This window comes from Pseudophryne corroboree, chromosome 7 (genome assembly GCF_028390025.1).
Source record: "Pseudophryne corroboree isolate aPseCor3 chromosome 7, aPseCor3.hap2, whole genome shotgun sequence".
NCBI lineage: Eukaryota > Metazoa > Chordata > Amphibia > Anura > Myobatrachidae > Pseudophryne > Pseudophryne corroboree.
This window is the reverse complement of record NC_086450.1, coordinates 486,016,215-486,088,303: the sequence shown is the minus strand read 5'-3', so window position 1 is coordinate 486,088,303 and position 72,089 is coordinate 486,016,215. Positions and strand designations below refer to the sequence as shown.

Below are 72,089 nucleotides of genomic sequence, written 5' to 3'. Positions count from 1 at the left end.
CTTCTGTGGGGGCCTCCTAGCCTCACACCAAGCAACATATTTCCGCCATATGCGGTGATAATGTTTTACTGTCACATCTTTCCTAGCCTTTATTAGCGTAGGAATGACCTCAACCGGAATGCCCTTTTCCATCAGGATCCGGCGTTCAACCGCCATGCCGTCAAACGCAGCCACGGTAAGTCTTGGAACAGACAGGGCGCCTGCTGTAGCAGGTCCGGCATAAGAGGTAGAGGCCAAGGGTCCTCTGAGATCATTTCTTGAAGTTCCGGGTACCAAGTCCTTCTTGGCCAATCCGGAACAATGAGTATAGTTCTTACTCCTCTTTTTCTTATTATCCTCAGCACCTTTGGAATGAGAGGAAGAGAGAGGAAGAGGAGGGAACACATACACCGACTGGTACACCCACAGTGTCACTAGAGCATCCACAGCTATCGCCTGAGGGTCCCTTGACCTGGCACAATATCTGTTTAGCTTTTTGTTTAGGCGGGACGCCATCATGTCCACCTGTGGCTTTTCCCAACGGTTTACAATCATTTGGAAGACTTCTGGATGAAGTCCCCACTCTCCCGGGTGGAGGTCGTGCCTGCTGAGGAAGTCTGCTTCCCAGTTGTCCACTCCTGGAATGAACACTGCTGACAGTGCTAACACGTGATTTTCCGCCCATCGGAGAATCCTTGTGGCTTCTGCCATCGCCATCCTGCTTCTTGTGCCGCCCTGACGGTTTACATGGGCGACCGCCGTGATGTTGTCTGACTGAATCATCACCGGCTGGTTTTGAAGCAGGGTCTTGCCTGACTTAGGGCATTGTAAATGGCCCTTAGTTCCAGGATATTTATGTGTAGGGAAGTTTCCTGACTCGACCATTGTCCTTGGAAGTTTCTTCCTTGTGTGACTGCCCCCCAACCTCGGAGGCTTGCATCCGTGGTCACCAGGACCCAGTCCTGTATGCCGAATCTGCGGCCCTCGAGAAGATGAGCACTCTGTAGCCACCACAACAGAGACACCCTGGCCCTCGGGGACAGGGTGATCAGCCGATGCATCTGAAGATGCGATCCGGACCACTTGTCTAGCAGATCCCACTGAAAGATCCTTGCATGGAACCTGCCAAATGGAATTGCTTCGTAAAAAGCTACCATCTTTCCCAGGACTCGCGTGCAGTGATGCACCGACACCTGTTTTGGTTTCAGGAGGTCTCTGACTAAAGATGACAACTCCTTGGCCTTCTCCTCCGGGAGAAACACCTTCTTCTGTTCTGTGTCCAGAATCATACCCAGGAACAGCAGACATGTCGTAGGAACTAGCTGCGACTTTGGAATATTCAGAATCCAGCCGTGCTGTTGTAGCACTTCCTGAGATAGTGCTACTCCTACCAACAACTGCTCCCTGGACCTCGCCTTTATAAGGAGATCGTCCAAGTACGGGATAACTATGACTCCCTTTCTTCGAAGGAGTATCATCATTTCGGCCGTTACCTTGGTAAATACCCTCGGTGCCGTGGACAGACGAAACGGCAACGTCTGGAATTGGTAATGACAGTCCTGTACCACAAATCTGAGGTACTCCTGGTGAGGTGGGTAAATGGGGACATGCAGGTAAGCATCCTTGATGTCCAGTAATACCATGTAATCCCCTTCTTCCAGGCTTGCAATAACCGCCCTGAGCGATTCCATTTTGAACTTGAACCTTCTTATATAAGTGTTCAAGGATTTTAAATTTAAAATGAGTCTCACCGAACCGTCCGGTTTCGGTACCACAAACATTGTGGAATAGTAACCCCGTCCTTGTTGAAGGAGGGGAACTTTTATTATCACCTGCTGGAGGTACAGCTTGTGAATTGCCGCCAGCACTACCTCCCTGTCCGGAGAAGTAGCTGGCAAGGCCGATTTGAGGAAACGGCGAGGGTGAGACGTCTCGAATTCCAGCTTGCATCCCTGAGATACCACTTGTAGAACCCAGGGATCCACCTGTGAGCGAACCCACCTGTCGATGAAGTTCCGGAGACGGGCCCCCACCATACCTGGCTCCACCAGCGGAGCCCCAGCGTCATGCGGTGGATTTAGTGGAAGCAGGGGAGGATTTCTGTTCTTGGGAACTGGCTGTATGGTGCAGCTTTTTCCCTCTACTCCTGCCTCTGGGCAGAAAGGACGCGCCTTTAACCCGCTTGCCTTTCTGGGGCCGAAAGGATTGTACCTGATAATACGGTGCTTTCGTTGGCTGTGAGGGAACCTGGGGTAAAAATGTCGACTTCCCAGCTGTCGCTGTGAAAACGAGGTCCGAGAGACCATCCCCAAACAATTCCTCACCCTTGTAAGGCAGAACCTGCATGTGCCTTTTAGAATCCGCATCCCCTGTCCACTGCCGAGTCCATAATACTCTCCTGGCAGAAATGGACATTGCATTTATTCTAGATGCCAGCCGGCAAATATCCCTCTGTGCATCTCTCATGTATAAGAGTGCGTCTTTAATGTGCTCTATAGTTAGCAATATAGTGTCCCTGTCAAGGGCATCAATGTTATCAGACAGGGAATCCGACCACGCAGCTGCAGCACTGCACATCCATGCTGAAGCAATAGCAGGTCTTAGTATAGTACCTGAGTGTGTATATACAGACTTCAGGATAGCCTCCTGCTTTCTATCCACAGGCTCCTTTAAGGCGGCCGTATCCTGAGACGGTAGTGCCACCTTTTTTGACAAGCGTGTGAGCGCTTTATCCACCCTAGGGGATGTCTCCCAACATAGCCTGTTCTCTGGCGGGAAAGGGTACGCCATCAGTAATTTTTTAGAAATCACTAATTTTTTATCAGGAGAACACCACGCTTCTTCACACACTTCATTTAACTCATCTGAGGGGGAAAAACCACTGGTTGCTTTTTCTCCCCAAACATAATACCCTTTTTTGTGGTACCAGGGTTAATGTCAGAAATGTGCAATACATTTTTCATTGCCGTAATCATGCAGCGGGTGGCTCTGTTGGAATGTACACTAGTCTTGTCGTCGTTGTCAACACTGGAGTCAGTATCCGTGTCGACATCTGTGTCTGCCATCTGAGGTAGCAGGCGTTTTTGAGCCCCTGATGGCTTTTGAGACGCCTGGGCAGGCACGGGCTGAGAAGCCGGCTGTCCCACATCTGCTACGTCATCAAACCTTTTATGTAAGGAGTTGACACTGTCGCGTAATTCCTTCCACATATCCATCCACTCAAGTGTCGACCCCGCAGGGGGTGACATCACATTTATCGGCACCTGCTCCGCCTCCACATAAACCTCCTCATCAAACATGTCGACACAGCCGTACCGACACACCGCACACACACAGGGAATGCTCTGACTGAGGACAGGACCCCACAAAGTCCTTTGGGGAGACAGAGAGAGAGTATGCCAGCACACACCACAGCGCTATATATCACAGGGATGTACACTATAATGAGTGATTTTACTCTATAGCAGCTTTTATACACAGTTTTGCGCCTAAATTTAGTGCCCCCCCCTCTCTTTTTTACCCTTGAAACCTGGAAACTGCAGGGGAGAGCCTGGGGAGCTGTCTTCCAGCGGAACTGTGAAGAAAAAATGGCGTCGGTGTGCTAAGGAAGATAGCCCCGCCCCTTTCTCGGCGGACTTCTCCCACTTTTTTATGGATATTTTGTCAGGGGATTTTACACATATATAGTCTTGCTGACTATATTATGTGTTTTTTAGCCAATTTAAGGTACTCTAATTGCAGCCCAGGGCGCCCCCCCCCCCCCCAGCGCCCTGCACCCATCAGTGATCGGAGTGTGTGGTGTGCATGGGGAGCAATGGCGCACAGCTGCAGTGCTGTGCGCTACCTAAGACCGGAGTCTTCAGCCGCCGATTTCCAGGACGTTCTTCTTGCTTCTGTCTCTGCAAGGGGGACGGCGGCGCGGCTCCGGGACCGGACGGCCGAGGCTGGGCCTGTGTTCGATCCCTCTGGAGCTAATGGTGTCCAGTAGCCTAGAAGCCCAAGCTAGCTGCAAGAAGGTAGGTTCGCTTCTCTCCCCTAAGTCCCTCGTAGCAGTGAGTCTGTTGCCAGCAGATCTCACTGAAAATAAAAAACCTAAAATATACTTTCTTTACTAGAAGCTCAGGAGAGCCCCTAGTGTGCAACCAGCTCGAGCCGGGCACAGATTCTAACTGAGGTCTGGAGGAGGGGCATAGAGGGAGGAGCCAGTGCACACCAGTAGTCCTAATTCTTTCTTAGAGTGCCCAGTCTCCTGCGGAGCCCGCTATTCCCCATGGTCCTTACGGAGTTCCCAGCATCCACTAGGACGTATAAGCCACCATATCTCAATCTCTCTGCACATGTTACATCTATCCCACCCCCAGTTGCTTGCTTATTTACTTTACTTATGTCACCCACCCTGTACCGCCCTAGGGTTGTAGGCTACTATTTTATCATAAGTGCCTCCACCCGAGTATATAAATTATTATGGGGCTACTTGGGAAACCCCTCCTCTATAGACAGTGACCCTATTTACCATACTGATGTATATAAAGACAACGCTTACACCAAGTAGACACCACTTACCCCACTGGACGTGGCTCAGCAACAAGTGACTTTATGTTTCTTCCATAAGGATATTCCACACTAACATCAGTGGTTACATTGTAACAATAACATTCATGTAATAATACATTAGTTTGGTAGTAAAATATGTAAAGGTCACAGTATGCATTATAAAGAAAATACTAGAACTACTTCATAATACACATTGCTCCTCTAGTCTAGGGCATCAGTGATAGCCAGCCTCTAATTACCCTTCTAGTCTAGGGCATCAGTGATAGCCAGCCTCTAATTGCCCCTCTAGTCTAGTGCATCAGTGATAGCCAGCCTCTAATTGTCCCTCTAGTCTAGGGCATCAGTGATAGCCAGCCTCTAATTGCCCCTCTAGTCTAGGGCATCAGTGATAGCCAGCCTCTAATTGCCCCTCTAGTCTAGGGCATCAGTGATAGCCAGCCTCTAATTGCCCCTCTAGTCTAGGGCATCAGTGATAGCCAGCCTCTAATTGCCCCCCGGGGTCTTCACAGTAACATAGGTAATATGATATCACTTTACAATAACTATGACACAGTTACTACCAATTCTCACTATGGACAAGTAATTATAGGTCCTATACAGTTACCTGTAATTATTATTACTACTCATATACAGGTTGAGTATCCCATATCCAAATATTCAGAAATACAGAATTTTTTGAGTGAGCGTGAAATAGTGAAACCATTGTTTGCTGATGGCTCAATCTACACAGACTTTGTTTAATACACAAAGTTATTAAAAATATTGTATTAAATGACCTTCAGGCTGTGTGTATAAGGTGTATATGAAGCATAAATGCATTTTGTCTGTAGATTTAGGTCCCATCGCCATAATATCTCATTATGGTATGCAATTGTTACAAAATACGGAATAATCGGATTTCCAAAATACTTCTGGTCCCAAGAGTTTTGGATAAGGGATACTCAACCTGTACTAAGAACTAGCCTTTACATATTACATGCCCCATTTATATATACTGTATGTATATGTATTTATAAAAAGGTGCATAACACCAATATAAAACATAACAGGGATTATCACCTGGGATTATTTTGAGGTTCCGTATAAGAAATTACTGGAGTTATATATATATATATATAATGTTCCTCAGCAAATCTTCTGTATCTCTTCCAGAAACATCACCTTTCTATGGGGGTCATTCCGAGTTGTTCGCTCATTTTTTTTCTCTTCGCTATGGAGCGATTAGTCGCAAACTGCGCATGCGCAATGTACGCAGCGTGCCTGCGCCAAGTAAATTAGCACAAAAGTTTGGTATTTTACTCACGGCGTAACAAAGTTTTTTCATCGTTCTGCTGATTGCAGTGTGATTGACAGGAAGTGTTTCTGGGCGGAAAGTGGCCTTTTTCTGGGAGTGTGCGGAAAAACGCAGGCGTTTCAGGGGAAAACGCGGGAGTGTCTGGAGAAACGGGGGAGTGGCTGGGCGAAGGCTGGGCGTGTGTGTGACGTCAATCCAGGAACGAAACTGACTGAACTGATCGCTATGTGTGAGTAGGTCTGGAGCTACTCAGAAACTGCTTAGAATTTTCTATTCGCAATTCTGCTAATCTTTCGTTCGCAATTCTGCTAATCTAAGATTCACTCCCAGAGGGCGGCAGCTTAGCGTGTGCAATGCTGCTAAAAGCAGCTAGCGAGCGAACAACTCGGAATCACCCCCTATGTTCTATCCGGGAAGTGTAAGAAAGGCGCAGATTTACTATACATGGATGAATGGGGGTCATTCTGAGTTGATCGCACGCTAGCTGTTTTTAGCAGCCATGCAAACGCTATGCCGCAGCTCTCTGGGAGTGTATTTTAGCTTAGCAGAAGTGCGATTGAAAGGATCGCAGAGCGGCTACAAAAATATTTTGTGCAGTTTTAGAGCAGCTCAAAACCTACTCAGCGCTTGCGATCACTTCAGACTGTTCAGTTCTGGATTTGACGTCACAAACATGCCCTGCGTTCGGCCAGCCATACCTGCGTTTTTCCTGGCACGCCTGCATTTTTCCGAACACTCCCTGAAAACGGTCAGTTTACACCCAGAAACGCCCATTTCATGTAAATCACTCTGCGGCAGCCAGTGCGACTGAAATACATCGCTAGACCCTGTGTGAAACGACATTGGTCGTTGTAATAGTACGTCGCACATGCGCATTGCGCTGTATAGGCATGCACAGAGGCGCCGTTTTTTAACCTCAGCGCTGCGCAGCGAACAAATGCAGCTAGCGATCAACTCGGAATGACCCCCAATATGTCTCTGGTATAACTCTGTGTAACCTGAAGGCAGACCTCCCAACTGTCCCTGCACAATAGTCACTGAATATAAATGAATATTAATATGTACCACCATGTGTGTGTATGTATATACTGTATATATATATATATATATATATATATATACTGCTGTTCAGGAGAGCCTGTCATTATTCAAAGCCGGATCATTATATGTGTGGTTGTAGCTGATAGGGAATACAACAGCACAACTTCCCAGTTTGCACTTATATGAGGGCTGGACCTATGGTGAACACTGGTGCACTCAGCGTGATTTTGTTTTGATTTTAATTCCTGGAATTTACTTATGGGAACAACATTACCGCTAAATTGGTTTCTTTCCCCCATAACTCTTCCAATATTGATTGACATGAACCCCTGATGAAGTCCTTTAGGACGAAACGCGTCGGGTATGGTTTTTCTGTGAGAACATCAGACATCCTGTATATAATATTATTGGATGGAATACACTGATTATATCATGTCTTCAACAAAATTGGAATCTGTATTTTAAATATGTTCACCATTTGATTTTTATGTGATAATCTATGTTCATCAAAGTATATTGTGCATAGATAATATGTGAATAAACCAAGTGTTTTTTTATCACTTTGTGGTCATAATCTGGAAGAGTATTTTACACAATCAACATATACAGCTCCCTTTGACATTCTGTATTTTTGTATTCTATTCTGTTCTCTAGCTAACAGAGAGTACGTCATAAGGTTTGCAGCTCATATATAGCGCATAATTGGGTCTACACCACATCCAATATATATATATATATATATATATATATATACAGTGGGGATCGAAAGTTTGGGCACCCCAGGCAAAAATAAAAATTTTTAATGCAATATTTTTATTAAAGAGAAGTCGAATAAGCTGATACAAATCAAACAGGAGATGATGACTCCAAATAAATTCAAAATCACATGCATGTTATCCCGTGGGAAATAACCAAACATAGCAAAAACAGGGGAGTACATCATCAATACAATATATATATCGACAACAGTTTTTCTGTGTTTGAACGAAAAGTAAAGAAAGGGATAGGAAGAAAAGATCAGAGATGAAGCGAGTAAGAAAGAGAGAAAGAAAGGGGAGGGGGGGATGGGAGAGTGGGGGACCACCAAAGGAGCATACAAGGTAAAGTCATGTCGTGGGAGTTAGCCCCCCCTATCTACAATCTTTAAAACCATGGGCAGTATAACACCTCTTTTGCTTATTGGGACCTGTTTGACGCAGTGTATCATACCCCGGCAGTAGAGGGCATAGTATAGGTGAACCAGGGTTCCCAGGTCCTCCTATATTTCTCTGACCTGTCACGTAAGGAAGCTGTGATTTTCTCCATCATGAAAATATGCCATATTTTAGATATTAACATGCTCCTAGGGGGGGTAGTGTTTTTTTTCCAACTTTTAGCTATCACACATCTGGCGGCATGAAGGATTTGGAGTACCAGGCTGCCCGCATGGTTGTCCAGATTAGGCAAAGGTAGGCCCAGTAGGGCCGACCAGGGGCCCAAAGTTATCTGCAAACAGAAAATAGATCCAATAAGAGTTTCCACCTGAGCCCAGAACGTGTGTATTTTGGGGCATGACCACCAGATGTGTTTGAAATCTCCAATTTGGCCACACCCACGCCAACACAATGGGGAGGACCCGGGGAAAATCCTATGCAGTGTTGCAGGGACCCGATACCATCTAGTATAGACCTTATAGGAGTTTTCCTTCACTAAGGAGGAAATTGAGGACTGGGCTACATTTTGCCTAATGATTTCCCATGAATCTTCTTCAGGGGAGGGCCCAGGTCCTGCTCCCATTTACGTTCATGGGGAAGTATGTTCGCTGCCTTCAGAGAACGTAGTAAACCATAAAGTATAGAAATAATACCCTGTTGCATAGGAGAATAAATACAAAGACGTTCCAAAGGGGTGAGTTGGCGAATAACCTGGGGTTTAGGAAGGGAGCTTAAGAAGGAGCGGAGTTGTAAATATTCATAAAATACAGGTTGGGAGATGTCATATTTATAACACAGAGATTTTAGGGAGCGCCAGGAGGAACCTTCTATAAAATCAAACACCAGTCCCGGACGTGGGTTCAGGTGAAGCCACGAATGGGACCGTAAGGTGGAACCAGGGGGGAAATCCTGATTATCCCAAATAGAAGTGATGAGAGATGGGAAAGTGGATAGACCATAATGCCGAATGCAGAAAAAACACAGGGAGCAGGTGAATTTTGTGGAGGGGGCACACGTTTGTATCGTCCGTAGTGGCTTGACCGGCGTGAGTAGGGAAACCAAAGTGGAGACCCCGGCCGACAAGCGCTCTATTCGAATCCAGGGTAGATGGGGCGCTGGAGAGAACCAGGCGAGAGCCTGACTCAGGTGAGTTGCATGATAGTATTTACGGATGTCCGGCAAACCTCTGCCTCCAGCTAGTGGGTCACGTACCAGAGTGGAGGTCCTGATTCTAGGAGGCTTATCAGACCATACAAATTTTAGGAAGAGTCTCTGCATCCGACATAAAGCCTCAGCGGGGATGCATACAGGAATTGTTTGAATCAGATACAAAAGCCTGGGTAGGATATTCATCTTTACTGAGACTATCCGTCCGAACCAGGCTATAATCTGTTTGTCCCAAGCACGTAGGTCCAACTATACACTTAAAAAGGGTTGGGAAATTTTCAGAATATAGAGAGTCATAGGAATTTGTGATGAACACGCCTAAGTACCTAATTTTCTTGGAGCACCAAGAAAAATTAAAGTTAGCAGCTAGGAGAGACCTGGTATCCTCATTAAGATGCAAAGGGAGGGCTTCTGATTTGGAAAAATTAATGCGATATCCTGAATAATAAGAGTATGATGATAGGGTTTTAAATAGGTTAGGGATAGATATATGGGGAGAGGAAAGAGTTAACAGAACATCGTCTGCAAATAATTACATTTTGAACTCCTCGTCCCCAGCAGAGATACCCTTAATATCGGGGTTGGCCCTAACCATACACGCCAGAGGTTCAATAGTCATAGAAAGTGACAGGGGACACCCCTGACGTGTACCGTTGTTGATGTGGAAAAGGTGAGAATCCTTGCCATTAACCCGAACTCTAGCGGAGGGGTTGGAGTAGAGTGCCTGAATACCCTGAAGTAGGCTTCCTCCCAGGCCGAACCTACGTAGGGTGGCGAACATGAAGGGCCAAAGTATTTTATCAAAAGCCTTCTCTGCATCGAGCGAGAGAAGGATAGAAGGTAATCTAGCTTTGTTAATAAGATGGACTAAATTAATAGTTCTGCGGGTGTTGTCTCTAGCTTGTCGGCCTGGGATGAAGCCCACCTGATCAGCGTGTATCAAATTCGGGAGAACTGAGTTTAATCTCAAGGCTAGGATTTTGGCAAAGAGTTTAATATCGTTATTTAGTAAAGAGATGGGGCGGTAACTAGCACAGGAGTTGGGGTCCTTCCCAGGTTTATGGATTAAGACAATTCGTGCCTCCAATGCACGGAGCGACAAAGGGTTACCTCTAAGGAATCCATTGAAGAGCCTACAGAGGTGGGGCAATAGAATCCCCTTGAATTTCTTGTAATACATGATTGACATCCCATCAGGTCCAGGGGCCTTACCTGATTTCTGAGTTTTAAGTGCATTATCTATTTCCTCAATAGTTATCTCTGAGCCTAACTGAGACACTGTCGAGCCACTCAGTGATGGTAGGTTACATTTATCTAAGAGGGATTCAATCCCCTCATTAAATCTCGGTGATGATGAGGGAGCCGCTTCCGTATTATATAATAATTTATAAAATTCCTCACATTCACCCAGAATGTGGTCAGGGTCATGAGGCAATATTCCCTGTTTAGTATGAATAGATAGGATATTTTTGGAAGAAATCTGAGCCCTCAACTTTCTAGCTAGAAGCTTATCTGCTTTATCCCCTTTTTCATAGTAAATCTGGTTAAGGCGTCTAAGGCATTGGCCCTCATTCCGAGTTGTTCGCTCGCAAGGCGAATGTAGTAGAGTTACACACGCTAAGCCTACGCCTACTGGGAGTGTATCTTAGCTTCTTAAAAGTGCGACCGAAGTATGCGCAATATTGCGATCACAAACGAGTTAGCAGTTTTTGAGTAGCTTCAGACTTACTCTGCCTGTGCGATCAGTTCAGTGCTTTTCGTTCCTGGCTGACGTCACAAACACACCCAGCGTTCGGCCAGGCACTCCCACCGTTTCCTCGGCCACTCCTGCGTTTTTTCCGGAAACGGTAGCGTTTTCTGCCACACGCCCCTAAAACGCTGTGTTTCCGCCCAGTAACACCCATTTCCTGTCAATCACAATACGTTCGCCGGAGCGATGAAAAATCCGTGAGTAAAATTACTATCTTCATAGTAAAGTTACTTGGCGCAGCCGCAGTGCGAACATTGCGCATGCGCACTAAGCGGATTCTCACTGCGATGCGATGAAAAACTCCGAGCGAACAACTCGGAATGAGGGCCATTGTTCAGTCTTGTGAGATAACAGCATATTAAGTTCACCCCTAACTTTAAGTAGCCTTTCTAAGTCAGCAGGGTTCAGAGAGGACTTATGAACTTCCTCCAGACGGTGGAGTTGATCAGTTAACTCCAGGATCTTTTGGGAGCGCTGTTTAGTGAGCCTGGCCGCGATCTGAATGAAGTGGCCCCGGAGGACCACTTTAAGCGCCTCCCACAGGGTCATGTCAGATATACCAGGCGTCTGATTCTCATTAAAATAATCAGTTAATACCTGAGTAATTTGCTGCGGCACATCAGACTGTTGGAGATGGGCATCGTTAAGGGACCAGGAGGGGGGGGGGGAGAGTGTGGGCCAACACAGACAGAGTCAAAGATATCGGGGCGTGGTCGGACCACGTAATTGGATGAATACAGCATTTCTGGATTCTAGAGGTCAGGTCCCTCCCAACCATAATCATATCAATTCTTGTATATAGATTGTGAACTGGGGAGAAAAACGTGTAATCTTTAACTAAAGGGTCGACAACCCTCCAGGAATCAAATAGTAAGTGGTTTTTGAGTAGTGACAGCAAGGCTCTGGAGTTGCGAGTACTTGTGTGGGACTGGGATAATGGGAGGGAGTGGGAGCGATCAAGACTATGATGGAGTATAGTATTAAAATCTCCTGCCATTAAGATGTCGCCTTTCCTACATTGGGCGATTTTAGAGTCTAAGGAGGCAAAAAACGAGGCCTTATTAACATTGGGGGCGTAGATGTTGACCATAGTGATGTGAACATTGTTAAGCTTGCCCACTATAATAAGGAATCTACCCCGTTTGTCCCTAATGATTTTTTCTGGTTCTAAGTGTAAATGGGCGGGAATCAATATGGCAACCCCTCGTTTTTCTGGGTGTGATCACATGCGTGTATGGCGACAGGGTGGCGTCTAGAACGCAGTTCAGGGTGGGAAGTACCTCTAAAGTGCGTCTCTTGGAGGAATACCAGATCTCCCCCCACCTGTTTCAGAAAAAGAAATAATTTGGTCCTCTTTTGGGGACTATTGAGACCCTTCACATTATAGGATATTACGTTAACAGACATGGCAGTATAAATAGAAGCAGAACATGAATGGCCCTAAGGGCCCATGGTTGGTCTCCCGGGGGAATGAGGGGAAGAGGGGGAATAGGAAGCAGAAAAAGAGGAAAAAGAGGAGAAAAGAAACATCGAAAACAATGCAAAATGAACAAGTATTACATACCGAGTCAAAGACACATTGTACGCTTCGTACGGGTCCGCATGTTTGAGCTCCCGTATGGGGTATTAAGGGAGAGGAAATCTCCCTTATGCTCAAAACTGACTATAATGGCTCAGTGGAGGGCACGGCTCCGAACACCAAGGGGCCCACCGACTAACCAGGGGGGGGCGACCAAGGGGGTCGTAGCAACAAATAACCGTAATGAACCACATTAGAATCTAATGAACAGAAAGAACATATGCTCAATTATATAAGCTCAGTATGAAAATGAACTTTTAAACCTCTAAACTAGTATGCACAACAGTAGGAAATGACATGCAGTAACCCATCAGTGCAGCTGTGAATGAACGTTCACGAAGGGTCACGCCTTGCAGAGGTTTTCGCCGGGACTGTCGACCAGAGGCGTCGAGGCGCTCGCTGTGGGAGGGGTGAGTTTGGGGTGCGTTGGAGACCCGGTGCATCCTGCGGGGTGGAAGGTTTATCGGACTCTGGAGGAAGTAGGTTAAGTCTCAGAAGAAGCCGATGGGCCTCCTCCTTGGATCGTGCTAGTAGTCTCTTCCCATCAAGCTGCACAATTAGGGCAAAGGGATAACCCCATCTATAGCGGATTTGATTATCCCTGAGGATTTGGGTGTACTCCCGCAGGTCGAAGCGCCTCTTAAGAGTAGTAGTGGATAAGTTCTGAAACACCATTAGCTTATGCATTTCAAACAGACACAAGTCCTTGTTCCGGGCAGCCGTCAGAATTCTGTCCTTAGTTTTGAAGTAGTGACAGCGTAAAACCACGTCTCTAGGAGGGGACGAAGTTGAGGGCTTTTGGCGCAGGGAGCGATGAGCCCTGTCCAGGAGGAGCTGCTCACGCGGGGCATCCGGCAGGAGGTGTTGAAAAAAGCGAAGGAGGAAATCTTCCAGTTGTGCTGGTTCCACCGATCCCGGAATATATTTAATACGCAGGTTATTACGTCGTGCGCGGTTATCTACGTCCTCCTGTTGGTCTTGGAGTAGGTAGATATTTTCCTGCATAACGTGGACCGAACGTTCCAGCTCCTGTGGGAAGCCTGTTTCAACGATTTCATCTCAGTTAGGATGGAGGAAATGCAATCTTTCATGGAGGGGTCTGGAACAGGCGAGTCTTCCTCAGATTCCGAAACCGGGGCAAGAGGGGGGGCGGCTGGTAATTTAGGTTCACTAATAAAGGAAGATATTTCCGCAGAAGATGTAGCTTTCTTGGACTTGGACTGAGGCATGGTGTGTGACAGTCCCGGAAATAGAAAAGGTCAGAGGTCAAAACTGAGCAATAGCATAAATAGTCAGTGATCCATCACAAGACGAGTAATGAGAATAAGCATAAGCACAAGACCCCCAGGGTCATGCCCACAGGCAATCAGCAGCGCATTCCCCTGCTCAATAGTATCATAGAAGACTGGGGCATAATGCAGGCGTAGTCGTAGGCAATGGCCAGGAGATGGCACCCCCGGACTGTAGATTGTAATACAGAAAAGTCCAGAGCAGTAGTGAAATATCAGGGAACCCCAGCAATCTGTATTATGATTCAATACTGAGGAGAGGGGGGGTCTGAGCAGCTAGAGCCCCTGCAGGGAGAGATGGGGGCACCTTAGTGAGCCCAGCTTAATGGAGTAGTTACAGAGGCAGGGAGGGAGAGAGGGTGCCAGCACTTGAAAGGGCCAAGATGGCAGCCGCCAGGGCCTGCAAAGGGTACCTTGTCTTCCAGGGGTCGTGGAAGGAGTTCCCAAGCGTCCAGAAAGGGCCCGCGGGTCAGGGCCAACCAGGAGGTCATGGTGGAGGAGGTCCGAGGGCCGTAGAGCGCTCCGAGCAGTCCCGTTGCAGCCGCGCCGGGTACGCAGCTCACGAGTGGGGTCAGCGGCAAACTCAAGCCCCTGGCGCCAGACCGGAGTGGAGGCCGCAGCGGAAAAAGGTCATGAAAAGCCGCCCGGCCTCGCCGGAACGTCTTGTGGGGATGCTACACCAGGTAATGATGCCCCCGGGAGGAGACAGGCGCCGGCAGGGCTGCGGGAAAGCACTCTATAGATCCCCTCGTGCAGGAGCTCCGGCGCCGTACGTCCAGCCAGCTCAGCGTCCAGGCCACGCCCCCGGCAAAAAAATATTTTAATGTGCAAAAAGAAGTCAAGGAAAGATGGAAAAATCTCGAAAAAGCATCAAATTACAGGTTAGACATTCTTATAACATGTCAAAAAAAGTTTGATTTTATTTCCATCATTTACACTATCAAAAGAACAGAAAACAAAAAATGGTGTCTGCAAAAGTTTGGGCACCCTGCAGAGTTAATACCTTGTACTGCCCCCTTTGGACAGCTAAGACCTGGCAGTGTCATGGATTGTTCTAATTCATCGTCTGGAAAGACCAGGTGATGTCAATCTCAAAGGTTTTAAAAGCCCAGACTCATCTGACCTTGCTCCAACAATCAGCACCATGGGTTCCTCTAAGCAGTTGTGTAGAACACTGAAACTGAGAATAGTTGACGCTCACAAAGCAGGAGAAGTCTATAAGAAGATAGCATAGCGTTATTAGATGCCCATATCCTCTGTTTGGAATGTAATTAAGAAATGGCAGTCATCAGGAACAGTGGAAGTTAAAGCAAGATCTGGAAGACCAAGAAAAATATCAAACAGAACAGCTCGCAGGATTGTGAGAAAAGCAAGTCAAAATCCACGTTTGACTGCACGATCCCTCCAGGAAGATCTGTCAGACACTGGAGTTATGGTACACTATTCCACTATAAAGATATACTTGTACAAATATGGTCTTCATGGAAGAGTCATCAGAAGAAAACCTCTTCTACGTCCTCACCACAATAATCAGCGTTTGAAATTTGCAAATGAACATATAGACAAGCCTGATGCATTTTGGAATAAAGTTCTGTGGACCGAGGAGGTAAAAATCAAACTTTTTGGCCGGAATGAGCAAAGGTACGTTTGGAGAAGGAAGGGCAAATAATTTAATGAAAAGAACCTCTGTCCAACTGTTAAGCATGGGGGTGGATCAATCATGCTTTGGGGTTGTATCGCAGCCAGTGGCACAGGGAACATTTCACGAGTAGAAGGAAAAATGGATTCAAAAAGATTCCAGCAAATTTTGGACGCTAACTTGATGCCATCTGTAAAAAAGCTGAAGTTAAAGAGAGGCTGGCTTCTACAGCTAGATAATGATCCTAAACACACCTCAAAATCCACGGTGGATTACATCAAGAGGCGTAAACTGAAGGTTTTGCCATGGCCTTCACAATCTCCTGACCTCAACATAATTGAAAATCTATGGATAGACCTTAAAAGAGCAGTGCGTCACAGACAGCCCAGGAATCTCAAAGAACTGGAAGACTTTTGTAAGGAAAAATGGGCGAAGATGCCTCAAACAATAATTGAAAGACTCTTGGCTGGCTACAAAAAGTGTTTACAAGATGTGATATTTGCCAAAGGGGGCAGTACAAGGTATTAACTCTGCAGGGTGCCCAAACTTTTGCAGACGCCAATTTTTGTTTTCTGTTCTTTTGAAAGTGTAAATAATGGAAATAAAATAAAACTTTTTTTGACATGTTATAAGAATGTCTAATCTGTAATTTGATGCCTTCTGGAGACTTTTCCATCTTTCTTGGCTTCTTTTTGTACATTTTTGCCTGGGGTGCCCAAACTTTCGATCCCCACTGTATATATATATATATATATATAAAATAACTAGGCTTCACCTCAGAAATTACTCATATATTTATTTATTTTAGGATTAACCCTTTCCTAGGGCTACATATACAAACATGGATCAGGCCCATAACATTGGGCTACAATTACCAGTAGGTGGAGACATCATCCCTATACAGCCAATAGGAGCAAGCGTAGCACTGACTGGCTGACAGACAGATATTGCAGCCAATCACAGCTGTCAGTGAGTCAGAGGTGGAGAAATCCCACAGAGATGTATATGTATATATTTATAATGACAGTCTCTAAGGCTGGGTACACACCTCAGCGACATGTCTGCCGACACACCATCACACCGACAGAGCATCCAATAAGGTATGCTACAGTATACTGACTGACCAATTGGCCATTAGATATGTCGGTGATGACATCACAGCTGGGTGGGTGATATGTCTGTCAGTGTGTACCCAGCATGATACACCAACATGGAAACACACCCACACCCTGGTCAGATGGTTACACAGGGGGAGGGGCTCAGCTGTAGCTCCACCCAATACATCATTCTATTGTCTGAACGTTCCCCTAATCCTATACCCTTCCCTGTGATGTCACCAGTCTCTGGGCAGATTCTTTATGGTAATTTCTCCCAGCTCCTGACTCCCCCACATATAGTTATACACCCATCCGCTAACCATAATGCAGCATGGAGGGGCTCAGTGAGGGCGGCAGTGTAGGTGTGTAAGTGTCTGATGGGGTCACACAGAGAATAAAAGGACAGCTGTCCTGCCCCATAATCCAGATATACCCTCACTCTGTCACAGGGGAGATTGTCAGGTAACTGGATCTCTGTACTATCATGTATCACTGCATACTGATTACACCACCCACACACACCCCAGGACTTGTTATTACATCCAATGACTGACTCGTATCCCCTCCTGCCTATACTGGGGTAACACATCCCCACCTTCCACCTCACTGCCTTACTGACATCCACCTCCCAGTAATGTCGCCCTGAGGAGAATCTCCTGCTGCTTATTACCTGATTACACTCAAAACTCTCTGGTGTAACTGTGTGATTCTGGTTTATCTCTGACTTGGATGCAGTTTTCCTGTCACCTGATATCTGTATATTATCACCAGCTGTGGCTCCAGCCAGTAATAGGGCTGTAGCCTCCTGCACATAGATCCCTGTATTTATCCCTGTTATTATATCAGATAATGTGTGTAATGTCCCTGAGATGAGACCCACATCCAGATCTCCTGCACCACGGACCTGGTTATCATGTCTCTCTGTGTCCTCAGTGTCACACAAGTCCTCTGTGTCCTCAGTGTCACACAAGTCCCCTGTGTCTGGTTCCTGTAAGACAGTCACTGGATCAGACATGTTACACAGCTCCTCAGTATCACACAAGTCCCCTGTGCCTGGTTCCTGTAAGACAGTCACTGGATCAGACATGTTACAAAGCTCCTCAGTATCACACAAGTCCCCTGTGTCTGGTTCCTGTAAGACAGTCACTGGATCAGACATGTTACACAGCTCCTCAATATGACGCATCTTCCTGGACAGCTCATCCTTCTTTATTTCCAGCTGCTGGATCAGATCAGAGACTGGGAGTGAAATGCCCTGCTCCTGCCTGGAGATCTCACTTAGGACCCTTTTCTCCAGGTCTTCCAGCTGTCTCCTGATGTCTCTAAACAGGGCAGTGACTGTCTCTATTTCACCAGCTGCTTTTCCCTGATCTTCTCTTCTGCGCTCCTGCAGACTCTGGACTCTTTTCTCAGCCTCCGCTCGCTTTGTGGTCAGTTTCTTCAGAACATTCCTCAGCTTCTCCTTCTTCTTCTCAGAGGCCTCATCCAGTGACTCCATCTTATGTCCTCTGTGTTCTCCATCCAGCCTGCAGGACACGCAGACACAGACAGAGTCCTCAGTGCAGTAATACTCCAGGACCTTTTTATGTACAGAGCATTTCCTGTTCCCCAGGGCAGTGGTGGGATCACATAAGACGTGTTCTTCTGACTTGCTGTGTAGTCTCAGGTGATTATCACACAGAGAAGCCTCACACATCAGACAGGATTTAGCAGCAGGTACACGAGAGTCCACACAGTAAGTGCAGAGGATCCCAGTCTCCTCCTGATCTGGCCGAGTAGATAGGAAACTCCCCACTATGTTACACAGCGTTATGTTCCGTATCAGTGCAGGACGCTCCTGACACTCTGCTCTGCATTCAGGACAGGTATAAGCTTCAGACCCCTCCTGTGTATCCAGCAGATGATCAATACAGACCCGGCAGAAGTTGTGGCCACATCTCAGGGTTACAGGATCTGTATAAATGCTCAGGCAGATGGAACAGTTCAGCTCCTGTCTCAGATCAGCAGACGCCATCGCTGCAACAGGAGAGAGAAATGAAAGTGAATGTCTGACACTCAGATATCAGTGGGGTCACATTCTGCACACAGGGCGAGGCTGAGCTGTCACTCACATTATAGCTACAGGCTCAGTTACACTAAGGGACACAGATAATACATAAAGGGGCATCATGCAGGAAATGTACTTATATAGAAAACAATAAAGATCATTTACTAAGACAAAAATTATTACTTCTGTACATTTACAGGAATTTACACTTGAAATTACAGTTATTTAGCTTATTATATTCTGCAATTAAAACATATTGCTAAAGGCACAAATAACTCTATCAGTGAGATGTATTATTATTATTATTATTATTATCCTTTATTTATATGGCGCCACAAGGAACCTGCAGCTAACAGCTTAGCGAGAGACAAAGGGCCTTATTCAGACCTGATTGGACGATTATCGAATGACTGCGCATACTCCTACAATGCGATAGAATCAGGCTGATCGGAGCCAGAGCTGACGTCACCCCCCCCCCCCCCCCCCTGTAAACACTTGGAAATGTCTGCATTTTTCCTGACACTCCCAGAAAATGTCCAGTTACCACCCCCAAACGTCCTCTTCCTGTCAATCAATTTGCGTACGCTTAGCGATCAAAAAAGGCGCAGGATTTTTCCCCAGTTTGTCCTCGCGCCAGGGCATTACGATTCATACACATGCACAGTCGTTCGATAATTGGCCGCTTTGCCATTTCACACAACAGCGATCAGGTGTGAATTATGCCCCGTGACTCTTCCATGGACACCATCACCATAGACAGCAGTAGGGACATGGGTGGTCATTCCGAGTTGTTCGCTCTGTATTTTTTTCTCGCAACGGAGCAATTAGTCGCTAATGCGCATGCGCAATGTCCGCAGTGCGACTGCGCCAAGTAAATTTGCTATGCAGTTAGGTATTTTACTCACGGCATTACGAGGTTTTTTCTTCGTTCTGTTGATCATAATGTGATTGACAGGAAGTGGGTGTTTCTGGGTGGAAACAGGCCGTTTTATGGGTGTGTGCAAAAAAATGCTACAGTTTCTGGGAAAAACGCGGGAGTGGCTGGAGAAACGGGGGAGTGTCTGGCGAACGCTGGGTGTGTTTGTGACGTCAAACCAGGAACGACAAGCACTGAACTGATCGCAGATGCCGAGTAAGTGTGGAGCTACTCAGAAACTGCTAAGAAGTGTCTATTCGCAATTCTGCTAATCTTTCGTTAGCAATTTTACTATGCTAAGATTCACTCCCAGTAGGCGGCGGCTTAGCGTGTGCAAAGCTGCTGAAAGCAGCTTGCGAGCGAACAACTCGGAATGAGGGCCATTGACACTTATGTAGGCTGACTTTCTGGCTACCGAATGAGGAAGGGTGCAGCCAGGGTGGTATAATAGGGGGCGGACATGTCATCGGGCCATTGTAGACCTGTCCGCTCTATTCAGTGCAGGCATTGTATATCAGGTGGCGAGGTGATGATGTCACGATTAAGCACAAATAGCATCATTGACCTCCCCGGACCTCCCACTTTCAAGAATGGCTGAGGGGAAAAATGGTAGAGGGACGTGAAGGGGGGAGGGGGGGTCTAGGGGAGTGCAGGAGGTGATGCCAGCGACCATTTGCGAATATTGTGAATACTGATACCGACACGGACTCTGATTCTTGTGTCGACGATAGTGACTCCAGAGAAATAGATCATAAATTGGCAAAAAATATACAATATATGATTGTGGCTATAAGGGACGTGTTGGAAGTTACAGAAGCCACGCCTGTACCTCAGGAGAAGGCTTATTTATGTAAGGAAAAGAAATACTCCTTCCCACAAGCTAAATACTCTCTCTGAAGGGATGTAGGTGAATCCTGAGAAGAAATTCCATATTCCTAAGAGGATTCAGAAAGCTTACCCTTTCTCAGCAGAGGACAGGAAAAAATGGGAATCGCCCCCTTTGTTAGACAGTGCACTATCCAGGATGACAAAGAAGGTTATTCTCCCTGCACCTGGCACGGCTTCACTAAAAGAGCCGGCTGATCGTAAGATGGAAACTACATTGAAATCCATTTATGTTGCCAATGGTACACTGCTCAGTCCCACTATTGCCTGCGCGTGGGTGAGTCGCGCTATTGAAAAATGGTCAGACAGCGTGTCATCAGAAATTGACACGATTGATAAAGATGAGATACTCCTTAAGTTAGGGAATATCAAAGACGCTGCCGCCTACATGCTAGAAGCAATAAAAGATATTGGACTCTTGAGTTCACAAGCTGCTACCATGGCAGTATCGGCTAGGCGGGCATTGTGGATTCGCCAGTGGAACGTGGATTCAGATTCCAAAAGAAACATGGAGGCTCTCCCATATAAAGGTGAGGCCTTATTTGGCGATGGTCTAGATGCGTTAGTCTCGGCAGCTACTGCAGGTAAGTCAACGTTTTTTCCCTCTGCGCCTGCACCGGCAAAAAAGACCTATCCCCCACACATGCAGTCCTTTCGGCCCAATAAATACAAAAAAGCGAGAGGTTCCCCCTTCTTTGCAGGAAGGGGAAGGGGAAAGAAGCCCACAGCGGCTCCTGGTTCCCAGGAGCAGAAGTCTACCCCTACTTCTGCCAAATCTTCAGCATGATGCTGGAGCTCCCTTGCGGGAGGCTGCTCGGGTGGGGGCACTTCTCAAACTGTTCAGCCAAGGATGGATTCTGTCTGGCCTGGATCCCTGGGTATTGAAAATAGTAGCCCAGGGATACAAGCTGGTGTTTCAAGACGTTCCCCCATGCCGATTTTTCAAATCAACCTTGCCAGCTTCTCTTCAAGAAAGAAAAGCAGTAACAGCGGCAATCCAAATCTTATGTCAGGACCAGGTCATAGTCCTGGTACCTTTGCCACAACAAGGGGAGGGGTTTTATTCAAGCCTCTTAATAGTTCCGAAGCCGAATGGCTCAGTCAGACCAATCCTAAACCTAAAAAATTTGAATCTCTACTTGAAACGGTTCAAGTTCAAGAAGGAATCACTCCGGGTAGTGATTTCCAGTCTAGGCAAATAGTAGATGTCTCACACAGAGCCACACAAACAAACATGGAGTAAATGATACTTAATGATACATCCCTTCTGTATACATGGAATGATTCTTCCCAAAGCAAATTCTTCTACTCCCGTATATTCAGCACATGGGGAGAGAACAGATAATACAACATGTGTGGTACAGTAATTTATAATCACACACTAAAAACAGTAACAAACAACAAGAAATTGGAACAGCTTTTATCCTGGGTTCTGTGGACAATATGAATAGACTGCAAAATTAACGGAAACTCATGAGAACCGATGAAAAACAGTTCTCAATCAGAGTTCTTTAATCATATCACCAGCACGATCCTCCCGAGTGGACAGTCTGGGGTAGATTCCCGGCAATAGTCCCATCCTCCACATTTCCACAGCGAGTTCCTGGATCTCCTGTTCACACTATCCAACGCGTTTCAACCCTGTACTTAGGGTCTTTGTCAAGGCAATGAATGAAATATCTCTCTCCCTTCCCTCCTTATACGAATAATTTTAACCAATCTTGATGTCTCATAAATCGGTCTCCTCTTTCTGACCAATCAGAGGTGTTAATCTTCAGTCTAGCCAAGAAGGCGTTCCTATTGCGTACATAGATCTTGAATTTCCTCAGTGGCCCGTTCTCCGGCTCTCTGTGGCGTATTTTCCGCTCCTCAGCGGAAGTGCGTCATCGGTGCAGTTTCCATGGTAATCCGAACGCTACAACTGTCCCCGCAGCCGCGGCATTGTTTCCATAGTTGCCGTACTACCGGAAACACGTCATCGTTGTTATCACTATGGGGATCGGGACGCCATCATTGGACTCCGCCTCCGGCACTTCCCTGATCCCTGTGACATGACTCCCGTATGCCAGAACATTATCTGTCGGGTCTGTAACCATGGTAGCCACTTCATCGAAAGAAAAACGGTCCTTCCTAAAAACATATAAAACAGTTATAAATACTTAAGTTATTCAAAAAAGTGCAAATAGAAAGTAAAAGTTTAAAATACCTCATAAATTTGAAACTCAAAATTCAAAATTCAGTTGTCATTCCATAGCAACATGGATATAAAGGACTAATAACGCCAGCTCAAAATCAATAAAACATGTTAAAAGAATTGGATGAGATATGACTATTAAATAACAGATATTTATAAAATAACAGATATTTATAAAAAACCACTTCAACTCAAAATCATTGTTTAAACCATGGGGGTGGAGTCTATTGAAATCATAGATATATTGCATTCCACATTTGGCTAACAGGGAAGCTATGTCCCTCTGTCTTTGATTCCCTTTTACCAAGCGTAACCCTGAAAATCTCACTATATCTTTAGTGGAGCTGCCGTGATATTTCTTAAAATGATTGGACAATGTGTGTGTTCCTAAACCTTTGCGAATATTGCGGCAATGTTCTCCAGTCCTAACTTTCAATGCTCGCGAGGTACACCCAATATAAAATAGATGGCATGTGCATTCGATAAAATATACCACATTGTTCATGTTACACGTAATAAAATCTGTTAGTTTCAAAACTTTCCATTTATTACTATGCTCTCTAATTTTTTTGAACCATCGCTCTTAATTTCTCTGCACCCTAAACATGCTCCACAGCGATGGAAACCAATTGTGGCAATTCTGCCTTCTCGTTTCTTTGGCTTCAGAAAACTCTTAACTAATTTTTGTTTCATATTGGGTGCTCTTTTATAGATAAATGATGGGCGTTCTGGGATAACCTTGCCAATTACTGGATCTTTTTTCAGGATACACCAATTTTTTTTAATAGATCTCTCTAAATGCGATATTGAGAGTTAAAACTACAATACAATGGGAAGAAAACATGATAATGATTACTGCTGATTTGAAATCATTGTATTCCATAATTGAACATGAAGCAGGAATTAAAGCCTTAACAACCTACCTCAAAAAAAGCACTTTAGAAGAATGTATTCAGGATTTTATTATTGAGGGCATCCATTTTATTCTTCACAATAATTATTTTATATTCAACGGGGATTTTTACATTCAAAAGATGAGCACGGCCATGGGCACCAGGTTCGCTCCTAGTTACACTAATATTTTTATGGTGCAGTGGGAATCAGACACTGTTTGGAACAACAATTCTTTTGGAGCATTGATTTTTACATTCAAAAGATGAGCACGGCCATGGGCACCAGGTTCGCTCCTAGTTACACTAATATTTTTATGGTGCAGTGGGAATCAGACACTGTTTGGAACAACAATTCTTTTGGAGTTAACCTGGTGTCCTGGCAATGATATATAGACAATGTCTTTTTTATATGGAGAGGAAGTAAGGACCTGTTGGATGATTTTTGTGTCTACTTGAATACGAATACCTTAAACATTAATTTTACTTTCACTGTCGATAAATATCAGGTTGATTTTTTAGATATCTCGTTTTTTATTAAGAACAATTCCATACATACGAAAACTTTTATGAAGCCAACAGATTCCAGACCTTACATAGAATATGACAGTTGTCATCATACCAATTGGCTAGATTCTATCCCTCATGGACAACTGAGACGATTAAAAAGAAATTGTATGGAGGAAGTAGTATATAAACAACAAACATTAGAATTTAAGAGTAGATTTAGGAATAATGGATACAAGATGAAAAAAGGTCGAGCAAGCCATATATGATATTGATAAGGTGGAAAGAGAGGTTCTTTTAAGCACTAATTTAATAAAGATATCCAAACAGGAAAACTATGAGTGGGCATTTGTAACTAGTTTTAACTCTCAATATCGCATTTTAGAGAGATTTATTTTAAAAAATTGGTGTATCCTGAAAAAAAGATCCAGCAATTGGCAAGGTTATCCCAGAACGCCCATCATTTATCTATAAAAGAGCACCCAATATGAAACAAAAATTAGTTAAGAGTTTTCTGAAACCAAAGAAACGAGAAGGAAGAATTGCCACAATTGGTTTCCATCGCTGTGGAGCATGTTTAGGGTGCAGAGAAATTAAGAGCGATGGTTCAAAAAAATTAGAGAGCATAGTAATGGAAAGTTTTTTAAACTAACAGATTTTATTACGTGTAACATGAACAATGTGGTATATTTTATCGAATGCACATGCCATCTATTTTATATTGGGTGTACCTCACGAGCATTGAATTTAGGATTGGAGAACATTGCTGCTATATTCGCAAAGGTTTAGAAACACACACATTGTCCAATCATTTTAAGAAATATCACGGCAGCTCCACTAAAGATATAGTAAGATTTGCAGGGTTACGCTTGGTAAAAGGGAATCAAAGACAGAGGGACATAGCTTCCCTGTTAGCCAAATGTGAAATGCAATATATCTATGATTTCAATAGACTCCACCCCCATGGTTTTAACAATGATTTTGAGTTGAAGTGGTTTTTATAAATATCTGTTATTTTATAAATATCTGTTATTTAATAGTCATATCTCATCCAATTCTTTTAACATGTTTTATTGATTTTGAGTTGGCGTTATTAGTCCTTTATATCCATGTTGCTATGGAATGACAACTGAATTTTGATTTTTAAATTTATGAGGTATTTTAAACTTTCACTTTCTATTTGCACTTTTTTGAATAAATTAAGTATTTATAACTGTTTTAAATGTTTTTAGGAAGGACCATTTTTCTTTCGATGAAGTGGCTACCATGGTTACGGACCAGACAGATAATGTACTGGCATGCGGGAGTCGTGTCACAGGGATCAGGGAAGTGCCGGAGGCAGAGTCCAATGACGGCGTCCCGATCCCCATAGTGATGACAACGATGATATATCACAGGGACCAGGGGAGTGCTGGAGGCGGAGTCCAATGACGGCGTCCCGATCCCCATAGTGATAACAACGATTACGTGTTTCCGGTAGTACGGTAACTATGGAAACAATGCCGCGGCTGCGGGGACAGTTGTAGTGTTCGGATTACCATGGAAACGGCACCGACTACGCACTTCCGCTGAGGAGCGGAAGTGACACCACGGAGAGCCGGAGAACGGGCCACGGAGGAAATACAAGATCTATGTACACAATAGGAAAGCCCTCTTGGCTAGATTGAAGATAAACATCTCTGATTGGTCAGAAAGAGGAGACCGATTTATGAGACATCAGGATTGGTTAAAATTATTCTTATAAGGAGGGAAGGGAGAGAGACATTTCATTCATTGCCTTGACAAAGACCCTAAGTACAGGGTTGAAACGCGTTGGATAGTGTGAACAGTAGATCCAGGAGCTTGCTGTGGAAACGTGGAGGATGGGACTATTGCCGGGAATCTACCCCAGACTTTCCACCCGGGAGGATCATGCTGGTGATATGATTAAAGAACTCTGATTGAGAACTGTTTTTCACCGGTTCTCATGTGTTTCCGGTAATTTTTCAGTCTATTCATATTGTCCACAGAACCCAGGATAAAAGCTGTTTTTACTGTTTTTAGTGTGTGATTAAAAATTACTGTACCACACATGTTGTATTATCTGTTCTCTCCCCATGTGCTGAATATACGGGAGTAGAATCATTTGCTTTGGGAAGATTCATTCCATGTATACAGAAGGCAGGGACGTGCAGTCAGGGGAGGTAGGGGAGGCAGTGCCTCCACTGTAATAATGATTAAAATAATACACAGAAGATATTTAGAACACATATTATGTGAGATAAATATCTTGTTTCTATTATTTTAATTATTAATGCTGTTTAAAATGCTGCCAAATCTAGATGGGAGGCAGCGAGAGCGCTGCCTCCCACTGACTATAATACAGTATCTGAAGCTTGGGGCGGGCAGGGGGTGGGGCCCTAGCTGTGGGCAGTAAAAGCCCATCGGAAAAAAAGAGGTGAAGCGGCATCAGCAGAGATGCCTCATTTGATGGGGCTGTGCCTTCAACCCACCTCATTGGACAGCGCTGAAGGGGCGGAACAGATGATCATAGAAACAGACAAAATCAGCTGCGCAAAGTATCAGGGAAAGGACAGTACAATTTTAGGAGAACCGATGTATGTATATAAATTGATTTATTAATGAAAAAGCATAAAATAGCAGTAAAAGATGACATTAAATTGTTGGATATAAAAAGGCACACCTTGACTCAGTTTATCCGTTTAAACAGACACCAAATTGTGTCGGTTCTCTATATGGAAGTCCACAAAAGGAAATAAAGTCCAGCTGTTTGTTGGAAAGCAATAGATGGTAGTAGCCGTAAGGTTAATATTGGAAGTGAATGATCAGTGCAGTAGACATCCCATAATAATAAATTGAGGGAGTGATCCAGTGTTATTTATTGTTCAATTACCTCTCCTTAGGTGGGCTGGTCCAAAGCCGAGCGTCCTCGGCGATGTGTCCTGCAATGCCCACTGTGCGAATGCCGCAGGGGAGAGGGAGCCGTGGATTCACTGTAAAGTATAAGCCGTGTGCTGGTTTATCCGGCTGACGGGGAGCCGTATGTTGATACGGGCGGCTCGAGAATTCAGATCCGCGGCTATTCTGGGATCTCTGTGGAGATGAAGGACGGCTTGCGGGGAGAACAAACCCGCTGATGCTTTCAAATCGGATACCTCGGCAGGTGTGCAGACATGAGGCGTGGCCTAACTAGTTTCGTCACGTGACCCGTGACTTTCTCAAAGGAATATCCTTTGAGAAAGTCACGGGTCACGTGACGAAACTAGTTAGGCCACGCCTCCTGTCTGCACACCTGCCGAGGTATCCGAAAGCATCAGCGGGTTTGTTCTCCCCGCAAGCCGTCCTTCATCTCCACAGAGATCCCAGAATAGCCGCGGATCTGAATTCTCGAGCCGCCCGTATCAACATACGGCTCCCCGTCAGCCGGATAAACCAGCACACGGCTTATACTTTACAGTGAATCCACGGCTCCCTCTCCCCTGCGGCATTCGCACAGTGGGCATTGCAGGACACATCGCCGAGGACGCTCGGCTTTGGACCAGCCCACCTAAGGAGAGGTAATTGAACAATAAATAACACTGGATCACTCCCTCAATTTATTATTATGGGATGTCTACTGCACTGATCATTCACTTCCAATATTAACCTTACGGCTACTACCATCTATTGCTTTCCAACAAACAGCTGGACTTTATTTCCTTTTGTGGACTTCTATATAGAGAACCGACACAATTTGGTGTCTGTTTAAACGGATAAACTGAGTCAAGGTGTGCCTTTTTATATCCAACAATTTAATGTCATCTTTTACTGCTATTTTATGCTTTTTCATTAATAAATCAATTTATATACATACATCGGTTCTCCTAAAATTGTACTGTCCTTTCCCTGATACTTTGCGCAGCTGATTTTGTCTGTTTCTATATTCTCTAACCAAACACCCACATAGTGTTTTTCAGCCGCGCATGTTTCAGGGTAATTTGATTATTAGCCTCCTGCAATTGAGGCACTGTAGAAGCAGTCTTCGGTTTTTTCTGGAACAGATGATCACCAGGCAATGTTCTTCATCCCGTATACGGCCACTACAGGTGAAGAGAGCTGCTGCGGGGGAACAGAGCAGAGGTTTGCTGACTGCTCATGGCAAATAGACATTCTGCAGGGGATAGGGGGGGGTTGCTGGCCGCTGCTGCAGGGGGAGAGAAGCGGGTTGCCGGCCGCTGCTGCGGGGAGAGAGAATCGGGTTGCCGGCTGCTGCTGCAGAGGGAGAGAGAAGGGTTGCCGGCCGCTGTGAGGGGAGAGAGGGGGTTGCCGGCCGCGGCAACAGTGGGAGAGAGAAGAGTTGCAGGCTGCTGCAGGGGGGCGAGAGGGGGGGTTGCAGGCTCCTGCAGTAGGGGAGAGAGGATGGTTACAGGCTGCTGTGGGGGGGGGGAGTGGGTTGCAGGCTGGCACGGGGGGTGGGGGGAGAGGGGGGACAAAGAGCAAGGATACCAGCAGCTGCTGGGGCGAGAGGGGAGTTGGGGGGCTGCCGACACTGCTCTATTTGCCGGCTGGGTGCAGCATGGCAGGGGGTGGCAGTACAGGTGGGCACAAAGTGGCAGGAGGTGACAGTGCAGGTGGGCAAAGATTGGTAGAGGGAAGCGGTGCAGGTATGTGCAGAGTGGCAAGTAGTGTCAGTGTAGGTAGGTGCAGTGTGGCAAGAGTGGAAGTGCAGTGTGGTAGGGGGTGGCAGTATCGGTGGGTGCAGTGTGGCAAGTATGGAAGTGCAGTGTGGTAGGGGATGGCAGTGTCAGTGGGTGCAGTGTGGCATGAGTGGTAGTGCAGTGTGGTAGGGGGTGGCAGTGTCGATGGGTGCAGTGTGGCAGGGGGTGCCAGTGCAGGTGGATGCAGTGTGGTAGGGGGTGGCGTTGCAGGTGGGTTCAGTGTGGCATGATTTGGTGGTGCAGGTGGGTGCAGTGTGGCAGTGCATGGTCAGACCCTCCTTCATGTTTGCCTCACCAGGCAGTGACGTCACCACATGTCACTGACAGTAGGGATGTATCATTAAATATCATTCACTCCATGTTGGTTTGTGTGGCGCTGTGTGAGACATCTACTATTTGCCTGTATTCCTGTCTAAATCAAATGTACTGGAGAGACACTTACTATTGGTATTTCGTTTCAGCTGCCTACTTTGCGCAAATTGTGCTATTATCACTTACTTTTTTCTGTTCAAGTGATTTCCAGTCTGGAGGAGGGGGACTACATGGTGTCGGTATACATCAAGGATGCTTACGTGCATGTTCCCATTTATCCTCCTCACCAGGCCTATCTGAGATTTGCGGTTCAGGATTGCCATTACCAGTTCCAGACGTTACCTTTCGGTCTCTCCACAGTGCCGAGGGTTTTCACCAAGGTGATGGTCCTCCTTCGTCCAAAAGGAGTCAATATAATTCCTTATCTGGACGAGCTCCTGATAAAGGCGAGATCCAGGGAGCAGTTGTTGCAAAACATCACACTCTCCATGTCGATACTCCAACAACACGGTTGGATCATAAATTATCCAAAGTCACAATTGGAACCGACAACAAGATTGTCTTTTCTCGGGATGATTCTGGACACGGAACAGGGGAAAAGGCTCTGGAAATCCAGAAAATGGTAAAACCGATATTGAAACCATCCAGTGTGTCGATCCATCAGTGCATTTGGTTGTTGGGGAAGATGGTGGCGGCCTACGAGGCCATACAGTTTGGCAGGTTCCATGCCAGAGTATTGCAGTGGGACCTGTTGGACAAGTGGTCAGGATCCCACCTTCACATGCACCGGAAGATAGTCCTGTCGACAAAAGCCAGGATTTCACTCCTGTGGTGGCTACACACTCCACACCTAGTAGAGGATCTTCTATGAGCAACTCCTGAAGATCAGGGTACCAAGCCCTCCTTGGCCAGTCTGGGGCAATGAAGATTGTTCGAACCCTTGTTCTTCTTCAAGACCCCTTGAAGAAGTCCAGACTTTGACAGCCGAAACACATTGGGGCTGTTTTGCTGCTGAACTCCTCTAATGGACAGGTAAGCGTTTGAACTTTTAATTTCCTGTTTTTCGGCTATTTTATATCCATTGGGACTGTCTATTGCGGTGTCCCCTTTTAGATGGACAGATAAGCTTTTTTAAACATTTGATCTTGTACGTGTGTTGTCTAGCCATTGTATGTCTTTGTATATTAAGTTGTTACTATTTTTAAATGTCCGGGCTACTAATTATGTCTAATTGGGAATAAGCATGTTCCCTAATTTACTGCCCTTCTGTTAGGGTCTCCTGCCCTGTGCTGCCACGTCGTCATGGCAACCGGGAGACAAGTACTAGCGGAGTAACCTGAGCGCAGCTGATACTCCGGTTCGGGTCTTTTGCTGTGCAGTGGTTACAGGTTCTGTGCACGGCAGGGGATCCGGTGCTGGTTTTTGTGCTCACAGTCTGTGAGGTCTGAGTGGGGCGTGGACAGCACCTGCTTTATAAACCCTCTTCTCAGGTTAAGCAGATGCTGCTGAATCTTTGTTGGTTAGTTAGTTCCTGAAAGTTAGCCAGTACTGTGTAGCTTTGTATTTGTTGTTGCTTACTGCAAATAGGCCTGGGGATTTGGTACTACACTCTGCCAATCCAGACCTAGCAGTAAGACTGGAGTCAGTCGTTTAACTTGCTGGGGTTCTTTTGCTACTCTGTGAACTTAGCAAGTTTGCGGCTGTATTCTCAGACTTGCCTGCCTAAATCCTTTCTCACTGTGCAAGGTGTTCAGGTGTCAGCTTGGTGGCAGTAAGCTGAACCTGTGCACTGCAAGTGAGGATTAGGATTGTGGAAACTCTCCTTGTGTCTATCATTCCATCTCTGACCAAGGAGTTTTCTGCCACACCCGTTGGTAACCCTTTAGGGTTTTGTTGTTGCCCTTAGCAACAGCATTTCGGGTTCTCTACGTATTAAAACACAACATCTTGCTTTTTCCATCGAAGCATTCCTAATACTAGGGAGACACCCAGTTTATTAGTCTCTGGGCTTCTCTGTTCACTTTGTGTTTATTTCGTTACCCTATCACCTTCTGTGTACGTAATGTCATATTCCCCAGTCTGTCTGTGAGTTCATTTGTTTTGCATCCCTATCCATTCAGATACCAGTACATTCCTGCCGGCACTGGTGTGCATAACAGTTCAGACACCAGTACATTCCTGCAGGCACTGGTGTGCATAACAGTTCAGACACCAGTACATTCCTGCAGGCACTGGTGTGCATAACATATTCAGCAGCCTAATACTCCTGTTGAAATTTTGTGGGAATATGGAGCATACCCCTCAAAATACGTTGCAACAGGTGGTCGATCAGGTGCAGGTCCTGACTCGACAATTTAATGATTTGTCCATTAAAATGCACACCTCCCAGGCCGCTGGCGGAGCTCCCGCAGCAGCAGCACCTTCAGGGGTTAAGGAGCCGAAAGTAAATCTCCCGGATCGTTTTTCCGGAGATCGCTCGCTGTTCTTTTGTTTCAAAGAGAGCTGCAAGCTATACTTCCGGCTTAGGCCTCAGTCTTCTGGGTCGGAGATTCAGCGGGTGGGCATAGTGATTTCCTTGCTACAAGGAGACCCACAGGTCTGGGCATATGGGTTGCAGCCTGACTGTCCGGCGCTTAAAAGTGTTGATGCTTTTTTTATGGCACTGGGCATGTTGTATGATGACCCTGACAAGACGGCCTAAGCCGAGGCTCAGATTTCGATCCTTAAGCAAGGGCGAAGGCCAGTTGAGGTTTACTGTACGGAGTTTCGGAGGTTGGCCCATGATACCCAGTGGAATGACCCAGCCCTGAGACACCAGTACCGAAGAGGTCTTTCTAACCAGATAAAAGACCAACTGGTACAATATCCCTTGCCTGATAGCTTGGATCAGCTCATGCAGTTATCCATCCGGGTGGATATACGACTGAGAGAGCGTAGGCTTGAAAGGGAGACCGAGGTTTCCTTCTTTCCCAAGGGAACCTCAGACTCTGAGGAATTTTCCGAGGAGCCTATGCAGATTTGGGCTACCCGCCTCTCCTCGCGTGAGAAGACGCGGAGGAGATAGCAGGGGTTGTGTTTGTACTGTGGGAATAAAGGTCATGTGGTAGTATCATGCCCAGAAAAGCCGGAAAACTTCAGGGCCTGAGGGTGATGGGAAATATCCTGTCAGGCCAGAAGTCAGAATTTCCCAAGAAGACTTTTATCATTCCGGTGACCTTAAAGATCCTCGGTCAAACTGTCAAGACGGAGGCCTTTGTGGACAGTGGGGCCGACGGGGGTTTTTATGGACCGCCAATTCGCCCTGAAACACTCTGTTCCCTTAGTACCCTTGGCATTAGAAATTGAGATTTGTGGGTTAAACGGGGAACCATTATCCCAAGGTAAAATTACCTCTTGCACTAGCCAGATTTCTTTGTTTATTGGAGCCACACACTCTGAAAAATTGTCCTTTTATGTGACTGTCTGTACTGTTGCCCCATTGGTGTTGGGATTACCCTGGTTAAGGGCCCACAATCCTCAATTTGACTGGGTCTCTGGGGAGATTCTTAGTTGGGGTACTGATTGTTTCAGGTGTTGCTTGAGCCTTCCAGTCAGGCTCTCTCAGCTAAGTTTGCCAGGATTGCTAGGGTGTTATGCAGATTTTGCGGACGTATTCTCCAAAAAAGTTGCAGAGGTACTACCTCCCCATCGCCCCTATGACTGCGCCGTTGATTTGTTGCCGAATGCTAAGCTTCCCAAGAGCAGGTTGTACTCCCTGTCACGTCCTGAGACTCAGGCTATGGCAGAGTACATTCAGGAGAACTTGGCTAAGGGATTTATCAGACCTTCACAGCCTCCGGTTGGGTCGGGGTTCTTCTTCGTGGGTAAAAAGGAGGGTTCGTTGCGACCCTGCATCGACTTCAGGGAATTGAACCGTATCACGATTAAAAACTCATACCCACTGCCTCTCATTTCGGTCTTGTTTGACCAGCTTCGTACTGCCACCATTTTTTCTAAGATTGACCTACGCGGGGCGTACAATCTAATCCGAATAAGAGAGGGGGATGAATGGAAGACTGCCTTTAATACCCACTCAGGGCATTATGAATATTTGGTGATGCCTTTTGGGCTCTGTAATGCCCCGGCAGTCTTCCAGGATTTCATGAACGATGTACTCAGGGAATATTTGGATAGATTCTTAGTTGTATACTTAGATGACATCCTAATCTTCTCCCATTCCCTGGAGGAACATCGGAAGCATGTACGCTTAGTCCTCCAGAAACTCAGAGACCACCGGCTTGGGGCGAAGCTGGAGAAGTGCGAATTTGAAGTTCAGCAAATCGCATTTCTAGGATATATTATCTCCCCAAAAGGTTTCCAAATGGAGGGTTCCAAGGTACAGGCAGTCCTGGATTGGGTGCAGCCCACTAGTTTGAAGGCGCTTCAGCGTTTCCTGGGCTTTGCAAATTTTTATAGACGATTTATCGCTGGATTTTCGTCTATAGTGGCGCCCTTGGTGGCACTCACTAAGAAAGGGGCGGATGTTGCTCACTGGTCTTGTGAGGCTAAAGCGGCTTTTGCCCGTCTCAAAAGGGCATTTGTCTCGGCCAAGGTGCTGCGACACCGAGATCCAGAGCGTCCTTTTGTGGTGGAGGTGGATGCCTCTGAGATGGGTATTGGGGCAGTGCTCTCTCAGATGGGAGTGTCTGATAATCGCCTTCATCCCTGTGCTTACTTTTCTCGTAAATTTTCGCCTGCCGAGATGAATTATGACGTGGGTAACCGGGAATTGTTGGCTATTAAGGATGCACTCGAGGAGTGGAGACACTGGCTTGAGGGGGCTAAGTTTGTGGTCTCAATTCTCACCGACCATAAGAATCTGGCATATTTAGAGTCAGCGAAGCGTCTCAGTGCCAGGCGGGGCACGATGGGCTTTGTTTTTTGCTCGCTTTAATTTTTTGATAACATATCGCCCTGGGTCAAAAAACATCAAGGCTGATGCGCCCTCGCAGAGTTTTGCTCCAATCCAGGAGACCACCGAGGAGCCGTTGCCCATTGTGTCCCCATCATGTATTAAAGTGGGCATTACCCAGGACCTCTTGTCATTAGTCCTTAGAGCACAGGAGCAGGCTCCTCCAGACCTTCCGGTAGGTCTTTTGTTTGTACCTCCTAGGTTAAGACAGCGAGTGTTCCTGGAATTCCATGCCAAGAAGTCGGCAGGTCACCCGGGTATTGCCAGAACTCGGGAGTTGCTATCTAGGGTGGTGTGGTGGCCCTCGTGGCTAAGGATGTGGATCAGTGGGTTCGGGCATGTGACATCTGTGCCTGAAATAAGACTCCTAGAGGGGTTCCTGTTGGGCCATTACATCCACTCTCTATCCCATCTAAGCCATGGACCCACATTTCAATGGATTTTGTGGTGGACTTGCCCAAATCCTCGGGGATGACAGCCATCTGGGTTGTCGTTGACAGGTTTTCGAAGATGGCGCACTTCGTTCCACTGGTTGGGCTGCCATCGGCCAGACGCCTGTCTGAATTATTTATGCTGCATGTTGTTGTGCGTCTCCACGGGTTGCCACTTGATGTGGTCTCTGACCGCGGATCCCAGTTTGTGGCCAAATTCTGGAGGGCATTTTGTTCCGTTCTCCAGATTTCTGTCAGCTTGTCGTCAGGCTACCATCCGCAGTCTAATGGGCAGACTGAAAGGGTGAACCAGTCCTTGGAGCAGTTCCTCAGGTGTTATGTCTCAAAGTGTCAGACTGACTGGGTTGCTCATCTGTCCATGGCGGAGTTTACCTATAACAACGCGGCTCACTCTGCTACAGGGATCTCTCCCTTCCTTTGTGTGTATGGGCATCATCCTAAGGCCAATTCTTTTGACCCCCTGGACTCCACGCCTGGTGGTTCCTCTATGGTTTCGGTCCTTAGAGGTATTTGGAGGAAAGTGAAGAAAGCCCTTGTGTCTGTGTCATTAGTGACCAAAAGGGTTTTTGATAAGCGGAAAAGACCCTGCAGCTTCAAATTAGGAGACTTCGTCTGGTTGTCTACCAAGAATTTGAAGTTGAGACAGCCATTTCATAAGTTAGGCCCCCGGTTTCGTCGGCCCTTATAAGATCAGCAGGGTTATCAATCCGGTGGCATTTCAGTTAGATCTGCCCCGTTCATTGGGTATCAATAAAACATTTCATTGTTCCCTTTTAAAACGGGCGATTTAGTAATCCTTCTTCCAGTGGAAGACCTTCCCCTCTTCTGATAGGTGGCCAGAGGGAGTTTGTTGTTGAAAGGATTCTTGACTCCAAGATGGTTCGGGGTCGGCTGTCATTTTTGGTGCACTGGAAGGGGTATGGCCCAGAGGAGCGGTCGTGGGTGCGCAGTTGTGATCTTCATGCCCCCAGACTGATACGCTCTTTCTTCTCGCAGTTCCCCGATAAACCCGGTGGTAGGGGTTCTTTGACCCCTCGTCAGAGGGGGGGTACTGTTAGGGTCTCCTGCCCTGTGCTGCCACGTTTTCATGGCAACCGGGAGACAAGTACTAGCGGAGTAACCTGAGCGCAGCTGATACTCCGGTTCGGGTCTTTTGCTGTGCAGTGGTTACAGGCTCTGTGCACGGCAGGGGATCCGGTGCTGGTTTTTGTGCTCACAGTCTGTGAGGTCTGAGTGGGGCGTGGACAGCACCTGCTTTATAAACCCTCTTCTCAGGTTAAGCAGATGCTGCTAAATCTTTGTTGGTTAGTTAGTTCCTGAAAGTTAGCCAGTACTGTGTAGCTTTGTATTTGTTGTTGCTTACTGCAAATAGGCCTGGGGATTTGGTACCACACTCTGCCAATCCAGACCTAGCAGTAAGACTGGAGTCAGTCGTTTAACTTGCTGGGGTTCTTTTGCTACTCTGTGAACTTAGCAAGTTTGCGGCTGTATTCTCAGACTTGCCTGCCTAAATCCTTTCTCACTGTGCAAGGTGTTCAGGTGTCAGCTTGGTGGCAGTAAGCTGAACCTGTGCACTGCAAGTGAGGATTAGGATTGTGGAGACTCTCCTTGTGTCTATCATTCCATCTCTGACCAAGGAGTTTACGGCCACACCCGTTGGTAACCCTTTAGGGTTTTGCTGTTGCCCTTAGCAACAGCATTTTGTGTTCTCTACGTATTAAAACACAACATCTTGCTTTTTCCATCTAAGCATTCCTAATACTAGGGAGACACCCAGTTTCTTAGTCTCTGGGCTTCTCTGTTCACTTTGTGTTTATTTCGTTACCCTATCACCTTCTGTGTACGTAATGTCATATTCCCCAGTCTGTCTGTGAGTTCATTTGTTTTGCATCCCTATCCATTCAGATACCAGTACATTCCTGCAGGCACTGGTGTGCATAACAGTTCAGACACCAGTACATTCCTGCAGGCACTGGTGTGCATAACACCTTCATATGCAAATAATCTTATTTGATTGTGAGAACGGTACACACTACGTTCTGTTGTGTTTTTCTCTCTACATGTTAATCCAAAACTGAGGAACACTCGCTGGAAGTTCTGTTTCAACCAGATAAGTGTTCTTGGTTATAATTTCACCCACCTGGCTATTTCCTTTTTAATTCATTGTTACACTCAGAAGTGCTTATTTTCTCCACTACGGATTATAAATTGTTCACTAAAATCCTCTCGAATAGACTTAAATTTATAGTTCCTGATATAGTTCATTCGGACCAAAACGGATTTGTGTGGGGTCGGCAATCAGTAAGCAATATACGAAAGGTCTTGACTGTTATGCCTTCTTTCCAGCTCTCCAAACCAATGACACTAATGTATTATTGTCGCTTGATGCCGAAAAGGCGTTTGACCTGGTTACCTGGGACCATCTATATGAAACGCTCCACCGATTCGGTGCACCTGAGGACTTTGTCTCTCTTATTTCCCGATTATATGAATCTCCATCCACTGAAGTTCTGGGGAATGGTATCCTCTCTTCCCCTTTTCTCATCCAGAGTGGCACACGACAGGGCTGCCCATTGCCACCTTTACTATTTGCCATAGCTTTAGAACCCCTTGCTGTCTCCCTGAAAAATTCTCCCAGATTACAGGCATAAAAATAATGGACACCATAGTAAATTTATCACTGTATGCTGATGATATGCTTCTATTTATTTCCCATCCTGATACGTCCATCCCTGCGATTGTCTCCCTGATTGATCAATTGGGCTCCTTTGCAGGGTACAAAAATTGATATATCCAAATCTGAGCTTCTCCTCCTTTCAGGAGATTCTTCCCTTTTTTCATTACACCTGGTCCTGTCCCGATTTCCTGTGGTTCACAATAGTCTTAGATATTTAAGGGTCCAGATCCCTACTTCCCTATCAGAGTTATATTCGGTTAATTTTGGCCCTATTTTGTCTAAGGCGTCTAAAATCCTTACAGACTGGGCGTCTCTGCCCTCGTTCCTTCTGGGTCGTGCAGAAATTATTAAATCTGTTGTCTTTCCCAAGATTTCTTATTTTCTTCTTATGCTCCCTGTTGCCCTCGTTGAGAGTGAAGTCCTTTTTCTTAAACAGTGTTTCACTAGATTTCTATGGGCGGGTAAACGGCCGAGGGTCCCCTACGCTAGGTTGCAGTTGTTGCGTGAAGAAGGAGGTATGGGGATCATGGATCCTGTTCTATATAGTAAAGCAGCGATGTATCGGTATATCACAGACTGGCTTTGGGGCAGATCAGTATTTACAAACTTGCCACTTGAGCTCGCCATATTCCACCCCTTCTCCCCTGCTGCACTCTTACACACTCCGAAATCCTGGCTCCCATCTGAGATAAAACACAATATTTTATTCTGGCATACTTATCAAGCATGGCAAACCACTCGCACTAAGGCCCATAGAAAACCTGACATCTCTCTTCACACTACATTTTGGGGCAACCCTTGTTTCCTCCCTTGCTTGGATAATGCACATTTTTTGAGTTGTAGGGAAAAGGGGATCGCAGCCATTAGAGACATATATGATCCGGGAGGCAAGGCAGTGCTTTCTTTCCCTGATATCCAGATTAAATTTGGTATTTCCCACCGGGAATTTTTTATGTACTTGCAGGCTAGACATTTTGCTCATTCCCAGTCCCATCCAATGATTTCTGAGGCTGCCACAGACCCGCTGCGCACCTTGATGGTGCTCACTAAAGATTGTCCTTACAATCTTAGTTACTTCAGAAACACCTTTAGGGTCTCATATAGAGACCGGCTCTGAGATTCAGTGTTGTCCTCCTGGTCCAGAGATATTCCCAATATGGGACCGTGCGCTGAATTCTTAGATAACATTTTACCCACTTTTAGGTTCCTATACTCTGCCTCTTTACAAGAGGTTCACTTGAAGATGCTTCAAAGGGCATATATAGCACCTAACCAGAGGGCTCACATGGTCCCCGATGACTCTGGCTGTTGCATCAAATGTACTGCACATAGTGCCACCTTGTACCACAATATGTGGTCTTGCGGGAAAATATATAAGTTTTGGTACAAGGTGATTGCTTATCTCAACACAGTATTTAACTTACAGCTAATTAAACGCCCGAAGGCTTGTCTGCTACTTGATTTTAGGGAATGGTCTCTTGGGCCTGAGGATATGGATATTGTCCCAGTATTATCGGTTATCCTGACAATTGGCAAGAAACAAATTCTTATTTACTGGATTAAACCGTCTACCCCTTCTTTGATGGCTGTAAAACACATGACCCTCCAGATTATATAATTTGAGAGGCGTGCTACTCTTCCTGATATTGAAATGGGGGTCAGGCGGTTTGCCAAGAAGTGGGAGAAGTATATTGATACCCTAGACCCTGATGTACAGTCATTCATCTATAAGCTTTTTTGAGACCACAACATGGTATCTAGACAGACAGATCGATAGGGCCCCATAACACCCTAGGCCTAAATACTGTTTTCCTTTTAGGACTTCCTGCTGTTTTCTTAAGAAATGCAATAATATTGCCTATAATACCCCTGGCTGTATGATGAGTCTGATGCCACATGAGTACTTAACCTTCTCTTTTGTTGGAACTGCTAACCATGCCTGGATCACTTCATTAACAATTTTACCTATGACTTCTCTGGCCGCTACTTATCCATGATATGACTATATCTGTATTGTCTTTTCCCAATTGTTCCTCCCTTCCCTCCTTGTCTTCTTTATTGACCTTTCGTGTATATCAATGCCCAATGACCCCTCATATAGAACTGTATGCTTAGCTTTAGGTATATGGCGATTTCTTATGCTGAGGCGCACATCAGTACTGTGTTTACGATTTTCTAGACCTCATAATTGGTTAGGATTATTCGTCTTCTATCTTCTATTCAAAGCTACGATTATCTATTATACATCTGTCACCCCGCTGATGTGGCTTGAACCCACTTTATGATGGATTATTGTAACTATACCGGTTCCTTCTGTATGTTTGTAACATGAAGGTCTTCCTTGTTTTTGTATTTCTATGAAAAACCTAATTAAAATTGTTGAATAAAAAAAAAACCAGCAGAGCAGACACAGAGCACCCCTGGACTGATAACAGCAGAGCAGACAGAGCACCCCTGGACTGATAACAGCAGAGCAGACAGAGCACCCCTGGACTGATAACAGCAGAGCAGACAGAGCACCCCTGGACTGATGACAGCAGAGCAGGCAGAGCACCACTGGACTGATAACAGCAGAGCAGACACAGAGCACCCCTGGACTGATAACAGCAGAGCAGACACAGAGCACCCCTGGACTGATAACAGCAGAGCAGGCAGAGCACCACTGGACTGATAACAGCAGAGCAGACAGAGCACCCCTGGACTGATAACAGCAGAGCAGACAGAGCACCCCTGGACTGATAACAGCAGAGCAGACTGAGCACCCCTGGACTGATAACAGCAGACCAGACACAGAGCACCCCTGGACTGATAACAGCAGAACAGACACAGAGCATCCCTGGACTGATAACAGCAGAGCAGACACAGAGCACCCCATGACTGATAACAGCAGAGCAGACAGAGCACCCCTGGACTGATAACAGCAGAGCAGACAGAGCACCCCTGGACTGATAACAGCAGAACAGACACAGAGCACCCCTGGACTGATAACAGCAGAACAGACACAGAGCACCCCTGGACTCATAACAGCAGAGCAGACAGAGCGCCCCTGGACTCATAACAGCAGAGCAGAGCACCCCTGGACTTATAACAGCAGCGCAGACAGAGCACCCCTGGACTCATAACAGCAGAGCAGACAGAGCACCCCTGGACTGATAACAGCAGAGCAGACAGAGCACCCCTGGACTGATAAGAGCAGACAGAGCGCCCCTGGACTAATAACAGCAGAGCAGACACAGAGCACCCCTGGACTGATAACAGCAGAGCAGACAGAGCATCCCTGGACTGATAACAGCAGAGCAGACAGAGCACCCCTGGACTGATAACAGCAGAGCAGACATAGCATCCCTGGACTGATAACAGCAGAGCAGACAGAGCACCCCTGGACTGATAACAGCAGAGCAGACAGAGCATCCCTGGACTGATGACAGCAGAGCAGACACAGAGCACCCCTGGACTGATAACAGCAGAGCAGACAGAGCACCCCTGGACTGATAACAGCAGAGCAGACAGAGCACCCCTGGACTGATAACAGCAGAGCAGACAGAGCACCCCTGGACTGATAACAGCAGAGCAGACACAGAGCACCCCTGGACTGATAACAGCAGAGCAGACAGAGCACCACTGGACTGATGACAGCAGAGCAGACAGAGCGCCCCTGGACTGATAACAGCAGAGCAGAGCACCCCTGGACTGATAACAGCAGAGCAGACACAGAGCACCCCTGGACTGATAACAGCAGAGCAGACAGAGCACCACTGGCCTGATAACAGCAGAGCAGAGCACCCCTGGACTGATAACAGCAGAGCAGACTGAGCACCCCTGGACTGATAACAGCAGACCAGACACAGAGCACCCCTGGACTGATAACAGCAGAACAGACACAGAGCACCCCTGGACTGATAACAGCAGAGCAGACAGAGCACCCCTGGACTGATAACAGCAGACCAGACACAGAGCACCCCTGGACTGATAACAGCAGAACAGACACAGAGCACCCCTGGACTCATAACAGCAGAGCAGAGCACCCCTGGACTTATAACAGCAGCGCAGACAGAGCACCCCTGGACTCATAACAGCAGAGCAGACAGAGCGCCCCTGGACTCATAACAGCAGAGCAGAGCACCCCTGGACTTATAACAGCAGCGCAGACAGAGCACCCCTGGACTGATAACAGCAGAGCAGACAGAGCGCCCCTGGACTAATAACAGCAGAGCAGACACAGAGCACCCCTGGACTGATAACAGCAGAGCAGACAGAGCACCCCTGGACTGATAACAGCAGAGCAGACATAGCATCCCTGGACTGATAACAGCAGAGCAGACAGAGCATCCCTGGACTGATGACAGCAGAGCAGACAGAGCATCCCTGGACTGATGACAGCAGAGCAGACACAGAGCACCCCTGGACTGATAACAGCAGAGCAGACAGAGCGCCCCTGGACTGATAACAGCAGAGCAGACAGAGCACCCCTGGACTTAATAGAGTTAATAATTAGCCACTATATTGGGTTATAATAATCGAATGCTTTTTATATAAGAAAGTAATGTGTTTAAATAAAGCTTGGACCTATTCTAAACGAAGGTATATGAAGATTAAGCTAAGAAATCTTCATACTGGTTTTTTAGAGAAAAACTGACATCTGGTATTCATTATATATTGTCAACAAAGGCAGGAAATGGCTGTATGCAGTCTATGGGAAGAATGTAGGAACAATGAACAGGATGTGCTAAAGGAAGGATGTATGAGATGATTATGCTATAGGATTTACTGGATAGCGTGCAGAGTATGTTACTAGCGTGCAAAGTATGTTACGAAATAAATGGAAAAATAAGAATTTACTCACCGGTAATTCTATTTCTCGTAGTCCGTAGTGGATGCTGGGACTCCGTCAGGACCATGGGGAATAGCGGCTCCGCAGGAGACAGGGCACAAAAGTAAAGCTTTAGGATCAGGTGGTGTGTACTGGCTCCTCCCCCTATGACCCTCCTCCAAGCCTCAGTTAGGATACTGTGCCCGGACGAGCGTACACAATAAGGAAGGATTTTGAATCCCGGGTAAGACTCATACCAGCCACACCAATCACACCATATAACCTGTGATCTGAACCCAGTTAACAGTATGATAACAGAGGAGCCTCTGAAAAGACGGCTTCCAACAATAACAACCCGATTTTGTAACAATAACTATGTACAAGTATTGCAGACAATCCGCACTTGGGATGGGCGCCCAGCATCCACTACGGACTACGAGAAATAGAATTTCCGGTGAGTAAATTCTTATTTTCTCTGACGTCCTAAGTGGATGCTGGGACTCCGTCAGGACCATGGGGATTATACCAAAGCTCCCAAACGGGCGGGAGAGTGCGGATGACTCTGCAGCACCGAATGAGAGAACTCCAGGTCCTCCTTAGCCAGGGTATCAAATTTGTAGAATTTTACAAACGTGTTCTGCCCTGACCACGTAGCTGCTCGGCAAAGTTGTAATGCCGAGACCCCTCGGGCAGCCGCCCAAGATGAGCCCACCTTCCTGGTGGAGTGGGCATTTACAGATTTAGGCTGTGGCAGGCCTGCCACAGAATGTGCAAGTTGAATAGTGCTACAAATCCAACGAGCAATCGTCTGCTTAGAAGCAGGAGCACCCAGCTTGCTGGGTGCATACAGTATAAACAGCGAGTCAGATTTTCTGACTCCAGCCGTCCTAGAAATATATATTTTTAGAGCTCTGGCAACGTCTAGCAACTTGGAGTCCTCCAATTCGCTAGTAGCCGCAGGTACCACAATAGGCTGGTTCAAATGAAATGCTGAAAACACCTTAGGGAGAAATTGAGGACGCGTCCGCAGTTCTGCCCTGTCCGAATGGAAGATCAGATATGGGCTTTTGTACGACAAAGCCGCCAATTCTGATACTCTCCTGGCTGAAGCCAGCGCCAGTAACATGGTTACTTTCCATGTAAGATATTTTAAATCCACCGATTTGAGCGGCTCAAACCAATGGGATTTGAGAAATTCCAAAACTACATTGAGATCCCACGGTGCCACTGGGGGCACCACCGGGGGCTGTATATGTAGTACTCCTTTGACAAACGTCTGGACTTCAGGAACTGAAGCCAATTCTTTTTGGAAGAAAATCGACAGGGCCGAAATTTGAACCTTAATGGACCCCAATTTGAGGCCCATAGACAATCCTGTTTGCAGGAAATTCAGGAAACGACCCAGTTGAAATTCCTCCGTCGGGGCCTTTCTGGCCTCACACCACGCAACATATTTTCTCCAAATGCGGTGATAATGTTGTGCGGTCACTTCCTTTCTGGCCTTAATTAGGGTAGGAATGACTTCCTCTGGAATGCCTTTTTCCCTTAGGATCCGGCGTTCAACCGCCATGCCGTCAAACGCAACCGCGGTAAGTCTTGAAATAGACAGGGTCCCTGCTGAAGCAGATCCCTTCTTAGAGGTAGAGGCCACGGATCTTCCGTGAGCATCTCCTGAAGTTCCGGGTACCAAGTTCTTCTTGGCCAATCCGGAGCCACTAGTATTGTTCTTACTCCCCTTTGCCGTATAATTCTCAGTACCTTTGGTATGAGAGGCAGAGGCGGAAACACATACACTGATTGGTACACCCACGGTGTCACCAGAGCGTCCACAGCTATTGCCTGAGGGTCTCTTGACCTGGCGCAATATCTGTTCAGTTTTTTGTTGAGGCGGGACGCCATCATGTCCACCTTTGGTTTTTCCCAACGGTTCACAATCATGTGGAAGACTTCTGGATGAAGTCCCCACTCTCCCGGGTGTAGATCGTGTCTGCTGAGGAAGTCTGCTTCCCAGTTGTCCACTCCCGGAATGAACACTGCTGACAGTGCTATTACATGATCTTCCGCCCAGCGAAGAATCCTTGCAGCTTCTGCCATTGCCCTCCTGCTTCTTGTGCCGCCCTGTCTGTTTACGTGGGCGACTGCCGTGATGTTGTCCGACTGGATCAACACCGGCTGACCCTGAAGCAGGGGTTTTGCCAGGCTTAGAGCATTGTAAATCGCTCTTAGCTCCAGTATATTTATGTGAAGAGACATCTCCAGGGTTGACCACACCCCCTGGAAGTTTCTTCCCTGTGTGACTGCTCCCCAGCCTCTCAGACTGGCATCCGTTGTCACCAGGACCCAATTCTGTATGCCGAATCTGCGTCCCTCTAACAGATGAGCACTCTGCAACCACCACAGAAGAGACACCCTTGTCCGTGGCGACAGGGTTATCCGCTGATGCATCTGCAGATGCGATCCGGACCATTTGTCCAGCAGATCCCACTGAAAAGTTTGTGCGTGGAATCTGCCGAATGGAATCGCTTCGTAAGAAGCCACCATCTTTCCCAGGACTCTTGTGCATTGATGCTCAGACACTTTTCCTGGTTTTAGGAGGTTCCTGACAAGTTCGGATAACTCCCTGGCTTTCTCCTCCGGAAGAAACACCTTTTTCTGAACCGTGTCCAGAATCATTCCCAGGAACAGCAGACGTGTCGTCGGGGTCAATTGAGATTTTGGAAAATTCAGAATCCACCCGTGCTGTTGCAGCACTACTTGAGTTAGTGCTACTCCGTCCTCCAGCTGTTCTCTGGACCTTGCCCTTATCAGGAGATCGTCCAAGTAAGGGATAATTAATACGCCTCTTCTTCGCAGAAGAATCACCTAAAAACTTTTTCTAAGCAGCTCTTTAGGAGAGCCACCTAGATTGCACCCTGCTCGGACGGGCACAAAAACCTAACTGAGGCTTGGAGGAGGGTCATAGGGGGAGGAGCCAGTACACACCACCTGATCCTAAAGCTTTACTTTTGTGCCCTGTCTCCTGCGGAGCCGCTATTCCCCATGGTCCTGACGGAGTCCCAGCATCCACTTAGGACGTCAGAGAAATAACTGTGCCCCCTCCTTTGGAGAGAGAAATGTAAGCCGGACAATTAAAACCAGATGTATACCGTATGCCTATAAATATGTGTTTTGTAACTCAGTAAAGCAGAAGACTTGTGAGACATATCCTGTGTGGTTGTTTCATTCAGTGTTCTGGCCCCTGCTTCAAAGAGGTGACTCGATAATTGAAGGATTTTTCTTTAGTGACCAGAATGCACTAATGAGGCTAGCGCTATCAGACTGATAACAGCAGAGCAGACAGAGCACCCCTGGACTGATAACAGCAGAGTAGACAGAGTACCCCTGGACTGATAACAGCAGAGCAGACAGAGCACCCCTGGACTGATAACAGCAGAGCAGACAGAGCACCCCTGGACTGATAACAGCAGAGCAGAGCACCCCTGGACTGATAACAGCAGAGCAGACAGAGCACCCCTGGGCTGATAACAGCAGAGCAGGCAGAGCACCCCTGGACTGATAACAGCAGAGCAGGCAGAGCACCCCTGGACTGATAACAGCAGAGCAGGCAGAGCACCCCTGGACTGATAACAGCAGAGCAGACAGAGCACCCCTGGACTAATAGAAACATAGAAACATAGAATTTGTCGGCAGATAAGAACCACTTGGCCCATCTAGTCTGCCCCCTTTTTTTATTTATTTTTTATTATTTTTATCTCTAACCTCTAAACTCCTGGAAATTTGGTGAGGTTTGATCAGAGATGTGTGGAATAGATAGCCAGGGAAGGCACTGCCTCACCTGCCATAGACTTTTTACTCCAGAGTTTTGGCTATAAAAGTGATTTGAATAATGCAAAGAAGATATTTCAAACATATTATTTGTATTTTTCATATAGTTTATACAGTCAAAACTCTGACACAAACGTTAGTATGACAGGAAAGGCTCTGCCTAACCCCACCGCAAGTCACTGCCGTGTATGTACAGTAATGCCCCATATGGATCATTACAGGTGGTTAACTAATGGGGTATCACTGTAGCAACAACTGAACCAGAATAAGATCCCATATACTGTACAATAACCACTTTACATCACCTCCCTCAGCTCCTTCAATGTCCAAATTACTATCGTAGTACCAGTGTACACAGGGTGAGGGCACACGGGGGATGCACCGTGTCAGTGGGCACAGGTGGGCTGCATAATACCAGTGTACACAGGGTGGGGGCACAGGGGGGATGCACGGTGTCAGTGGGCACAGTTGGGGCTGCATAAAACTAGTGTACACAGGGTGAGGGCACAGGGGGGATGCATGGTGTCAGTGGGCACAGGTGGGACTGCATAGTACCAGTGTACACAGGGTGAGGGCACAGGGGGGATGCATGGTGTCAGTGGGCACAGGTGGGGCTGCATAGTACCAGTGTACACAGGGTGAGGGCACACTGGGGATGCATGGTGTCAGTGGGCACAGGTGGGCTTGATAGAGTTATGCTTAGCCACCATATTGGGTTATAATAATGCAAATACTATTTCTATATATATAAGAAAGAAGTGTGTTCAAATAAAGGTGGTCATTCCGAGTTGTTCGCTCGTTGCCGATTTTCGCTATGCTGCGATTTGTTGCTAATTGCACATGCGCAAAGCAAGCAGGGCGCATGCGCTTAGTTATTTAACTAAACACTTAGCAATTTTGCTGCTGATCCTGCGGCGCTTTTCAGTCGCACTGCTGATCGGTGAACTATTGACAGGAAAGGGGCTTTTCTGGGTGGTAACTGAGCGTTTTCTGGGAGTGTGCTAAAAAACGCAGGCGTGTCAGGGAAATATGCAGGAGTGTCTGGAGAAACGGGGGAGTGGCTGGACGAGCGCAGGGCGTGTGTGTGACGTCAAACCAGGAACTAAACGGACTGAGCTGATCGCAATCTAGCAGTAGGTGTGGAGCTACTCAGAAACTGCAAAGAATTATTTAGTAGCAGTTCTGCTAATCTTTCGTTCGCTAGTCTGCTAAGCTAAGATACACTCCCAGAGGGTGGCGGCCTAGCGTGAGCAATGCTGCTAAAAGCAGCTAGCGAGCGATCAACTCGGAATGAGGGCCATAGTTTGGACATATTCCAGACTTAGGTATATGGAATGTAAGCTAAGAAATCTACACCCAGGTTCTCAGAAACAGCTAGCATCTTGTGTTCACCATGTGTTGTCCACGAAGACAGAAAGACAGCTGTATGCAATTTATAGAAAGAGTTGAGGACAGGCTGTTGTGAAAGAATGCCAGCAGGGCAGGGAAGAGCTGGGAATGTATGACATAATTATGCTATAGGATTTACTGGACATTATGCATTGTATGTTACACAATGTACGGAACATAACTCTCCTATAATAATTGTTTCAGTGTGTGCCCCCTCCGTTGGTGAGAGAAATGTGAGCTGGCCAACTATGACCAGATGTGTTTTGAATACCTATAAATATGTTTGTGCTAACTCAGTAAAGCAGAATGCTTACAGACATAACTTGTGTGCGTGTCTTATTGTGTATTCTCCCAATGCATTGGCACATGCTTTAAAGAAGTGACGTGATAATTGAAGGACGTTTTAGAAGTGACCATCCCAACTGTCCCGATTTTGGCAGGACAGTCCCGTTGTTCACGGTCTGTCCCGCTGTCCCACCCGCGGGTTGCAGTGTCCCGTGGTTGGGGGGGCAGTTGAGAGATCCCCCCTATCACTCGCTGCTCTGAGCAGCTCTCATAGCGTTGTTCATGCCCCCATAATGTCAAAAACAGGGGCTTAGCTTGCAATTGCGGCACTTGCCGCGAGGCCATGCCACTTTCTGTTAGGCCACGCCCCTAAAATCGGCAGTGTCCCTTCTCTGCTGAGCTAAAAGTTGGGAGGTATGCACTACCTAGACTTGAAGCTATCAGGCTGCATAGTACCAGAGTACACAGGGTGAGGGCACAGGGGGGATACACGGTGTCAGTGGGTACAGGAGGGCTGCATAGTACCAGTGTACAAGGTGTGAGGGCACAGTGGGATGCACAGTGCCAGTGGGCACAGGTGTGGCTCCATAGTACCAGTGTACACAGGGTGAGGGCACAGGGGGGATGCACGGTGTCAGTGGGTACAGAAGGGCTGCATAGTACCAGTGTACAAAGTGTGAGGGCACAGTGGGATGCACAGTGCCAGTGGGCACAGGTGTGGCTGCATAGTACCAGTGTACAAAGTGTGAGGGCACAGGGGGGTGTACAGTGTCAGTAGGTACAGGGGGGCTGCATAGTACCAGTGTACACAGGGTGGGGGCACAGGGGGGATGCACAGTGTTAGTGGGCACAGGTGGGCTGCATAGTACCAGTGTACACAGGGTGGGGGCACAGGGGGGATGCATGGTGTCAGTGGGTACAGGTGGGCTGCATAGTACCAGTGTACACAGGGTGGGGGCACAGGGGGGGATGCACAGTGTTAGTGGGCACAGGTGGGCTGCATAGTACCAGTGTACACAGGGTGAGGACACAGGGGGGATGCATGGTGTCAGTGGGCACAGGTGGGATGCATAGTACCAGTGTACACAGGGTGAGGGCACAGGGGGGGATGCATGGTGTCAGTGGGCACAGGTGGGATGCATAGTACCAGTGTACACAGGGTGAGGCCACAGGAGGGATGCACGGTGTCAGTGGGCACAGGTGGGCTGCATAGTACCAGTGTACACAGGGTGGGGGCACAGGGGGGATGCACGGAGTCAGTGGGTACAGGTGGGCTGCATAGTACCAGTGTACACAGGGTGAGGGCACAGGGGGGATGCACAGTGTCAGTGGGCACAGGTGGGCTGCATAGTACCAGTGTACACAGGGGGGATGCACGGAGTCAGTGGGTACAGGTGGGCTGCATAGTACCAGTGTACACAGGGTGGGGGCCCTACTTCTTCTTATCTGTTGTGCTCAAAGTCCTCTGAGAACTACAAGATGCTTCCCTTTGGAAACCAGGGTGTACGTGCCTAACGTGTAGTTTACATTATTTTCCATAGTTCAAATATAGTAACATATGTCCAAGGCTAGCTCGTTCACATCTCTTTCTTATATAAAAAGCATTTGATTATTATAACCCAATATAGTGGCTAATTAGCAACTCTATCAGGTACATGTGGGCTGCATAGTACCAGTGTACACAGGGTGGGGGCACAGGGGGGATGCACGGTGTCAGTGGGTACAGGTGGGCTGCATAGTACCAGTGTACACAGGGTGGGGGCACAGGGGGAATGCACGGTGTCAGTGGGTACAGGTGGGCTGCATAGTACCAGTGTACACAGGGTGAGGGCACAGGGGGGATGCACGGTGTCAGTGGGTACAGGTGGGCTGCATAGTACCAGTGTACACAGGGTGAGGGCACAGGGGGGATGCACGGTGTCAGTGGGTACAGGTGGGCTGCATAGTACCAGTGTACACTGGGTGAGGGCACAGGGGGGATGCACGGTGTCAGTGGGCGCAGGTGGGCTGCATAGTACCAGTGTACACAGGGTGGGGGCACAGGGGGGATGCACGGTGTCAGTGGGTACAGGTGGGCTGCATAGTACCAGTGTACACCTCAGGGGCGTAGCTAAAACTTTGTGGGCCCCATAGCAAAATTTTGATGAGGCCCCCCATATCTTCTATAGACAACTCTCTCCTCAGCGCTCCCCTGAATGGGTAATCCTAATGCTGCCGACGGGGTGTGCTTACTGCCACTAATCATTTTCATTTATTAACATACCCATATTTCTACAACTTCATATCACTATTAACTTATTCAGTCACAGTCATTATACAGTATAATATTAAACAACATTTTCAATGACATCAGCCAAATAACCAAAAACATTTTATTTTTTTGAATTGATGTATAACACGCAGGTATAACGCTCTTTACCAAGGCGAAGCAGGAAGCAGCAGCGCTGAGATGTAGAAACATCTCAGATGCTGAAGAGGTGGAGTGAAAACTCCCGCCTACGTAGATCGCTGCTAGCCTCCCCATAGCGCATCAGCCAAGGGCTAATGTGCTGCGTCAGTCCTCAGCCGGCTCACTGGGCATGCCATGAGTGTGTGGAGATAGGGTAACACCACCTGTAGCTGTTGAAATCGGCAGTGCAGTAACTAGGCATTTTAGCGCCCCAACGCAAGACAGGGGCAGTGCGCGGCGTAGGCGTGCGGAAAATATATAGGGGCATGGCTTCATGGGGAAGGGGCGTGGCCACAAAATAATACTAATTCATACTATGGTGCACAGTAGTCTCCTTTATTCAAATTACGCTGCACAGTAGCACCACTACACCAGGTAGAGCCCCTTTTACACATTACGGCAGACAGCGTCCCCCTTTTTACACATTACGGCAGACAGCGTCCCCCTTTTTACACATTACGGCAGACAGTTCTTTTTTTTACACATTACGGCAGACAGTGTCCCCTTTTTACACATTACGACAGACAGCATCCCCTTTTTACACATTACGGCAGATAGCGTCCCCTTTTTACACATTATGGCAGACAGCGTCCCCCTTTTTACACATTACGGCAGACAGCGTCCCCCTTTTTACACATTACGGCAGACAGCGTCCCCTTTTTACACATTACGGCAGACAGCATACCCCTTATTACACATTACGTCAGACAGCGTCCCCCTTTTTACACATTACTGCAGACACCGCTCCCCTTTTTACACATTACAGCAGACAGCGTCCCCTTTTTTACACATTACGGCAGACAGCGTCCCCTTTTTTACACATTATGGCAGCCAGTCCCTCTTATTACACATTGTGGCAGACAGAATAGAGACAGAGAGATACTTACCATCTCTCCCCACTGGCAGTCAGGCTCCTCGTGCTGGCAGATCCCTGGCAGCCGCAGGGGAGGAGGAGGAGGGAGGGGGACTGGAGCCGCAGCAGCGCTATGTCATTGGTAGTAGTGCGGCTGCAGCAGTTCCCTCTCCTTCCGCATTGGCTGGCCGCCGCTGTGAATGCTGGGATGAGGGCACCACTAGCCCTAGTCGATGGTAAATAAGACTAAAGTAAAAGGTTTGATGATTATTTTATTCTAATTTTGAAGTGGCAAGATAAAGGTTCCATCACACTACTACACCAAAATAAAAATAAAATTTCTGTCTTGTAGCAAGTTACCACTCCATTAAGGGGGTCTACAGTTATATGGGGGTCATTCTGACCCATTCGCATGCAGCGGTTGTTCGCTGCAGTGCGAACGGGTCAGAACTGCACAATGCGCACGCGCGCCAGACGTCGCCAGGCAACAGAGCGCCGAGCGTGAAGAAAATAGGCAGCACTGGATGGAAATAAGAGTGACAGCGGAGAGGCGGTCCGGGGTGTATACTCACCGTTGGAGGCCATTTTTGGGAGTGGTAAGAAGAACAAAGGCGTGTCCAGGCGAACGGAGGGCGGATGTCTGCGTCAGGACCGGGACCTTCATCCCTGGATCCATCGCACTAGGTAAGTAGCTGTAGGGCTGGTCTTGTTTTGCAGGAAACTTTTTAAGCATAGCAGCTGCACAAGCGATTGCAGCCCTGCTATGCTGAAATACTCTCCCCATAGGCCCCCGCAGCAGCAGCAAAAAGTTTCTGGCTGCGATCAACTCAGAATGACCCCCTATGTACAGTATATACTTTACGCTGTTCTGAATAATGCAGGCTGGGTGGGGGATGGGCATGTAATGTACATACCAGCAACACAGTATCATTAGGATAGTGTAACAGTCACCACTCACCTTCAGTCCGTTTCCTGTCACTTCTTCCTTGAATATCTCCACAGTGCTCCGGTCTGCAGAACCTCCAGCCACACACTGGTGCTGCGAGGAATGCTGGGACTCAAGGCTTGCAGATGGGACTGGGGGGGCTGGGCTGGACAGTGAATACAAAGGGACATTGCTGGCACAGGAATGCTCGTAGATGTGATGTCATCACCCCTCCCAGTAGGCGGGCAGGCTAGATGATGGGAGATGACAGAAGGCTAAAGTTAGCTTCTTATTCAAGCTCCAGCTGCTTATTCAGGTCATACAGTTTTGCAAGGGTTAATGAGTCTTGAATCACAAATTTGATACCTGAAATCAACAGAACGTGGTCACTTACCTATGACCCACTTGTATTGTGCCTGGCCCAACGCTGTTTTGGGCATGAAATACACTGGCAAAGTGGGCACAAACAACATTTTATAAATTAACATTTTGAATAATTAGCTGTAGTTTTGCAAGGGTTAACTAGTCTTGGGCCACAAATATGAGACTTGAAGTCGACAGAGAGTGGTCACATACATATTACCCACCTGTATTCTGCCTTTTCAAACATTGGTTTGTGAATGAAATACGTGGGCAAAGTGGGCCCAAATACCATATAATAATTTACAATTTTGAATAAGTACTGTAGCTGTAGTTTTGCAAGGATTAACTAGTCTTGGGCGACTTATTTGATACCAGAAATCAAGGGATAGATTAGCTCCATATAGCACAGGGGATTCACAGACAGCCTATGGTGGTCATTCCGAGTTGTTCGCTCGGTAATTTTTTTTGCATCGCAGCGATTTTCCGCTTAGTGCGCATGCGCAATGTCCGCAGTGCGACTGCGCCAAGTAAATTTGCTATGCAGTTAGGAATTTTACTCACGGTTTTTTCTTCGTTCTGGTGATCGTAATGTGATTGACAGGAAGTGGGCGGAAACTGGCCGTTTTATGGGTGTGTGTGAAAAAAACGCTACCGTTTCTGGGAAAAACGCGGGAGTGGCCGGAGAAACGGAGGAGTGTCTGGGCGAACGCTGGGTGTGTTTGTGACGTCAAACCAGGAACGACAAGCACTGAACTGATCGCAGATGCCGAGTAAGTCTGGAGCTACTCAGAAACTGCTAAGAGAGGTCTAATCGCAATATTGCGAATACGTTGTTCGCAATTTTAAGAAGCTAAGATTCACTCCCAGTAGGCGGCGGCTTAGCGTGAGTAACTCTGCTAAAAGCAGCTTGCGAGCGAACAACTCGGAATGAGGGCCTATGTTGAGTTAAAGTTGTCTGAAGTCAGCTCCTGTCCTTGCTTGAAGGAGGCTATACTCAGCAGGATTGAGGTGACGGGTCCCAGCAAAGCCAAAGAATATTATGAGTAGCAGCTGAACCAGGGCCGGACTGGCCATCTGGCACTTCTGGCAAATACCAGAAGGGCCTATGGCCACGTGGGCCGGTCCAGCGCTCGCTGAGACACGCTGCCGCTCAGTCCGGCGGCAGCGTGTCTCAGCTGTCAGGGGAGGAGAGCGCGCCAGTGCGGCTATGTCTGGCGGCGTATAGTGGACTTCAAACCAGCCACCGGTTCGTGAGCCAATCAGAGCTCGCGGACCGGTAGCCAACCAGGAGCCGCTGCTGTCGGTCCGCGAGCACTGATTGGCTCACAAACCGGCGGTTGGTTTGAAGTCCGCTACACGCCGCCAGACATAGCCACGCTGGCACACTTTCAGCTCATGACAGCCCTCAGTCACATCACAGCCGGAGCAACAGCAGCGGTAAGCACTGTGGGGGCATTTGTATACCTGGCACTGTGGGGGCAATTGGCTGGCACTGTGGGGGCATTTGTATAACTGGCACTGTGGGGGCAATTGTTTACCTGGCACTGTGGGGGCATTTGTATACCTGGCACTGTGGGGGCAAATGTTTACCTGGCACTGTGGGGACAATTGTTTACCTGGCACTGTGGGTGCAATTGGCTGGCACTGTGGGGGCATTTGTATACCTGGCGCAGTGGGGGCAATTGGCTGGCACTGTGGGGGCATTTGTATACATGGCACTATGGGGCATTTGTGGATCTGGCACTGTGCGGGAATTTGTGGATCTGGCACTGTGGGGGCATTTGTGTACCTGGCAATATTGGGGCATTTGTATACCTGACACTGTGGGGGCATTTGTATACCTGGCACTGTGGGGGCATTTGTATACCTGGCACTGTGGGGGCAATTGTGGATCTGGCACTGCACTATTGGGGGCATATGTCTGTGTATCACGTCCCATTTTAATTGGCCACACCAATATTTTTGGCGCGCGCGCACACAGTACCTCTGTGGGACACTCTGTCTGATTGGTCACCACTTAGCCCTGTCGGGAGTGCACACAGACGCTCTCATTCTAGTGGATGGGGCGTGTGCGTGTCCATGCCCCTTTTCTGGAGCGCGCACGCTTAGTTACAACCTTTATTTTTCCATACCCCCCCACTTCAACATTTCCACTTCAACCAATGGTTGTGTGTATTTTAATACAGAATGATGTACACTTGTATGTTGTTATAATATTAATTTATATTTGTAAGAGCATAGACTAAGAAGTAGGAGGAGTCGGGAATAGTAAGGGGAGGAGTCAGATGCTGACACCGAGGTGGGCCTGTGTGCTTCAAAAATGCCAGGGCCTATTTTTTGGTCCCAGTCCGGCCCTGAGCTGAACCCATCTGAGCCTCCAATGGTCAAACTGGCATAATTGGCCAGACTGAGTAAAACCTGGCTACAGACAGATAAAAACTCTGCTCAGTGGATAGCGGAAGTGGTGGTTCTATACCAGGCTATACAGGTAATAGACCATGGTGTAAAACACTGGGCCCTGTAGGCTGATCACCAGACAATTGAGGAGTTATTAGTGGTGATTGAGAGGTACTTGACCATAGGAAAATTGAATAAAGCCAAGAAAGGGTTACAGCCAGTACCTAAGCCCAGTACCCAGATCCCCATTGTTAAACCAAACAGCCCGTGTCCAGTCCTATGTTTTGAGTGCAGGGAGCCCAGTCATGCACAGTGGTACTGCCTAAAGCAGGGTGAGCTAGTGGATTGCAGCTCAGGGAAATCAGCACATCCTGTAGTCAGTATGGCGGCTGGAATTATTTCCCCAGCTGAAACTACCCTGTTTGTCTTATGGTACAGATTGAAGGCTGGGATATCTGGGCTTTGATTGATACTGGCAGTGAATTGTCTTTCATCTCTGCCCACCTGGTTCCTCCCTGGTCTGGCCAGGTTGTACTTCTGGTAAAGGTGCTATGTATACTTGGGGACATAGAAGAATGCCCACAAGTGCACCTGCCGGTGGTGATTAAAGGAAGACCAGTAAAAATGGTAGCCACAGTATCTTCCAAACCTCCTTATCCACTAATCCTGGTCCAGGCCTTCCCACTGTTGCAGTAGTTTGTTACCTGGCATGCCACTGGCAGACAGACAGGTTGAGCTGTCCCAGGAGCCAAGATCTACTGGAAGCCAAGGTTGTATGACTGTAAAGCTTTCTCTTGTCAGTGAGATTAAGACACATTGGTCCCTAATTCATGAAAGAGTGTCTTTGTAGGACTTTAGGCAAGATCAACATAAAGATGGCAACTTGTCCAATACTTTTTAAAATGTGGTAGTGGTAAATGGTAAGGTAAACTCTGCTTTACCACCTGAAGGTGTACCTTACTTTATGTGAAAAACGATTTGTTTTACCTTGTAACTTATTTGCAAGGTAAAAGGGTAGACCAGTTGCTGATTCCCCCGAAAACACGAGCAGCTGGTATTGAGTGTGGCTCACATGCATTTATGGGGTGGCCATTTAGGGGAGGAGAAAACTCTCCAGCGTATCCAGCAATGGTTCTCCTGGCCAGGCATTCATGCTGCAGTAAAAAAATATTGTAATGAATGCCCAGTGTACCAAAAGAATGCACCCCAGACAGAATTTTGTGCGCTCTTGGTTTTCCTGCCTATAATTTCCGTGCCTATTGAGCCAATTTTTATGGGCAGTAGAAAAATCGGATCATGGGCATCAGTATATATTGGTGACGGTGGACTATGCCACCAGCTACCCGGAGGCCATACCACTACATAACATGAAATCTAGCACTATAATCCGGGAGTTGTTGATGCTGTATACCCATCTAGGAATACCAAAAGAGGTCCTGACCGACTTAGGTACTCCTTTTGTGTCTAAATTAATGAAATTCCTGTGTCGCTTGTTAAAGGTGGATAGAATTACCACTTCGGCTTACCACCCGCAGACAGATGACTTGGTCGAATGCTTTAACAGAACCCTTATGTAGATGATGAAAAGGGCAGTGTCACAGGAGAAGCGAGATAGGGACCTACTCTTACCTTAGCTAATGCTAATGTTTGAGTCTTGAGAGGTACCCCAAGCCTTTATGGGGTTTAGCCCCTTCAAACTCCTCTATGGTAGACAACGCAGAGGGATACTAGATCTATTAAAAGAAGGGTGAGAACAGCAATTGTCCCAAGAGCTTAACATCGTTCAGTTTATGTCCCTATTGTATGGCTATCTAAGGCAAATTGCACCACTTCTGACAAAGCATATAGTATAGGCTCAACAGCATCAAAAACGCAGTCATGACATTACTGCTGTCAACCGGACCTTTAATAGGGGCGACATGGTATTGATACTTGTGTCTAGGTATGGCAGGAAGGTAGAAGGAAAGAGGTACAAGTCTACCATGCAAATTTGTTGAAGCCTTGGAAAGAAAATGCTGTGAAAACCCCAGAATGTCAGGTGCTGAGTCCTAGCCAGAAACAAGAAGTGGTAAACTTAGTAACATAGTTCCAGGTTGTGTTCTCTGCCATCCCGGGGAAAACTAAAATCATACAGCATGACTATGTTACTCCACCCGGGGTGGTGATAAAACAAAGGCCATATTGTATATCGGAGGCACAACAGGCAGCAGTAAAATGGGAACTGGAAGAGATGTGGCGCTTGGGGGTCTTAGAGGAGTCAAACAGTGAATGGAATAATCCCACTGTTTGGAGCTTTGAGATTCTGTAATGACTTCAGAAAGTTAAAGAAAATTCCTCAGTTTTATTCCTATCCTATGCCCCGGGTTGATGAACTGGTAGAAAACTTAGCAATAAGCCAGTATCTCACCACGTTAGATTTACTGATGGGGTACTGGCAAATTCCTCTGATGGAAGTTGCCAAAGCAACAACAGCCTTCTATACCCCAGTGGGTTTGTTCCAGTATAAAGTCGCACCTTCCAAAGGTGGATGCAATGTTACAGTCTCTACAGGCACAAGGGTTCACAGCTAACCTGGAGAAGTGTGCCATTATAATTGTAGAGGCAAAGTATCTGGGGTTTATTGTATGCCAAGGGCAAGTTAAACCTCAACCCACAAGGTGGAAACAGTCCTCACATGGGATAAGCTAAAATGTAATTCACAACTCAGGACATTCTTTGGTCTGGTGGGCTATTATCATAGGTTCAGGGGCAGAACCTGCAGCGGTGCAACTGGTGCAATGCGCCAGGGCCCCGCCACAATGAAGGGTCCCACAGACGGAGGCACTACAATGCGTCAGGCTGACTCATTACATGCCACCCGCCGGCATGCTGCAAGCCGCCGGTTCACCTTAACAGAATGAGGCTGAGCTGGTGTGCAGAGCTGCAGTCTGGCCATAGGAGGAGGAGGATGCAGTGGAGGAGTCTGGAGAAGGAGAAGGGGCCATCTTCCCCTCTCATTCACAGGTAGCCCAGCTTTTTTTTTTTTGGCTACCGGTGCCGGAACATCACGTGACCATGCGGCTAAACTCTAGAGTATCTGAGGTAGTGCAGCAGCATTCCTTGTAAGGCAGCTGTGTGTTTATTTAGTTTTATTTTATTATACATTTTTCTAATTGTACATTTCATCCTGCAAACTCAGAATCGCGGACCTCGAAGAGGCGGAGCCTACATTGAGGGGCGGAGATTGGGAGGTGGTGGGCGGGGTTGTTACAGTAATCTGGGCTCTCTGCAAACAGTAATGGTGACTGTGCAGTGACATATAACATACAGTACCGCATAGCGTGACCCCGCTAAGGCAGCTTGGCACAGGGTCATGTGTTGTCATCCAGGGTGCATGTGCTGCTGCTGGCTGCAGGATGCCTAGTGTGGGCATCTGTCTCCACGGCCCGTGTGTATCCTTGTACAAAGCAATTGTCCCATCTTTATACAGTGAGAAGCCTCCTGAGTTTTTGTGGGAGTTGGATACAATTGGCCGACAGTTATCATATTGACATTCATTATGTCGACATGAAGAACTGTCAACAAACAGTCCCTTGTGATCTAGCAGTTTTGTACTTTGTATCGGTGGCAGAAGAGCCTTTTTCTGGATCAAATTGCATTGGTGTTGCATCAGCAGTGTTCTGGTGAGTACTATCCCTAATCCTTAAACCTCCCCCTAGTAGCTAACCTTAACCTTTCCCCTTCCCCATAGCCTAACCCTAGCCACCCACCCCCCCAGTGCCTAATCCCCTCCAACGCAGCCTAACCCTAAACTTACCCATAGTGCCTACTATATTGGCATTACGTGTAAAAGGAGCACTACTGTGTGGCGTAATGTGTATAAGGAGCTCTACTGTGTGACGTAACCTGTATAAGGAGTACGACTGTGTGGTGTAATGTAAATAAGGTGCATTACTGTCTGGTATAAAGTGTATAAGGGGTGCTACTGTGTGGTGAAACATGTATAAGACGCACTACTGTGTGTCGTAACCTGTAAAATGGGTACTACTGTGTGGTGTAAAGTAAATAAGATGCATTACTGTGTGGTGTAATGTGTATAAGGAGCTCTACTGTGTGTCGTAACCTGTATAATGGGTACTACTGTGTGGTGTAATGTAAATAAGATGCATTACTGTATGGTGTAATGTGTATAAGGAGCAGTAGCGGATCTTGCCACGGGCAAGCAGTACTTTTGCCCGGGGCGCCGCCTTCCGGAGGGCGCAGGGTGCCCTCCGGAGGGCGCCGCACCAGGGCAAGATCCGCTCCTGGTGTGTGCCCCCTGCTGCCTGCTGTCCGCTGCCCCCGGCCGCTACCGCTGCAAAGGGAAACTAGACGCGTACGCGTCTAGTTTCCCTTCCTGGAGAGGTCCTTTACTGTGCGGTGCGCGATGACGTCATCGCGCACCGCACAGCAAAGGTCCTCTCCACGAAGGGAACTAGACGCTACGCGTCTAGTTTCCCTTCGTGGAGAGGACCTTTGCTGTGCGGTGCGCGATGACGTCATCGCGCACCGCACATCAATTCAGCTGTACAGGGTGCGTAAATGACCACGCCCCCTGTACAAAGCCACGCCCCCTAAAGCCGCCCGGGGCGCCACAAGCCCCGGAGCCGGCCCTGATAAGGAGCTCTACTGTGTGCCGTAACATGTATAAGGAGCAGTACTGTGTGGCGTAACACATCTACGATCATTTACTCTGACATGCGGGGGGGGGACCTAGCACAGAGTTAGTCCGCCCTGCATGACTGGCTCTAGCCCCCCTTCCCCTCGCACAGGTACAAAACCACTGCACAGGGCTATGATTTTGTACCTTATGAGTAGCTCCCTGCCAGGCCTCCGTTGTCCCGACCGCGGTTCTTACACCATTAACATGCTCCCTCCTGCCCCGTGACCGCCTCTGCCTATCAATCAGGCAGAGGCGATCGTAGCCCTGAGATGCTGATAGCATCCCACTGAGCTCCCGGGGTGCGCACGCGCAGGGCGCACTCCATAAAGTGTTTCAGACTGCGATCGCTACCGCTGCAGTGATGCAGTCTGAATTATCCCCTAGGCACGCAGAGACTGCTGTGCAGAATTGAAGAAAAGCTTTGTGCGCAGAGACTGTATTGCAGGCTCCTGATTTCAGGTGTCAAATTTGTGGCCCAAGACTAGTTAACACTTGCAAAATGGAATGATCTGAATAAGAAGCTGGAGCTTGAATAAGAAGTGAATAAGAAGCTGGCCGAATACAAAGCTAACTTCAGCCTCATACTCCACCCTGCATTATTCAGAACAGCGTAAAGTATATACTGTACATAGGGGGGCCATTCTGAGTTGATCGCACGTAGCAACTTTTTGCTGCTGCTGCTGCGATCAACTAATCCACGCCTATGGGGGAGTGTATTTCAGCATAGCAGGGCTGCGATCGCTTGTGCAGCCCTGCTATGCTTAAAAATGTTCCTGCATTACAAGACCAGCCCTACAGCTACTTACCCAGTGCAACGGATCCAGCGATTAAGGCCCTGGTCCTGATGCAGACATCCACCCTCCGTTCGCCTGGACACGCCTGCGTTCTTCTTACCACTCCCCAAAAAATGGCCTCCAACGGTGAGTATCCGCCCCGAGCCGCCTCTCCGCTGTTACTCTTATTTCCATCCAGCGCTGCCTCTTTTCTTCACGCTAGGCGCTGTGTTGCCTGGCGACGTCTGGAATGCGTGCGCATTGCGCAGTTCTGACCGGTTCGCACTACAGCGAACAACCGCTGCGTGCGAATGGGTCAGAACCATCTACTAGGGCTAGTGGCAGAGGCGGATTTAGGGAGGGGGGGGGGCACCAAGGCACGTGCCACCCCCCCTGTAATTTTTAGTAGATTTTTGTTTTTGTTTGTTTTTTTAATGCGTGCGGTGCGGCGCACCCACCCGACATGAGGCTGCTGGTCCAGGATTGGCTCCCTGGAGAAACGTGACATGCAGTCAGTCAGTGCATGTCACGTCTCTGTCAGAGGATCCGAGCAGGAGGAGGAAGGTCCCAGCTTCAGCCCGCCGCCGCTGAGGGACAACACCGGCACCGAACAGCTCCAGTGTGACCAGTAGCCAGCAGCCTACCCGTTACCCTGCCGCACACAGCGTCTGCCGGCGCCGCCAACGAGGTACAGCGTACCTGCCAGCAGCCAGGTCTCCAGCTCCTCCCGCCATCTGCCTGCACCCAGATCTCCATAATTTACCTCAGGTAAAGGTCTGCTCCCCGTTCTATCCCTGGTACCTTCCATCCACTCATCTCAAGGCCGGTACCAGCGAACAGTACCCATGGCAGGAGGCAATCAACAGTGTAGTGTGGGGGTACAGAGGTGGTATATCAGTGTGTAGGAGTAATTCTCTGTGTGCCCCCCACCAGCCCACTGTGCTCATTGATGTAATTTCCCCCCACCTAGTACCTATCAGCCAGTTCAGTCACCAGGATCCCCCTGCCCCTTCGCATCTTGCCTAGCATCCCCCAACATCTCACTGATACCCCTACCATCCCAATGTCTCCCACCCTACCAGCCCTGGGTATTTCCTCCCTTATTAAGCCCAGTGTACCCCCCTTCTCCAACATAGTGCCACCCCATCCCACCATGTCACCGCCTCTTTCATCCATTGCCTCTCCCTGTCACCCTCTTCCTGTCACCCACTACCTCTCCCTGTCACCCTCTCCGTCTCCCACTACCATCACCTTCTCCCACTCATCATCCACTTCCTCACCCTGTCACCCTTTCCTTTCACACACTGCCTTTCCAAAGCATCACCCTCTCTCTGTAACACTCTCCCTCTCCCTATCACCCTCTGCCTCTTGTTGTCACCTTCTCCATGTCACCCACTGTTTCTCTCTGTCAACCATTCCTGTCACCCCCTAGCTCATGGATGGGTGGTCTTCAGTTTGCCGGTTGTCGGGATCCCGGTACACAGTATACCGACGCCGGAATCCCGACAGCTGGCATACCGACACTTTTTCTCCCTCTTGAGGGTCCACGACCTCCCTGGAGGGAGAATAAATAGCATGGCGCGTGTAGCGCGCCACCGTGCCTGCAGCGTGGCGAGCGCAGTGAGCACGCAAGGGGCTCATTTGCACTCGGCACACTGTCGTTATGCCGGCGATCGGGCTCCCGGCACTGGTATGCTGGTCGCTGGGAGCCCGGCCACCGGCATACCATACTACACCCCTCATGGATACAACATTCTCTTTGAAGCCATGCTTATTATTGTGGGGCCACACCTACTTTCCCAGGAACGTGCTTGCCTTTGGCGCACAACGTACCCCTCCAAGACATGGTGCCCCCCTGTCATTTTTTCCTGGATCCGCCCCTTGCTAGTGGTGCCCTCATCCCTCATCCCAGCATTCACAGTGGTGGCCAGCCAATGCAGAAGGAGAGTGGACTGCTGCAGCAGCGCTACTACCAATTACATAGCGCTGCTGCGGCTCCAGTCCCCCTCCTTCTTCCTCCTTCTTCCCTGCAGCTGCCAGGGATCTGCCAGCATGAGGAGCCTGACTGCCAGTGGGGAGAGATGGTAAGTATCTCTCTCTCTCTATTCTGTCTGCCACAATGTGTAAAAAGGGGACTGGCTGCCGTAATGTGTAAAAAAGGGGACGCTGTCTGCCGTAATGTGTAATAAGGGGGACGCTGTCTTCCGTAATGTGTAATAAGAGGGACTGGCTGCCGTAATGTGTTAAAAAGGGGATGCTGTCTACCGTAATGTGTAATAAGGGGGACTATGTCTGCCGTAATGTGTAATAAGGGGTACTGGCTGCCGTAATGTGTAAAAAAGGGGAAGCTGTCTGCCGTAATGTGTAATAAGGGGGACTGACTGCCGTGATGTGTAAAAAGGGGACGCTGTCTGCCGTAATGTGTAATAAGGGGATGCTGTCTGCCGTAATGTGTAATAAGGTGGACTGGCTGCCGTAATGTGTAATAAGGGGACGCTGTCTGCCGTAATGTGTAATAAGGTGGACTGGCTGCTGTAATGTGTAAAAAGGGGGACCCTGTCTGCTGTAATGTGTAAAAAGGGAGACGCTGTCTGCCGTAATGTGTAAAAAGGGGTACGCTGTCTGCCGTAATGTGTAAAAAGGGAGATGCTGTATGCCGTAATGTATAATAAGGTGGACTGGCTGCCGTAATGTGTGAGAATGCTGATTTATATACAGGAATGAAAAGCTATACCTTAAACACACTTTAAATACACTTTAACATGAAGCCGCTGCGGCCGCTATACTTTTTACACAACCTACATACTTTTTACACCATATGCGTACAGAGTCCCATACCGTGTACGGACTTTGAGTACAAACGCCATGCTGAGGGTACAAAGTACACACAGCGCTTACACACCCAGAGATGCACCGCAAACCCTATACAGCAATGCTAGCGATAGTAATACACTTTTAAACCTTAGCAGGGAAAGGAAAACATAACACCGGTTTGCTATTTAAAATGCTGGGTTCCGACACCACAACATATTATTAATGAAAGGGGGTTACAATACAAACAATACAATACAATACAACAGAATAATGGCTACAGTCAATGGTACATACGTGATTTCGCCGCGCTACCCAGTCTGGTCCTCGGTCATCTGATTGATAACTTTGTGAGTCTTGTGTCTGACCAGGCCTGCAGCAGGCTCTCTTTATACAATTCTTCCAAACTTAACACAATGGATACTGTAATCTCTTTGTCCATTGGACACATGGATGGTCATTTACAGTACAGGAAAGGTCATAGGTCGGTTTGAATAGGTGGGCGATGTCTGTTCCAACTGTTCTTGTGGGTGGCCTCCTCTGGATTCCCGCCGCATACATAATGTACAGTAAATACAGTTTATATCTATTTTCTGCTCCTGCACATAACTATCCGCAGGAACATGCAGTCTTCATCAAACCAAAACCAGAATATTACCCTTAAAATACCCTACAGCTGGATACCAAACACCACCTTATAATCTTATTCTGTCCCCTCCTATCCTGTAAAGGTGAATCCCTTTGTTATGTAACCATTTAAACTGTCGTAACTTGCTGATGTGGTGCAGGGAGACTATGTGTACATTGTGCACTATTTGGATTAAATATGTAATGTGTTTGGATGGCTTTTCCATGCGTTAACAAACTCTACCATAAATACTCATGCCACGCACTAATGCGCAGGAGCACGGGAGCCACCATACGCAAATTGCGAATATGCGCACGCATTGCAGAGCAAGTACGCGCACGGAGGCCATCTGTGTGTGGTTTGTACGTGGTGTGTGTACTGCAATATTTTTCTACTTTGACAGTCCGCCCTTTGTCAGTCACCAATAACTGCCACTATCTAATCACTAAACAGAAAAATATCTATACAATATCTACAGAGGTTTGAATGGTTGGGGAGAGTTGTAGGTGGGAAATGTATGACCTAGTGGGATAGTAAAAATCATGTATTTATGAATCCATGTCTGAGGGGCATGTATCATCCTGCTGTATATGTTCTAAATAAGCTTTGAGGTATTGCGAAGTTTACATTAAATCCATCTCATCTCGTATTAAGGGTCTGTAAATGGGCCAACAAATACTACCGAGCTCTTTTCGGCTTCTTGTACCAACAAATGGGGTGCACATTTAGTTGATGATACATGGAGGGGGAACATATGTGAGTGCTAGTATATGTGGATATCACCTGTCGACTATGTGTGCCATTTACTGGAGGATTCACAGATGAAGATAAGACACATATATAAAATACATTCACATAAAACATTTTGGGTAAGGCTGATGTCTTTTCCGGATGGATGTATCTGGGCAGAGGGGGAGACAAAAGAAAAACGGGTGAAAGAAACAGGCCATGAAATTCATTTGCAATCCTTATCATAACACTGTTTCTATGGATGGGTCATAAATTAAATCTGCTTCTGTAACAATGCCCTCGCTCCTTAGACTCATCAGTAGAGAGAGCACAACTTTCCGTCAAACTCAAAAGTGACAGGTGGGATACGCCTACAATTAGGCAAACCATGCCCTAACCACACCTCTAATTATACAATTAACACCCTAACCACGCCCCTAATCACTCCTCCGACACTCCCACTTTCCCTCCCCTTCTGATGTTGTTTTATATGAAATAAGCTTACAAAAGGAGTTATAAGCGTCGTTTAACCATTGAAAACCCTCCTGCGTATTAACTCTTAGTTGCACCAGTAAATGTTATATCCGGTTGATTTATAAAATAAGCGTACGAGCTACGAATGCTGTTTATTGGTTTCATAGTGCTATCTATAAAATTGTATAAACCTTATAGCAGCTTTAGTTCACCTTTTTATGACTGATAGTTGAATATGAGATTTGTTACAGATCGGTAAGCTATTAATGCACACAGACGGATGTGTGCATTAAGAGTTCACTATATGTGTATTTTAAGCTATGGTGTTTGTGACAGATTAGTAAATTAATGACCGGTACACATAGACGTGTCATTTGATTTAATTAGTAGTTGACATAGATGTCTAGGTTGTCCTTACGTTGTTTACATTGTTACAGACAGATTAGTTAATACAATATTGGACAGTACACATAGACGTGTAATTTGTTTTAATTAAGAGTAGACACAGAGGTCTAGGTGGTCCTTATGTTTGTTTATATTTACAGCTATTTGGCTTAGACACGCAAGCAGACAAGAAAGTTACAGGGGTAATTAAGTTCTGTTACTAGGGATATGATGATTTGTAAAACTGGGGAATTTGCTAGTGACCGAAGTTTGAACTAATAGGGCAAACAGACATGACCAGACTTGTCTGGTCATTAATTAAGGTCTATCAAGAGTGCTATGAGAACACGATTTTGTAATTGGCTGGTTGTCGGATGTAAAATGGCATACACGCTATGGATAATGATATATTATCAATTAGCAGCGGTTAGTGGTTAAGAGATATAGAGAGAGAACCATTTTAACTGTGCTGCAGTAACACGATTGGTAATAAGCATAATACTTAATTAACGGTTTATAGATGCTATCCAGTATTGATAGAGCCTAATGGTTATAAAGTAATACATATAACAAGTTGTACAAATCAGTAAAATCATTCTGCGTCATATAGGAACTAAACGGTTTTTATCTTTTGACGAGCTAAATATTTTAAACATATTAATGTTGTTTCACATTTGAAATGCTGTGGCTACAATAACAGTACTTGACAGGTATGTGTATTAAACCTAAATGTTGCTAAAATATAGAAGCGAGATAGCGCTGATCGTGTATATATATATATACATATATATATATATATATCTCGCTTGTAAAAACATTGCGTGTTTATATTCAAAATGTTGGCAATGCTTTATGGAAGATAAAGCCGTATAAATTAATTGTATAACATAATCAGGTATAAAATTATGTGTTTATTAATAAATAAGCTGTTTTTTGAAACCCTATTTGTACATGACCCCTATAGCTCCACCCGTGGGGTCTGAGTTTTGCATGTGTCAACAACATTTCAACTGTATAAGGAAAGTCCTGTAAGTCAATCTAACACACAGAAGATAATGAGTCATTGCAACACAAAAAAGTGCACTTGTTCTGCATGCTGATGCTAATAATAATAATATTAATAATAATAATAATAATAATAATAATCAGTTTTATACATTGGTAAATGCACCACACTGCATTTGTCAGGAGGTATTAACAGTTCCATGCCTCAGTGGTGGGTTTTGGTGTCCCCGTCCTCCTCTAGGCTGGAGAATAGGCAGCTGGCAGAACGTGAGCATTATTGATTGTCTCGATGCGTAGGAATGGCACGGTATTGGTAGCTTTGGATAACCAGTTTCATCATACAGCGGGCTTAGTTATTATTCATGCATATTAGCATTTCCCTATTAACACTTAATAAAAATAATAAACAATTAGGTGTAAAACATAGTCGCCTACCATTCCTCATTCTGCCGGTGACTACCTGAAATAGTAGCAATAGCACCGACTACCTGAATAGAACCTCAATCACCCCTGAAAAAAAAGAAATCAGCGATACATACAGTCAAATGGGATCAGCTGCGACATTTCCCTGTATTGGTTATAAGGCACAATGATCCCTATGGCCACATGCATTTTAAAGGTTTCTCGTGGCCACTTACAGTATATGGAACCTCATGTAACAAACAATACACAAAGAAAAACTTCAAAATATCAGCGGGGGGTTTTCTTCAGCAAGTAGTTCTTGCTAACTTTGGGGATCATTTACATTGGGATGTAAGTCATTTTCACGACACGCCTCTCAGATGTAACAGTAAGCGCCAGCGCTGATATGTGTTAATTTCACAATATCCCTGAAATGCTTTTTCAAAAGTAGGAAAGTATGATGTAAAATGAAATATTTGTTGTCTACACATGGCAGTGGTATCTACAGCTCCCACACACCGCTGTGTTTAGCATTCTGGGATATTCCGTGTTGATAGACCCCATGTGAATTTGCTAACAGTATTAGCATTGGAAGCCCTGAAAAAATAAAGAAATAAATAAAAATACATAACAGTTGTCGCAGTAACGGGGTTTACCAATAATCTGGCATTGGATAGATATAGCTGGTGAAATGTAGTTCAAAGGGGGGTTGTATTCTAATCCTACCTTTTCAGATTTCATAAGGCGTTAGTGGTTTATCTGAATGGGCATAGAATTAGTTGTTCTTGTTATACAAGGCAGTGTGACTGTATAATGATATAATCCATAGCTGGTGTGGTTGCGGGGATAGGTGCAGAAGTTCAGCAGGAACAAGCTTTGCAATTGACATCACGTGCATCCTGAATACATAATGCTTCATGAAAATATTATAGTGGGTGCTGAAAGGTTCAGTTTTTACTCTCTAAACATTGTAAATGTTTTTTATTTCAGACGTTCAGTTATGCAGAGGTTTGCTGGGAAATTTTTTCTTTTTCTTTTTTTTTTCTTTTTTTCTTACCAAATGTTTTTAATAAAATAGTGTAATCTGTTGGCCTTGTCATCATGTCATTCAATTATTCTACAACGGCCTTTCTGAGAATATAGATAAACATATAAAGATTAGAGATGTGCACCGGAAATTTTTCGGGTTTTGGTTTTGGGTTCGGTTCCGCGGCCGTGTTTTGGGTTCGAACGCGTTTTGGCAAAACCTCACCTAAATTTTTTTGTCGGATTCGGGTGTGTTTTGGATTCAGGTGTTTTTTTCAAAAAACCCTAAAAAACAGCTTAAATCATAGAATTTGGGGGTAATTTTTATCCCAAAGTATTATTAACCTCAATAACCATAATTTCCACTCATTTTCAGTCTATTCTGAACACCTCACACCTCACAATATTATTTTTAGTCCTAAAATTTGCACAGAGGTCGCTGGATGGCTAAGATTAGCGACCCTAGTGGCCGACACAAACACCTGGCCCATCTAGGAGTGGCACTGCTGGCAGGTGCCAAAATATTGATTAGGAAGAAGGAGCTCATCACTCAGCTTCCCAGCAAGAGCCCAGCCCCAACAGAAGGACAACAGCACTGCAAAAGAACTGAGGCTCCTGGGGCTCTGTATGATCATCCTCCACAGCTACTGCAGGCAGTCTGGAATGGGCAAGACAGACCTTTAGTGACCAGACAGACAGAGCCGTAAGATAAAGGAACAACGATAACGGAAGAGAGGGAGCCGCCGCTTCACGGACCTAACACATCGCGACCTCGCACCCTGATCACGTGATCGGAGCAACCCGGAAGGAAGAGGACAACGCCGCCGAAGAAGAACGGAGAAGGCGCCGGCAAGAGGGAACGAGACGGAGCTACGAGGACAAGGTAAGGGACTCCGTAGGAGAGGAAGGGACACGGCAGACAGCCCAGCAGGGCTAGAAGCAGTTGTCCTTCTCCCTCTCCAAGACGGTGACCGCTTCCCCAATCGGCACAGCTAGTCACAGTGTTCTCAAAAGACCGACACTGTGCACTGACAGAGCCCAGGGGCGGATGGTATGTCCGGAGACCTTATTACCTAACCCTTAGCGATCACCAGGACCCCTTGCCGCACCGACCCTCCGGGGGGACCCCCACCATTTTTGTTGCATTTCTTCAATTTTTTTCTGACAAAACACAATTACCACATATAGGCTCTGGACAGCATTACGAGACTTTAGGCACTGCAGAGGTGGGACGCCACCAACCTGAGTGCCTCCAATACGCTATATTAACTGAAACATCAACATATCCGTCAATACGGATATTGCTATATATACAACATATTTATTTTATTTTTATTTTTGTCCTTTTCCCACCCCCCCAGCTCTTTCACTCCACCCTCCCTTTCCCCCCCCATTTTTTGAGCAAAATAAATAAAAAACACCATTGTGAGATTTAACACTTAGTCTGATTATCATTTCAAACATCATCCCTTTCAATTAAATATAAGTTTGTCCACTTGGCGCACCTAACCCCCTTTTGTAATTTACCACTATCGAAGCTTGAGGAACTTCTGAATATAGGTAGCAGCCTTAGGGCAACTCAAATACCCACCTGCATGAGCGCTGGATAACCTTCTTTCTGAACTACTAGTATGAAGAAGATAGAAAAAAAAACCCCACCACAGGTAGGTATACAATTATGGACGAGCACTGACGACACAGAGGTAGCTACAGCCGTGGACTACCATACTGCGTCTGCTAGTATAGAGATGATAATGATATAAAAAAGATATATATATATATATATCACTACTGCAGGTATATATAATATAATGACGGACCTGCTGGACACTGTCAGCAGACTGCTGAACTACTAGTATGAAGAAGATAGAAAAAAAAAACCCACCACAGGTAGGTATACAATTATGGACGAGCACTGACGACACAGAGGTAGCTACAGCCGTGGACTACCGTACTGCGTCTGCTAGTATAGAGATGATAATGATATAAAAAAGATATATATATATATCACTACTGCAGGTATATATAATATAATGACGGACCTGCTGGACACTGTCAGCAGACTGCTGAACTACTAGTATGAAGAAGATAGAAAAAAAAAACCACCACAGGTAGGTATACAATTATGGACGAGCACTGACGTGACGACACAGAGGTAGCCACAGCCGTGGACTACCGTACTGCGTCTGCTAATATATAGAGATGATAAAGATGATAGAGATGAACAAAAAAAATATAACACTACTGCAGGTAAATATTTATATAATATAATGAATGACGGAACTGCTGGACACTGTCAGCAGAATGCGTTTATAGAATAAAAAAAAAAAAACACTGCAGGAGTGTTTAACTTTTTCAGGCAGACAAACAATATACTGGTGGTCAGTCTCAGTGGTCACACTGGCAGCAAAAGTGTGCACTGTACGTACTACTGCTATAACTGCTCCCCAGTCTCCCCCACAATTAAGCTGTGTGAGCACTGGCAGTGAGCACTGAGCACAGTCAGCTAATTATATTATACATACATAGATGATATATCATGCAGCACAAGACACTGAGGCTGCTCACGCTGAGCACAGATATGGTATGTGACTGTGACTGTATCGTTTTTTTTCAGGCAGAGAACGGATTAATTAAACTGGTGGTCACACTATCAGCAAAACTCTGCTGCACTGTACTGAGTAGTAGTACTCCTCCTAATGCTCCCCCAAATTAGTAAATCAATCAGAATCAAGTCAACTCAAGTGGACTGTCTAGTAATCTAACGGAGAGGACACCAGCCACGTCCTCTCCCTATCAATCTCAATGCACGTGTGAAAATGGCGGCGACGCGCGGCTCCTTATATAGAATCCGAGTCTCGCGATAGAATCCGAGCCTCGCGAGAATCCGACAGCGGGATGATGACGTTCGGGCGCGCTCGGGTTAACCGAGCAAGGCGGGAAGATCCGAGTCTGCCTCGGACCCGTGTAAAAAGGCTGAAGTTCGGGGGGGTTCGGATTCCGAGGAACCGAACCCGCTCATCTCTAATAAAGATTAAATAGACCACTCTTTAATACTACTATAATACACAAGTCAAGTTAACCTATAAATTCCTGCGACTGACATCTGCATGTTATTCAGTGTAATTGTCGATGGCTTGTCAATATAGCGGCCACCATCATGAATAGTCATAGTTTCTGATCTGGACAATGATTAAAATGCTTTTTTCTTAATTTATGAAATGATTTCACTGATCTCGACCTGTATCCAGAAATAGTTATAAGAATTAATAATTACTCCAAGAAAAAAGATGCTCATACTACGTCCCATTGAGTACCAACAGAAGTAGACCAGTGTAATTAGGACCTTCGCCACTCTCCGCTCTCGGCGCCAAAGCTCATACTGTAACCCAATGAGTGCCATCAGAAACAACATAACTGTAACTATGCATATCATTTGCAATAGTGTTTAAATAGATTTTAATCTGTGTTTCCCCAAGGATATGCACATATGTATGGCTAATATTATTTATAGCACATTGACAGTTATTGATTTATGATTATTTGTATATCTACATCTACTGTCATTTATAGATGATAAATCAGGGTCGTAGCCAGAACTTTGTGGGACCCGATAGCAACATTTTGAAGGGTTTCTGTCCTGATGCGTCTAGAGACACCTATCCACAGCAATTGTTAATTTTAAACCCATAATAATATATTTATTATTTATTTATGAATTACCAGTTTATTTATATAGCGCACACATATTCCGCAGCGCTGTACAGAGAACATTTTCCCATTCATTTCAGACCCTGCCCCAGTGGAGCTTACAATCTATATTACCTATCACATGTACACGCACACACATTCACGATAGGGTTAATTTTGTTGAGAGCCAATTAACCTACCAGTACATATTTGGATTCTGAGCCATACTGTTCTCTCTCTCTGCAAATGTTATATCTGCCCCCCCTGCAGTGCACATGGTTTTGCCCAAATGCTAAAAAATGTCCTGCTGCGATCAACTTGGAATTACCCCCATAGTGACAATTTTAGACATGGTGGATGTGGTGGAATATCTGCACATAACGTATGCATAATCATATACAACTACTCCTGCTGCATGACCCATGAAACATCTCTGCCTATATAATTTGTAAACACAACCTGGATTTGCAAATTCACCAAAATGTAAAAAGTGAAGAAAGGTACAATTTTTAATACAAACCAGTTTCCACAAGCATTTCGGAACTGCATTCTGGAACAGTGGACCATTTGGGATGTTTCTTGCGTTTGTTCTGCAGTAAAAGGGGTGTATTATTTGTATCTTTACCGCCATCATGAGTGTTTCGACGGTCAGTAGTTTCTGCTATCCAAAATAAAAATAAAAAAATTGGTTGGCCACATTTCGTTTGAGATTTAGAAAGAGAGACCGTACACAACTTACAAAATTTCAGATTGTTAGTGGTGGTCATTCCGAGTTGTTCGCTAGCTGTTGTCATTCGCAGTGCAGTGATTAGGCAAAAAAGTGGCACTTCTGCGCATGTGTATGCGGCGCAATGCACATGCGTGACGTACTTTCACAACAGCTGATGCATTTTCACACAAGGTCTAGCGAAGCTTTTCAGTCGCACTGCTGGCCGCAGAGTGATTGACAGGAAAGGGGCATTTCTGGGTGTCAACTGACCGTTTAAAGGGAGTGTGCTGAAAAACACAGGCGTGTCAGGTACAAACGCAGGCGTGCCTGGAAAAACGCAGACATGGCTAGTCAAACGCAGGGCGTGTTCG

The 72,089-nt window shown here is 46.6% G+C and overlaps 1 protein-coding gene across 2 annotated transcripts; it reads right to left on the bottom strand.

The window, feature by feature from the left end:
* Window positions 1–16,261: 16,261 nt before the first annotated feature.
* On the bottom strand, window positions 16,262–71,604 carry LOC134945675 (E3 ubiquitin-protein ligase TRIM39-like). 2 transcript variants are annotated; one of them, XM_063935115.1, is made up of 2 exons: window positions 71,530–71,604; window positions 16,262–18,598 (listed from the first exon to the last, which is right to left on the bottom strand). In XM_063935115.1, the coding sequence occupies exons 1-2, from the start codon at window positions 71,543–71,545 to the stop codon at window positions 16,842–16,844; spliced, it is 1,773 nt and encodes a 590-aa protein (XP_063791185.1). In that variant the 5' UTR covers window positions 71,546–71,604; the 3' UTR covers window positions 16,262–16,841. The 2 variants fall into 2 exon arrangements, with proteins under 2 accessions (XP_063791185.1, XP_063791186.1); XM_063935116.1 differs by lacking the exon at window positions 71,530–71,604 and adding an exon at window positions 51,680–51,860.
* Window positions 71,605–72,089: the final 485 nt, after the last annotated feature.